Source organism: Ranitomeya imitator, chromosome 5, assembly GCF_032444005.1.
Source record: "Ranitomeya imitator isolate aRanImi1 chromosome 5, aRanImi1.pri, whole genome shotgun sequence".
Taxonomy (NCBI): Eukaryota; Metazoa; Chordata; class Amphibia; order Anura; family Dendrobatidae; genus Ranitomeya; species Ranitomeya imitator.
In genome coordinates, this window is record NC_091286.1 from 652,833,945 (window position 1) to 652,891,285 (window position 57,341).

At 43.7% G+C, this 57,341-nt stretch overlaps 3 pseudogenes; all 3 read right to left on the reverse strand.

Annotated features, from left to right (window-relative positions):
* Nucleotides 1-10,229: 10,229 nt before the first annotated feature.
* Nucleotides 10,230-13,791, reverse strand: LOC138637900 (serine/threonine-protein kinase SBK1-like; annotated as a pseudogene).
* Nucleotides 13,792-13,804: 13 nt separating this feature from the next.
* LOC138637901 (serine/threonine-protein kinase SBK1-like) lies at nucleotides 13,805-25,148 on the reverse strand (annotated as a pseudogene).
* Nucleotides 25,149-34,029: 8,881 nt separating this feature from the next.
* Nucleotides 34,030-38,698, reverse strand: LOC138637902 (serine/threonine-protein kinase SBK1-like; annotated as a pseudogene).
* Nucleotides 38,699-57,341: the final 18,643 nt, after the last annotated feature.

Here is a 57,341-nt window from a genome sequence, read left to right on the forward strand (position 1 = left end):
GCAGGTGTAAGGACATGTGTGAGCGGCGAACATATTTACTGCACAAGGCCACGAATCCCAGCACCGCAGTGTGACTTTAGGAAAAGCCACTGTGGGTCTGGGATTTATGGCCATCGTTAACCGCACCGGCCAACATGAAATGAGGTCATGAGACGGCCTGCACTAACAGGGTATTGCCAAGGGATAACACAAGAGCGCAGACTCCTGTACAGCAAATAACAACGCTCAGGAATCTGCGCCCAGTACCTAGGTGCAAATTTTGACACCTGTGCTGCGTCTCGTTAAAAAGACAAGTCACGCCTCCACAACTGTTTGACAGTATAATGGGCTAAATAGTGTACGTGTTTAATTCAGCGTGTGCAAGGAGCAAAATTAAATAGAGCAACCTTTGACTTGTGCATCATTAATGCTGTTCAAGGTGTGGCTCTTGTACCTTGCAACACCTGAGGGGGGGGTTTAAGGTAACCTTTGAAATTGGTTCAACTAGGCTTCGGCCTACACTCTGCTCCTCTACTCCTCCTGCTGACCCTGGGCTCAAACACCGCTAGTTTTTGCCCGGAAATGCTAGCTGCACAGAGAAAAACACCAGCCAATGTGTTAGTGGGGTTCAGCACCGCCAGCTGTTCCCCTGCTGTGTAGTCGGCAACGTGTCCAGCACAAGCCACGCTGGCACAACAGAACAAAAGCTGCCACCAGTGCAGGCTTCGGCCTACACTTTGCTCCTCTCCTCCTCCTCCTGCTGACCCTGGGCTCTAACACCGCTAGTTTTTGCCCGGACATGCAATCTGCACAGAGAAAAACACCAGTCAATGTGTCAGTGGGGTTCAGCAACGCCAGCTGTTCCCCTGCTGTGTAGCTTGCAACGTGACCTGCAAACGCCACGCAGGCACATGAACTGAAATTGAAGGGAGCCTGCCCCCCACCCCCCCAGGTGTTTCTATGTATAACAGCCACCTTGTACAGCAGTACTGCTGCATTTGTACAAGGTGGCTGACTTTTTCTCCTTGCACACGTGGAACTCAACAAGTACAAAATGTGTCTCATTACAGACCATTACAATGTCCCTGAGGTGTGACTTTCCTTTTTAATGACACGCAGCACCCCCATTGTTAGCGCTGCCCGTCTCCTGACATCATTGGTTGGCTGGCTGTGCCTGTGCGTCCCCCCTGCCCGACACAACGCCCCCGTTGTCTCATATATTTTGACTGCGAGGGTGTGATTGATGGGCACGAGCAGTGCATATGTTCCCCTGTTTTCACTCCCCTCCTTCCGCCTTCTTCTGACTGTGCGGCCTCATGGCCGCGGCATGCGATAAGGGATCAGATGAGGCCGTCCAGTCTGAAGCAGGTGTAAGGACATGTGTGAGCGGCAAACATATTTACTGCACCAGGGCACGAATCCCAGCACCGCAGTGTGATTTTTTAAAAACACACTGTGGGTCTGGGATTCATGTCCATCGCTAACCGCAACGGCCAACATGAAATGAGGTCATAAGACAGGAAGCGCTCACAGCGCATGGCCAAAGGATCACAAGAGCGCAGACTCCTGTACAGCAACTAACAACGCTCAGGAAGCTGCGCCCATGCAAAAAGGTGTTTTCGACACCTGTGCTGCTTTTCTTTAAAAAGACAAGTCACGCCTCCACTACTGTTAAACAGTATAATGGGCTAAATAGTCTACGTGTTGCATTCAGCTTGTGCAAGTAGACAAATTAATAGAGCAACCTTTTACTTGTGCAGCATTAATGCTGCAGAAGGAGTGGCTCTTGTTCTTTGTAACACCTGAGGGGGGGTTAAAGGTAACCTTTGAAATTGGTTCAACTAGGCTTCGGCCTACACTCTGCTCCTCTCCTCCTCCTGCTGACCCTGGGCTGTAACAACGCTAGTTTTTGCCCGGAAATGCTAGCTGCACAGAGAAAAACACCAGCCAATGTGTTAGTGGGGTTCAGCAACGCCAGCTGTTCCCCCGCTGTGTAGCCGGCATCGTGTCCAGCACAATCCACGCTGGCACAACCGACCAAAAGCTGCCACCAGTGCAGGCTTCGGCCTACACTTTGCTCCTCTCCTCCTCCTCCTGCTGACCCTGGGCTCAAACACCGCTAGTTTTTGCCCGGAAATGCTAGCTGCACAGAGAAAAACACCAGCCAATGTGTTAGTGGGGTTCAGCAACGCCAGCTGTTCCCCCGCTGTGTAGCCGGCATCGTGTCCAGCACAAGCCACGCTGGCACAACCGACCAAAAGCTGCCACCAGTGCAGGCTTCGGCCTACACTTTGCTCCTCTCCTCCTCCTCCTGCTGACCCTGGGCTCAAACACCGCTAGTTTTTGCCCGGAAATGCTAGCTGCACAGAGAAAAACACCAGCCAATGTGTTAGTGGGGTTCAGCACCGCCAGCTGTTCCCCTGCTGTGCAGCTTGCAACGTGACCTGCAAACGCCACGCAGGCACATGAACTGAAATTGAAGGGAGCCTGGCCCCCACCCCCAGGTGTTTCTATGTATAACAGCCACCTTGTACAGCAGTACTGCTGCATTTGTACAAGGTGGCTGATGTTTTCTCCTTGCCCACGTGGAACTCAACACGTACAAAATGTGTCTCTTTGAGACCATTCCACTGTCCCTGAGGTGTGACTTTCCTTTCTAATGATACGCAGCACCCCCCTTGGTAGCGCTTCCCGTCTTCTGACATCATTGGTTGGCTACTTGCGCCTGTTCGTCCGCCCTGCCTGAATAAAATGCTCCTCGTTGTCTTAATTATTTTGACTGCGAGGGTGTGATTGATGGGCACGAGCAGTGCATATCTTCGCCTGTCTTAACTCATCTCCTTCAGCCTTCTTCAGACTGTGCAGCCTCATGGCCGCGGCATGCAAGAAGGGATCAGCAGAGGCCGCCCAGTCTGAAGCAGGTGTAAGGACGTGTGTGAGCGGCCAAAATATTTACTGCTCAAGGCCACGAATCCCAGCACCGCAGTGTGGCTTTATGAAAAGACACTGTGGGTCTGGGATTTATGGCCATCGTTAACCGCACCGGCCAACATGAAATGATGTCATAAGATGGGCAGCGCTAACAGGGCATTGCCAAGGGATAACACAAGAGCGCAGACTCCTGTACAGCAAATAACAACGCTCAGGAAGCTGCTCCAAGCACCAAGGCGTTATTTTGGACACCTGTGCTGCGTCTCATCAAAAAACCAAGTCACGCATCCACTACAGTTTGACTGTAGAATGGGGTAAATTGTGTATGTCTTTCATTCAGCGTGTGCAAGTAGACAAATTAATAGAGCAACCTTTCACTTGTGCAGCATTAATACTGCACAAGGTGTGTCTCTTGTACTTTGTAACACCTGAGGGGGGGGTTAAAGGTTTCCTTTGAAATTGGTTCAACTAAGCTTCGGCCTACACTCTGCTCCTCTCCTCCTCCTCCTGCTTCAACACGGGCTCTAACATCGCTAGTTTTTGCCCGCAAGTGCTAGCTGCACAGAGAAAAACACACGCCATTGTGTTAGTGGGGTTCAGCAACGCCAGCTGTTCCCCCAGTGTGTAGCCGGCAAAGTGTCCTGCAAACGCAACGCAGACACAAAGCTGCCTCCAGTGCAGGCTTCGGCCTACACTCATCTCCCCCTGCTTACCCTTTGCTCCAACACCGCTAGTTGGGGCTCTAGGAAGACAATCTTTAATAGGCAAGGCAACGCATCCGGGTTCCAGCACCGCCAGCTGGTTCTCGGCACTGTTCTTGTCACAGGTACTCCCTCGTGCCAAGCCTGGTTTCAGCACCGTCAGCTGTTTCCGGGTTGTGTCAAGCTCACTGAGACACCTATGCTTGCCTCGTCGTGGTGCGGTCGGGTTAGCCAACTCCAGGGTGCCTCCAGTTTAGGAGCTTCCTATGTGGGCTGCGTGAACTGGTAGTCAAGGCTGGTTCTGTAGTGCCAGTAGGCCCAGCTCCCCCTGTAGGACTGTTGGGGTTCGGTAACTGCGGCTGCCTCGCGGCCTAGCTGTTCTCTCCTCTCCTGTGGGCCTTGGGGTCCACCACCTGGTTCCAGCACCGTCAGCTGGTTCCGGGCCGAGCCTTTGGCTTAGGTGCCTCCTCCTGGGTATCCGAGTTCCGCCAACGCCAGGCGGTCCTTGGTAGTGCTTTTAAGCGCGGGCACCTACAGCTTAGTAACCGGGTTCCAGCACCGTCAGCTGGTCCTCGGTCGTGCCATTGGCTCTTGCACACTGGGGCAACGCATCCGGGTTCCAGCACCGCCAGCTGGTTCTCGGCAGTGTTTTTGTCACAGGTACTCCCTCGTGCCAAGCCTGGTTTCAGCACCGTCAGCTGTTTCCGGGTTGTGTCAAGCTCACTGAGACACCTATGCTTGCCTCGTCGTGGTGCGGTCGGGTTAGCCAACTCCAGGGTGCCTCCAGTTTAGGAGCTTCCTATGTGGGCTGCGTGAACTGGTAGTCAAGGCTGGTTCTGTAGTGCCAGTAGGCCCAGCTCCCCCTGTAGGACTGTTGGGGTTCGGTAACTGCGGCTGCCTCGCGGCCTAGCTGTTCTCTCCTCTCCTGTGGGCCTTGGGGTCCACCACCTGGTTCCAGCACCGTCAGCTGGTTCCGGGCCGAGCCTTTGGCTTAGGTGCCTCCTCCTGGGTATCCGAGTTCCGCCAACGCCAGGCGGTCCTTGGTAGTGCTTTTAAGCGCGGGCACCTACAGCTTAGTAACCGGGTTCCAGCACCGTCAGCTGGTCCTCGGTCGTGCCATTGGCTCTTGCACACTGGGGCAACGCATCCGGGTTCCAGCACCGCCAGCTGGTTCTCGGCAGTGTTTTTGTCACAGGTACTCCCTCGTGCCAAGCCTGGTTTCAGCACCGTCAGCTGTTTCCGGGTTGTGTCAAGCTCACTGAGACACCTATGCTTGCCTCGTCGTGGTGCGGTCGGGTTAGCCAACTCCAGGGTGCCTCCAGTTTAGGAGCTTCCTATGTGGGCTGCGTGAACTGGTAGTCAAGGCTGGTTCTGTAGTGCCAGTAGGCCCAGCTCCCCCTGTAGGACTGTTGGGGTTCGGTAACTGCGGCTGCCTCGCGGCCTAGCTGTTCTCTCCTCTCCTGTGGGCCTTGGGGTCCACCACCTGGTTCCAGCACCGTCAGCTGGTTCCGGGCCGAGCCTTTGGCTTAGGTGCCTCCTCCTGGGTATCCGAGTTCCGCCAACGCCAGGCGGTCCTTGGTAGTGCTTTTAAGCGCGGGCACCTACAGCTTAGTAACCGGGTTCCAGCACCGTCAGCTGGTCCTCGGTCGTGCCATTGGCTCTTGCACACTGGGGCAACGCATCCGGGTTCCAGCACCGCCAGCTGGTTCTCGGCAGTGTTTTTGTCACAGGTACTCCCTCGTGCCAAGCCTGGTTTCAGCACCGTCAGCTGTTTCCGGGTTGTGTCAAGCTCACTGAGACACCTATGCTTGCCTCGTCGTGGTGCGGTCGGGTTAGCCAACTCCAGGGTGCCTCCAGTTTAGGAGCTTCCTATGTGGGCTGCGTGAACTGGTAGTCAAGGCTGGTTCTGTAGTGCCAGTAGGCCCAGCTCCCCCTGTAGGACTGTTGGGGTTCGGTAACTGCGGCTGCCTCGCGGCCTAGCTGTTCTCTCCTCTCCTGTGGACCTTCGGGTCCACCACCTGGTTCCAGCACCGTCAGCTGGTTCCGGGCCGAGCCTTTGGCTTAGGTGCCTCCTCCTGGGTATCCGAGTTCCGCCAACGCCAGGCGGTCCTTGGTAGTGCTTTTAAGCGCGGGCACCTACAGCTTAGTAACCGGGTTCCAGCACCGTCAGCTGGTCCTCGGTCGTGCCATTGGCTCTTGCACACTGGGGCAACGCATCCGGGTTCCAGCACCGCCAGCTGGTTCTCGGCAGTGTTTTTGTCACAGGTACTCCCTCGTGCCAAGCCTGGTTTCAGCACCGTCAGCTGTTTCCGGGTTGTGTCAAGCTCACTGAGACACCTATGCTTGCCTCGTCGTGGTGCGGTCGGGTTAGCCAACTCCAGGGTGCCTCCAGTTTAGGAGCTTCCTATGTGGGCTGCGTGAACTGGTAGTCAAGGCTGGTTCTGTAGTGCCAGTAGGCCCAGCTCCCCCTGTAGGACTGTTGGGGTTCGGTAACTGCGGCTGCCTCGCGGCCTAGCTGTTCTCTCCTCTCCTGTGGGCCTTGGGGTCCACCACCTGGTTCCAGCACCGTCAGCTGGTTCCGGGCCGAGCCTTTGGCTTAGGTGCCTCCTCCTGGGTATCCGAGTTCCGCCAACGCCAGGCGGCCCTTGGTAGTGCTTTTAAGCGCGGGCACCTACAGCTTAGTAACCGGGTTCCAGCACCGTCAGCTGGTCCTCGGTCGTGCCATTGGCTCTTGCACACTGGGGCAACGCATCCGGGTTCCAGCACCGCCAGCTGGTTCTCGGCAGTGTTTTTGTCACAGGTACTCCCTCGTGCCAAGCCTGGTTTCAGCACCGTCAGCTGTTTCCGGGTTGTGTCAAGCTCACTGAGACACCTATGCTTGCCTCGTCGTGGTGCGGTCGGGTTAGCCAACTCCAGGGTGCCTCCAGTTTAGGAGCTTCCTATGTGGGCTGCGTGAACTGGTAGTCAAGGCTGGTTCTGTAGTGCCAGTAGGCCCAGCTCCCCCTGTAGGACTGTTGGGGTTCGGTAACTGCGGCTGCCTCGCGGCCTAGCTGTTCTCTCCTCTCCTGTGGACCTTCGGGTCCACCACCTGGTTCCAGCACCGTCAGCTGGTTCCGGGCCGAGCCTTTGGCTTAGGTGCCTCCTCCTGGGTATCCGAGTTCCGCCAACGCCAGGCGGTCCTTGGTAGTGCTTTTAAGCGCGGGCACCTACAGCTTAGTAACCGGGTTCCAGCACCGTCAGCTGGTCCTCGGTCGTGCCATTGGCTCTTGCACACTGGGGCAACGCATCCGGGTTCCAGCACCGCCAGCTGGTTCTCGGCAGTGTTTTTGTCACAGGTACTCCCTCGTGCCAAGCCTGGTTTCAGCACCGTCAGCTGTTTCCGGGTTGTGTCAAGCTCACTGAGACACCTATGCTTGCCTCGTCGTGGTGCGGTCGGGTTAGCCAACTCCAGGGTGCCTCCAGTTTAGGAGCTTCCTATGTGGGCTGCGTGAACTGGTAGTCAAGGCTGGTTCTGTAGTGCCAGTAGGCCCAGCTCCCCCTGTAGGACTGTTGGGGTTCGGTAACTGCGGCTGCCTCGCGGCCTAGCTGTTCTCTCCTCTCCTGTGGGCCTTGGGGTCCACCACCTGGTTCCAGCACCGTCAGCTGGTTCCGGGCCGAGCCTTTGGCTTAGGTGCCTCCTCCTGGGTATCCGAGTTCCGCCAACGCCAGGCGGTCCTTGGTAGTGCTTTTAAGCGCGGGCACCTACAGCTTAGTAACCGGGTTCCAGCACCGTCAGCTGGTCCTCGGTCGTGCCATTGGCTCTTGCACACTGGGGCAACGCATCCGGGTTCCAGCACCGCCAGCTGGTTCTCAGCAGTGTTCTTGTCACAGGTACTCCCTCGTGCCAAGCCTGGTTTCAGCACCGTCAGCTGTTTCCGGGTTGTGTCAACTTCACTGAGACGCCTATGCTTGCCCCGTCGTGGTGCGGTCGAGTTAGCCAACTCCAGGGTGCCTCCAGTTTAGGAGCTTCCTATGTGGGCTGCGTGAACTGGTAGTCAAGGCTGGTTATGTAGTGCCAGTAGGCCCAGCTCCCCCTGTAGGACTGTTGGGGTTCGGTAACTGCGGCTGCCTCGCGGCCTAGCTGTTCTCTCCTCTCCTGTGGGCCTTCGGGTCCACCACCTGGTTCCAGCACCGTCAGCTGGTTCTCGGCAGTGTCTTTTGCTCTTGTACCTTCTGCTCCCCATCCTGGTTCCAGTACCGTCAGCTGGTTCCGGGCAGAGCCTTTGGCTTAGGTGCCTCCTTCTGGGTATCCAAGTTCCACCAACGTCAGGTGGTCCTTGGTAGTGCTTTCAGGCACGGGTACCTCCTGCTTAGTAACCGGGTTCCAGTAACGTCAGCTGGTCCTCGGTAGTTCCATTGGCTCTTGGACCTTCGGCTACCCATCCGGGTTCCAGTACCGTCAGCTGGTTCTCGGCAGTGTCTTTTGCTCTTGTACCTTCTGCTCCCCATCCTGGTTCCAGTAACGTCAGCTGGTTCCGGGCAGAGCCTTTGGCTTAGGTGCCTCCTTCTGGGTATCCGAGTTCCGTCAACGTCAGGCGGTCCTTGGTAGTGCTTTTTAGCACGGGTACCTCCTGCTTAGTAACCGGGTTCCAGTAACGTCAGCTGGTCCTCGGTAGTTCCATAGGCTCTTGAACCTTCGGGTAGCCATCCGAGTTCCAGTTCCATCAGCTGGTTCTTGGCATTTTCTCAGCCTTCTTGTACCTTCTGCTACATTTCCAAGTTGAAGACCCTAACGTCGACGACCCGGAAGACCACCACGATGACGACGACACGGAAGACCACCCCGATGACGACGACGACGACGGCGGAGATGACGACACTGGAGACGACGACCCTGGAGACGACAACATGGAAGACCGAGAAGCAGAAGAACAAGAGGCTGCAGAACAAAGAGCAGAAGAACATTAAGCATAAGACTTAATATCAGAGCAAAAGATATTATCTAAATTATATGCAGAAGAAGACTAAGCAGTGTATGGGGGTGAGTCCGTTCCTCCTCGTGGTGCCCCTGGATAAAGCCTGATGCTGCAGGCCAAACTGAACGCGGACAAATGTAACTTTTGTGACTGGCAGAACGGAAGGTGTAATCTTCAAACTTTTATAGATAACAACTACGGGAATGCCTGTCACAAATGAGAATATGATGAAGAAGTAGAATAGGAAGAATAATAACAGTGGAATAAAAAGAATATGTAGAATAAGAAGAATAATAATAGTTGAATAAAATGAATATGAAGAATGTAATAAAAAAAAAAAAATAGGTAGAAGATGAAGAAGAAGATGAATAAGGTGAAGAAGTTGATGTCAAAGATGCTGATGATGATGAAGATGAAAGTGTGGGAAAAGAAAAAAAAAAGAAAAAAAAGAAGGGGAAGGGCGTGGAATAGTGAAACATCAATATCTGACAAAATAAAAAAAAAATTTACATAGTCAATATCTTTGTCACTCCGAACGTCTTAAAAAAAAACAAAAAACATGCTATTCTATTTGATTGGGATAAACCTCTATGACTTTAATGTCTCCGCCACCTCCCCAAATACATCCGGCATTATTCTTAGTTGTTTTCCTTCATGTAGAATGAACCTACAAGGAAAGAAAGGGTTTATTTTAATTCCGATATTTTGGTCCCATTGACTTGCATTGGGATCGGGTATCGGTATCGGCGATATCCGATATTTTTTGAATATCGGCCGATCCAAACCGATACCGATACTTTCCGATATCGGAAGGTATCGCTCAACACTAATAGTTACATTTACCATATGTAATTTAACATTAAGATGGTAAAAATATATTTTTATGACTTTTTTTACTTTCTATTTTATACCTTTTTGTGGATTCCTATTGGTGGTAATGAGGTATTGGTTGATATGTTACTCAAAATAATCAAGCAAGGGAAGAACACTTGAATATTTTAAGAAAAATACTGCAAGCTCGCAAACCCACGTCAAGGGTCTTCATTATCTTGCGAGACCCTAACTATCTGACAAATGGTCTAACTACCCAGTATAAACTGAAGAGGCCGCGCAGGTCTACTCAATGAGTAAGATGGTCAAGCTGTGTTTGTGAATCTGAGTAGTCTTTTTCAAATGTTTTGGTTTTCCTTGTAGACCTGAATGTTCCTTTTCAGATCATCCCAGAGAGAGAGCAGAGTCTGAGAAATGAGTCTGTTAAGCAACTGGAATGGATTGAAGTGGGTCACTTGGGTATAATTGGTGAACTAGATATTTTTGCTCTTTGTGATCCTGAGATGTTCTTTTCAGATCATCCCAGGGAAAGCGCAGAAATATGGAAAAATATGTGCAATGAGCTGAATAGACCAGCTCAGATCCACTAGGTGAGCCAGAAATTCTGTCTACCCTCATGAATCTGATGGTTTTTTTTCAGATAAACCCAGAGACAGCAGTGTCTGGATTGCAACTGGATGAACAGAAGAGGCCCACTTGAGTCTGAGATGAGCCAAGTGCTCCATCTGTGGTCCTGTACAGATCATCCCTGGGACAAAGCAAAGTCCAGAAAAGGACTGTGGTCTGATAGTGTGGACAGGCTGGTGATGAGTCCGTATTATAGTGATAATTGCTACATCAAGTTATCTGAACTGGCAATGGACATCTGCATATATGTGCAATACTTCCCTGGGTGCAGATGACGTTTCTGGAACAGGGTGGTGTACACTCCACGGGTCATCCTGGAAGCTCTGATGGATCCATGTCTTTTGTTGTCAGTGGCTCCCTGGTCTCTTTTCACCACTTCTCCTTCAGGAGTGTCACGAGGAAGCTGTACATGATATAAGCAGACAGCATTTTCACAGTAATCCAATTCACAAAAATCTAAATATAAGGCAGTGTTATCCTCCCCAAATGAAGTTCCACACATTCCAGTAAGGATCTCTTGTTACTTCCCACTTTATATATAATAACGAATCCATTACAAAAAAATCCAAAAATAAAAAGGTAAAAAAAATTGAAGATAAAATTGTTGCTAAAATAACAGTAAATTAAGGAGAAGGAAAAACCGGAATAATGCAGATATAAAAAGTGTGTCTTCTAAAACTGGATTAAAATGAAACAATCCTTTTTAAAAGTTTCCTTTACTATTCATTTTTTTCTTGCATTTGAAATAGATGCATGAATTTAATACTGATATGTTTCAAATGGATGAATACTAGACAAGAAAACTCAGTCTAAAATGTAGGATGTGAAGGGATAAGTGAAATGGTCATTAAACTTTACTGACTGGTTTCCATTAAATTGCAAAGAATAAAAATCAAGTTGTAATCCATAGCCATCTTGCATTCTACAACATTCTATAAAAATCACCCATTATATTAAAAATTACAAGTGTTCATGGAATACTCACTTTACAAAGCTTCTTTTGCTTCTCATAATTGTGGTCCCATCCGGAATTTCGGCCACCAGTATCGGGTTAGAATGATCGTCCGTTGATGTCATACCATTAGGACTTTTGAAATTTCCACTTTGGATCTAAGAGTCAGTGTGATGCTTTCTGCATGGATCAATATGATTGGACTGTAAACTTCTGCTCCAAGACTGAATGTGCTGCTTTCCCGGATCTGTTTCATCATAAACTGAATCTATTGGCTGTCCTCCACAACTTCAATTACCAAATCTTCCTCCTGAAACTCCATGTTGGTGCCACACTCCAAGACGTTTATTTTCCAGGGAAAATTGAGGTAATCGAAGACAGACAGAATTGGATGACGAGAAGACGGACATTGTCCAAGAAGATTGCCAAACATTTTTACGGCTTCTCTTGAAAACATCTTCCAAAGAGCAGGTGGAGGAGCCTGGTCTGGATGTTTCTGGTCTGGACATTTCTTCCAGTTGATGTACACTTGGTACATTGTCGGTCTCTATTGCTTCCAGCCAGGGGAAATATCCAGTTGAAATAACAAAGAGAAGAACCCCAAAAGCCCAAGTATCTATAGCAGGGCTCAAGGTTAAATATTCTCCTTCTTTCAATTCACATAACTCTGGAGCCATGTACGGAATAATATGTGACATGGATGACACATAGGTTCCCACTGGTTGGGTCAAGCCAAAGTCACTCAGCTTGATTTGATAATAGTCATTGTCCATGAGCAACACATTGTCCGGCTTCAGGTCCCTGTGCACCAAACCTTTAGCATGCAAATAGTCAAGGGCCCAGGATACCTGCAATGCGCATCTCTTGACTGCCTCCTCGGGAATTCCAACCTGCAGAAAACAAATCAATATCATGAGATTTCCTTATGTAGTTCCTTCACTAAAGCAAAAATACTAAAATTTGAACATTTTGCAGTTGTTCTGACTGTGCATGCTGCAGTGGGTAAAACTGATGCTGTGATGGTCATGTTGCATCAAAAAGTGTATAAAGCCTATTCCACCCTTTCAAAGGCTTAATATATTCCCAAAGACCCCTATGCACATTAGTTAGCTAACTGGCTTTTATTTATGGGGGTATATAGAAAGTATGGATGTATTGTAAGAGACCGACTCCAGATGTTCTTTCTTACCTGACTTTGGATAATATCATCCAAGTTTCCCGCTGTTGCCAACTCCTGAGTCAGCACATAATGGTCCATCGTGCCAATAAAGATGGGATATGTGTTAATAATGTTCGGGTGGTCAGAGAGGGTGATTGACAATGACAACTCCATTAGAAAAGTTTGCAGTTGTGTTCGGTCCTTCCTCACTAATTTCATGGCCAGTGGTTGTCATAGAAAAATACACAAAGAAGAAAATTTATAATAACACGAGTTTAAGCCCAAGTTTCACTATAAAAATGATGCCACATGTGTTTGACTTCCACATATCCCCTTTTTACTTCAAATTTACATACAAATTTGATTAAACAAAACAATTACTTTAGATGAAAGTCCGGGAATCACAGACTGAGACTGCCATGAACATTACAACAAAGTTGACCGAAATTAAATATTTTTTTTTTTAACCTAAATGTCACCATTTTGCAGAATACACACAAGATCTATCATTTCCGTTCTGAGATTACCTTGACGATTGGTGGATGGGCTCGCAACTTTTGGCCAAATCTTGTGCTAAGAATCTCATGTGTTTTTTCATATATTTCACAAGCCATTATGCTATTCCCATTTCATGTATCGCACATTTCCTTGCTCTAGCACAGATTAATTTTGAGTGCAGCCATTTAATTTATTTGCTATATGACTTTTATGGTTATGCACCAGTTCAGATTAGATTGCTGTTCAGTCAGTTTTTCTATATTTACCTCTGCAAACTCACCAGCACATGGAAACATTTGGCTCAGCTGTGGGGATAAAGATTGAGCGGTTGGAGTTAAATCTCATGATATTATTTTCCTCCTTGGAGATATTTTTGACAGCCGCCATCTAACATTAAACACAGGACCTCTCAAAATAATTTGTTGTGTTCTCTATGGAAGAGCCACTGTCAGATGGCTGCAAGATAATTCAATCTACAGTTAGAAAAAAAGGACTGAGAAACTGAACTCCAACTTCTTAGTCCTTTTGTCTCTCAATGTCTTCTGTCAGATACACAATGGATGGTGCAGCCTATTAATAATTTTAGCTGGACAGTTTTATGACATAAGACAGTAAAGTTGGCCATACACATGGATCTGTTTCCACCATTGGTAGATCCAGCTGAATTTGATGAAAACTGATGACAATCAGATACTGATACAAAGAAGAAACAAAGCCCCACATACTAACAGCTATCCAGGTAACATTTGGCCAACACTTATTTCTCCTGAACTTTATTATCATTTGATCCCTATTTAACCCAACTATACACATTAGATATTGATTAAAATTTGGCAGGTTTGGATGATTTTGCTCCTATGTGTATGGGGATTTTCCCAGCTGATGTTACTAAAATAATGTGGACCTACCAATGACCTACATATAAATATCTCATCTCCATTGCCAATTAGTCATTATTAAATTACTATACATGTATATAAATTACCACTTTTATGCCACTAATGTTCATAAGTGACCATCTTTGTTTTGCCTTGTTCACATACCTGTCAGTTTGGTCTGTGCCAGCAGAACTTTCCCATATGACCCTTGGCCCAGCTCCTTGATGACATTGTAGCATTCAGAAATCTCCTGAAGTTCCAAGATTTGGAAGGCGGCCATTGCTGCTTGAAAGTTAGTGATTCTTTGTGCTATCCAATAGAAGCTCAGTACGACTCTATAGGAAAATATAAGGGATACGATTAATACAACATCATGTGGTGATCACAATCCTCAGTTCTTTTGGTCAGCTATAATAATTTAGAAACCAATCATACAACAGAAAGATGTGCCAGTCAGGGAAAGGGTGGTCGACAAGACTTGTGAAAAAAATAGGTAGGCAGCTACCTGGCATTGATGTCCATCGTCATTTGCCAATTGGATGTCAAAAACCCTCCATTGAATTACAGATGAATGTGTCACCTAGAACAGGGACATTCAGGAGACTCAACTGTCATTGAATTAGCTGTGGATAGACTCACTTAAAAGTTGGTTGTGCCACAAAGGTGTTAGGTGGTGCCCACCTTAGCATTGTTTGTGTTTTTATAAAATTGCTAATATACTCAACACTGAATTTATTTTGCCCCCTACGGTCCCATCTCACCTTCCCGATCTCCTGCTGCTTTCTATGAAAGAGAAACTGGACCCACGTTTTTATATGAATATTAGTGTTGAGCGATACCGTCCGATACTTGAAAGTATCGGTTAGTATCGGCCGATACCCGAAAAATATCGGATATCGCCGATACCGATATCCGATACCAATACAAGTCAATGGGACATCAAGTATCGGAATGTATCCTGATGGTTCCCAGGGTCTGAAGGAGAGGAAACTCTCCTTCAGGCCCTGGGATCCATAGTGAGGTGTAAAATAAAGAATTAAAATAAAAAATATTGATATTCACTTCTCCGGCGGCCCCTGGACATCACGCTGGTAACCGGCCGGCTTCTTTGTTTAAAATGAGCGCCTTTAGGACCTGCGAATGACGTCACGGCTTCTGATTGGTCGCGTGCCGCTCATGTGACCGCCACGCGACCAATCAGAAGCAGCGACGTCATTCGCAGATCCTCAATTCCTAGAATTAGAAGTTTAGTGAATGAGAATGACGTCGCGGCTTCTGATTGGTCGCGTGGCGGTCACATGGGCGGCACGCGACCAATCAGAAGCCGCGACGTCATTCTCAGGTCCTAAAGGCGCTCATTTTAAACAAAGCAGCTGGCCGGTTACCAGCGTGATGTCCAGGGGCCGCCGGAGAGGTGAATATATCAATATTTTTTATTTTAATTCTTTATTTTACACATCCCTATGGATCCGATACCCGATACCACAAAAGTATCGGATCTCGGTATTGGAATTCCGATACCGCAAGTATCGGCCGATACCCGATACTTGCGGTATCGGAATGCTCAACACTAATGAATATACATTTGTCATGTCAGAGGGGCATCTGTTTTTCTTTTGGGGAAATATCTAAGCTTACCCTACCCATTAAATAGTAAAAATGGACAACACATGGACAAAAAACATAGACGCCATCTAAGCATGGTTTAATTTTATGGACCTTTGTTTTGCAAAACAGATAAAAAAATTGAGACGTTACAACTTTTTTTTTTGTTCTGTTGTTCCAGAGAAAAAAGGACATGTGAAGAGCCCCATAGCCTCTAATGGGCACGTGATCTATCCAAGAAATAGACTTGTGATTGATGCTTACAGGGAAGGTGCCACAATTTTTTTTGTATTAAAAATGATTGCTTATATAAACAATTATTTTTCATACAAAATAAAAAATTTTAACTTTAAAATTTTTTTTATTAATAATTTTGCAGCCACTAGGGGCTGCCACTTTGCTTTGCAAGTGTGTTAGAGACACTTACACTCTGCAAATATGACTTCCCTGGGCATAAGAGACAGCAGTCGCCTGCAGACCCTATACCTTGCATTGAGCTGCTGACGGAGAAGAGGAGGGAGGAGATCGGCGCCATTTTTCTGGAGCTCACAGTATATTGTGAGCTCCACTTTCCCCCTATAATCGCAGGAGCCGTGCTGTTATAGGAGGAGACCAAGGACGGGAGGGAGAAAGGAGCAGTGGAGTGATGAGTTAAGTATCGGGTGTGGTGTATTTAATCCTATCCTGTGTGATACTGACTGAGCCATGTATCTAATCCTATCCTGTGTGATACTGTCTGCTGAGGCATGTATCTAATCCTCCCATGTGATACTGACTTGAGCCTTGTATCTAATCCTCTCCTGTGTGATACTGTATACTGAGCTATGCATCTAATCATCTCCTGTGTGACACTGTGCTAGCTGTGTATCTAATCCTATCCTTTGTGATACTGACTGCTGAGCCTTGTATCTAATCCTCTCCTATTTGCTCCTCTCCCCCTGCATGTCTCTCTCCCCATGGGTCGCTCTCCCTTGCATGGCTCTCTACCCATGGGTCGCTCTCCCTCCTATGCACTCCTCTCCCCTGCATGTCTCACTCCCCATGGGTTGCTCTCCCTCCTATGCACTCCTCTCTCCTCTGCATGGCTCTCTACCCATGGGTCGCTCTCCCTCCTATGCACTCCTCTCTCCTCTGCATGGCTCTCTACCCATGGGTCGCTCTCCATCCTATGCACTCCTCTCCCCCCTGCATGTCTCCCCATTGCACACACAGCTCATTGCATGCAATAACAGGAGCTGGGAGGGTCATGCTGTCACGTCATCAGCCCACAGCTGTGACTGTCACCCGTGGTAACCATACCGCCGCTACTGTCAGTCACAGTGCTGCAGGGTCATGTTGGAAGATGTCAGCGTGATTCCGCAGCTGACTGACTGGCGATAAAAAAAAAAGCAGGCGTGGACCAATGAGACTATTGCTCCCATCGGGCTATGTCTGATGGGAGAATAGTATCATCTGCCGGCATGTGTGTTCACAGCTAAAAAAAAATAAAAAAGGGAATATTGCATATACATTTACATAAAAATAAAAAACATTATACTCATGGCGGCGCAGTGATCCACTGCAGGGGGCGATCACCTCCTGTCAGTGTATCTCCAGCTGTATTTGAGGGCAGTCATATCACTGGTGTGACTGCTGTCAATGTGATCAGGATCATCATGGGACATTATGGATTTTTTTTCTCAGCGGACAGGTGAGGAATATTTATGGTTTATTTTATTTTTGTTGCAGGAGACGAGGGAGTCTGGGATTAGGCATTCAGTAAGTATGGTTTAATTAAGATTAATAAAGGACTTTAATTATTTATTATTATGGCTTTGTCTTTATTTAACATGTAACAACTATAGGACTAGTAATGGATAAGTGTCTTATAGACACCTTTCCATTACTAAGCTGTGGGCTTGATGTCACCAGACAGTGCAAAGGTGACATCAACCCCACAATTATGAATCCCACTTGTTACTGCTACAGGGCAAGAGCAAATTGCCAGGCAAAGCGCCAGAAAACACGCATCTAATAGATGCGCCATTTCTGGGGTGGCTGAGAGCTGATGTTTTTGCCTGGGGGGGCAATATCCATGGCCCCTTCCTAGGCCATTAATATCAGCCCACAGTTGTTTGCATAGCTTTTACTGGTTATTAATTATAAGGGGCCCCACGTCATTTTTTGGGGGGTTTCCCATTTTAATAGCCAGTAAAGGCTAAGCATACAGTTGTGAGCGTGTGAGTCAGCGTGAATGTGAGCACACTCCCCCCTCCCCCCATAGACCAGCACACTGCTCTCCTGAAATACTCTGTGCTGCTGTCACCCTGCTCCTTCCACCATATATCTCTGTGACCCACCATAGACCAGCACAATGCCATATGGATCACACATAATGCCACCATATATATTTATCACATAGTACTGCCATACAGACCACACTTGATGCTGCCAAGTATTGTGTTGTCAGTATTATCGCATTATGTGTGATCTATATGATGATATTTTATATGGTCTATATGGTGGTATTATGTTTAATCAGTATAGTGGAATAATGTAAAAACTGACGGTATTTTATGATAGCCATATTATGGAATTGTGTGATTTATATGGCGGTGTTATGTGAGCAGTATATATTTCATTGGGGTGAATGGGGGTTATTTGAGCTTTTATTTTTTTTAGTTTTTAATATTTTTAAACTTTTTTGACTCTTTGCATGCTTCAATAGTTTCCTTGGAGGATTAGCTAAGCCAATCAGACCACTGCAACTTCTACATATATGCGATGATCCGATCACCTGTTTGTAGCAGAAATGCTCAATTGCTATTAGCACTGATGACCGGGCAGTGCTCTTAGCTATCTGTCTATGACAACCATAGAGGTTTGCTGGAGACCTCTGGTTGTCATGCCAACCCATCGGTGACCCAAGATCCGAGATTGAAAGCGGCATTTAGCAAGTTAACAGCTGCGGGTGGATTGCGATTCCACCCGTGACTGTTAGACACAGCTCAAAACAGCTGACGTTCCCGGAAATATGTGGGCTCAGAGATGGAGCCCACATCAAAGGAAGGGATTCCGACGTGAGCGTACAATTAGGCCCAAAGTTGGAAAGGGATTAATAATAATATAATAAATCTGTTTTAGAATTAAAAGGGACACAGGAAGCAGGGAATATGCTGGCAAAGATGCCAAGCGGTGGGGGCAGTAAACGTGTAACTGCATGGAGGAGAAACGGAAACCATGCCGGGTTGCCAGCCTAGGTGTTACATCCATGGCATTTGCTGATTTGTGATGTTGGTTTTTCATTATTGTTTAGTAATTTTATATGGAGAAAAAGATTCTCTCTTATTCTCCCTCTAGAGGGCAAAGACATTGAAATAAACTGTTATGTACAATGTATAAGTGTAATCGGCCTGTGGAGTCAGCTTGTAATACAGCTCAAAAATATAAACTTCTCCCAGAGACATCATCAGAGCCTGTGGATCAATTGGTTTCTCTCCTTCATGATGAATGTTGTGGGTTAGAGTACAGAGGCAACTTGCAAAAAAGAGAAAAAATGACTTTCTTGGATTTGCTTCTCATTATTGTTAGTAGTTTTATAGGAACAAAAAAGTCTGACTTTTTCTTCACCTTTTTATAAAGGATACATAGAAATAGACTGTTATATACAATGTATCTGTATGTACCTGTATAATCGGTTTCTGGGTTCACTGCCTCCAAGACATGAAATGATGACCACATTTTTCTATCTACATCATAATGGGCTTTGGCTAATAGCTACAGTTAAGTATATCTAATCCCATTGTATGATACAACCCACAGAGCCAAGTATCTAATCCCTTCAGGTGATACCTCCAAGAGAGCTGCATATCTAATCCCATCATGTGTGATACCATCCGTGAGCTGAGAATCTAATCCCATCATTTTGTATAACCCTCGCAGAGCTGTGTATCTAATCCCAGGGTGTTGTACACTCTGTGAGTCACGGGGCTACCGCGACAGAGGTTCCAGAGAACCGCAGCGCTCTGGGCCTCGTTCACACACAGTGAACAGAAGCTCTTCTCCTGTACTCTGACCTGGCTGCTTTGTGCCAGCAGTGCAGGAGTTAACCTTGTTGCTGAGTTGCTGTGAGCTGGGTCTCTCAGCTGAAGTGGATTTTGTAATCTTCTCCTCTATATAGACCCAGTCCTGACTTCAGCTATTGTCAGTGATCAGTTCTGCTGCCTGGCTTAGAGAGTGAAGGAGCGGAATATTAGGAGCTTGGGGGTTTATTTACAGAGATTGGTGTCTGCTGTTTTGGTTGCATGTTAAACCGGTTTTACTAATTTTTTCCTTCTCTTTCCTTCTCTGTGTTACCTCTGTGGCTGTGTGAGCATTTGGTGAGTTTGAGACTTTTAGTTTCCTTTTCTGTGTACCCTGTTATTTGTTGTATTTATACACTCGTGCAGTCCACCTCCACCTCCCTTGGGGGGAGAGGGGGCCACTGATAGGGTTTGCACAGGAGATAGGGGTACGCTGGCGGCTCAGGCCTTCTAACCATCATAGGTACCCCTGAGATAAGGGAAAGCCAGGGCCCCATTATAGTGGCAGGGACATGTGCGGGTCCCAGTATGCCGTCCTGCCCCTTTATCGCCGTTAACGGCGTGACACTGTATCTAATCGAAGCATGTGATACACTCTGCATATCGAAGCCAGCCTGTGAGGCACTCCATATACTGTGATACCACCCTCAGAGCAAAGTATCTATTCCCAACTTCTGTGATACAGCCCACAGAGCAGCGTGGATAAAGCTATCATATGTGATACCGCCCAAAGAGTGGTGAATCTAATTCCAGCCTGTGATACAATCCACGCATCTAGCTCCAGCGAATGATACTGTATCTAACCCCAGCTCTTGGATACACTCCACCTATCTAATTTAAGATAGTAATACACACCACGTATCTAACCCCAGCTCTTGATATACTATGAGTAGCTAAGCCCAGAGAACCAAATTAAAAAATTTAGTGGAAAATATAAAAATATTTTTTCATATTCTGTACCATTAAAAAAATATATAAACATGAATACTTCAATTTATTTTTTTCAACAACTGAAAAAACTTAATGACACCATCCCTTTGTTATTTCCACATTCTCACTTTCCTCCTAAACTTTTCCACCACAGACAATAAATTTAACCTAATAAAGTCCTCAATGCGGGGGGGAATCATTGATCCCCAGATATTTTACAGACCTTTCCTCAGCCACAACTTGTCTGTCACATGTATGTGTTGGGATACAGACTGGTTTAGCCCAAATGACTGTCAGATCCAGATCAGGCCACATATTCTTTGTTTCTCCTACAGGCCCTCACTATAGCACCATTAATCTTCTGAAGAAACATAATATCGGCTCATAATTCTGAAAAAATGCAGTAAAGTAATGATTTAAAAAATAGAAGTGCTAATAGTCTATTTAAATCTACTATTAAAATGCAAAGTGATTAAAAACAAGATAAAACGAAAACATGAATATTTGGTGATCGCCCTTTGTCAGCTCTTCTAGGTACTTGTCCATTGTACACAGTTTCTGAAGGAGCTCAGCGGGGAGGTTTCTACAAACATCTTGTAGAACTAACCACAGATCTTGTGTGGATGTCGCTTGTGGAAATACTTGTCTCCTCGTGTAATCCCACACAGACACAATGAGGTGAGATCAGGACTCTGCGGAGACCATAACTTCACTCCCAGGACTCCTTGTTCTTATGCATGCTGAAAATGGTCCTTAACAACATTGTTTGGATGTTTGGGATCATTTGTCATCCTCAGAATAAATTATATAGTTACATTTACTACATGTAATTTAACATTTTGATAGTGAAAATAAATTATTACATTTTTACTTTCTATTTTATACCTTTTTGTGGATTCCTATTGGTGGTAATGAGGTATTGGTTGATATGTTACTCAAAATAATCAAGCAAGGGAAGAACACTTGAATATTTTAAGAAAAATACCGTAAGCTCGCAACCCACGTCAAGGGTCCTCATTGTCTTGCGAGACCCTAACTATCTGAAAAATAGTCTAACTACCCAGTACAAACTGAAGAGGCCGCTGAGGTCTACACAATGAGTCAGATGTTCAAGCTGTGTGTAAATCTGAGAAGTCTTCATGGTTTTTCCTTGTAGACCAGAATGCTGTATCTCTGGGATGATCTGAAAAGGAACAGAGACTGGAGAAGAAGTGTTGTCTGCAGCTGGGATGAGCTAAAAGTGCAGATCTGAGTATTCTAGGTGACCCGATGTCTGTGTCCCTTTGTGTTGCTCAGTGGTCCCATTCAGATCATCCCAGAGAAAGAGCAGAGTCTGAGAAATGAGTCTGTTAAGCAACTGGAATGGATTGAAGTGGGTCACTTGGGTATATAGAAATTCTGGCTCCACTCATGGATCTGATGGTCTTTTTCAGATAATCCCAGAGACAGCAGAGTCTGGTTTGCAACTGGGATGAACAGAAGAGGCCCACTTGAGTCTGATAGATAAGCAAAGGGCTCCAGCTGTGGTCCTGTACAGATCATCCCTGGGACAAAACAAAGTCCAGAAAAGGACTGTGGTCTGAGAGTGTGGACAGGCTGGTGATGAATCCGTATTATAGTGATAATTGCTACATCAAGTTATCTGAACTGGCAATGGACATCGGTATATATGTGCAATACTTCCCTGGGTGCAGATGACGTTTCTGGAACAGGGTGGTGTACACTCCACGGGTCATCCTGGAAGCTCTGATGGATCCGTGTCTTTTGTTGTCAGTGGCTCCCTGGTCTCTTTTCTCCACTTCTCCTTCAGGAGTGTCACGAGGAAGCTGTACATGATATAAGCAGACAGCATTTTCACAGTAATCCAATTCACAAAAATCTAAATATAAGGCAGTGTTATCCTCCCCAAATAAAGTTCCACACATTCCAATAAGGATCTCTTGTTACTTCCTGCTTTATATATAATAACAAATCCATTACAAAAAAATCCAAAAATAAAAAGGTTAAAAAATTGAAGGTTAAATTGTCGCTTAAAAAAACAGTAAATTAAGAAGGAAATTAGGAATAATGCAGATTAAAAAAGTGTTTATTCTAAAACTGGATTAAAAAGAAACAATCCTTTTTAAAAAGTTTCCTTTAACATTCATTTGTTATTTCTTCAATTTGAAATAGATGCATGAATATAATACTGATGTTTCAAATGGATGAATACTAGACAAGAAAACTCAGCCTAAAATGTAGGATGTGAAGAGATAAGTGAAATGGTCATTAAACTTTACTGACTGGTTTCCTTTAAATTGCAAAGAATAAAAATCAAGTTGTAATCCATAGCCATCTTGCATTCTACAACATTCTATAAAAATCACCCATTATATTAAAAATTGCAAGTGTTCATGGAATACTCACTTTACAAAGCTTCTTTTGCTTCTCATAATTGTGGTCCCATCCGGAGTTTCGGCCACCAGTATCAGGTTAGAATGATCGCCCGGCGATGTCATACCATTAGGACTTTTGAAATTTCCACTCTGGATCTAAGAGTCAGTGCGATGCTTTCTGCATGGATCAATATGATTGGACTGTAAACTTCTGCTCCAAGACTGAATGTGCTGCTTTCCCGGCTCTGTTTCATCATAGATTGAAGCTATGGGCTGTCCTCCACAACTTCAATTACCAAATCTTCCTCCTGAACCTCCACGTCGGTGCCACACTCCAAGACGTTTATTTTCCAGGGAAAATTGAGGTAATCGAAGACAGACAGAATTGGATGACGAGAAGACGGACATTGTCCAAGAAGATTGCCAAACATTTTTACGGCTTCTCTTGAAAACATCTCCCAATGAGCAGGTGGAGGAGCCCGGTCTGGACATTTCTTCCAGTTGATGTACACTTGGTACATTGTGTCTGTCTCTATTGCTTCCAGCCAGGGGAAATATCCAGTTGAAATAACAAAGAGAAGAACCCCAAAAGCCCAAGTATCTATAGCAGGGCTCAAGATTAAATATTCTCCTTCTTTCAATTCACATAACTCTGGAGCCATGTATGGAATAATATGTGACATGGTCGACACGTAGGTTCCCACTGGTTGGGTCAAGCCAAAGTCACTCAGCTTGATTTGATAACAGTCCTTGTCCATGAGCAACACATTGTCCGGCTTCAGGTCCCTGTGCACCAAACCTCTAGCATGCAAATAGTCAAGAGCCCAAGATATCTGCAATGCACACCTCTTGACTGCCTCCTCGGGAATTCCAACCTGCAGAAAACAAATCAGTATCATGAGATTTGCTTATATAGTTCCTTACCTAAAGCAAAAATACTAAAATTTGAACATTTTGCTGTTAGGACAGTTGATGCTGCAGTAGGTAAAACTGATGCTGTGATGGTCATGTTGCATCAAAAAGTGTATTCTAATAAAAGCCTATTCCACCCTTTGAAAGGCTTATAGTTTTCCCAAAAAAACCCACACATATTGGTTAGCTAACTGGCTATTATTTATGGGGTTATATAGAAAGTATGGGTGTATTGCAAGAGAACATCTGGAGTCGGTCTTTCTTACCTGACTTTGGATAATATCATCCAAGGTTCCCGCTGTTGCCAACTCCTGAGTCAGCACATAATGGTCCATCGTGCCAATAAAGATGGGATATGTGGTAATAATGTTCGGGTGGTCAGAGAGTGTGATTGACAATGACAACTCCATCAGAAAAGTTTGCAGTTGAGTTCGGTCCTTCCTCACTAATTTCATGGCCAGTGGTTGTCCTAGAAAAATACACAAAGAAGAAAATTTATAATAACACGAGTTTAATCCCAAGTTTATCACTATAAAAATGATGCTACATGTGTTTGACTTATCCCCTTTTTACTTCAAATTTACATACAAATTAGATTAAACAAAACAATTACTTTAGATGAAAGTCTGGGAATCACAGACAGGCTGCCATGAACATTAGAACAAAGTTGACTAAACCAGCTAATTTTGGCAGGTCAGGCTGAATATCTGATGTGCTTCGCGTTCTTCCAACTCTCAGACTGATATCAGGGAACAGAAAGTTAGAAATTGAATACACAGTTTTTTTCTTTAACCTAAATGTCACCATCTTGAGGAATACACAAGATCTATCATTTTGCTGGCAGTCACCTCTCCAAACTCACCAGCACATAGAAACATTTGGCTCAGCTGTGGGGATAAAGATTGAGCGGTTGGAGTTAAATCTCATGATATTTTTTCCTCCTTGGAGATAGTTTTGACAGCCGCCATCTAACATTAAACACAGGACCTCTCAAAAGCATTTTTAGGCTCTCTATGGAAGAGCCACTGTCTGAATTATCTTGCAGCCATCTATCAACAAAAAAATAAAAAAAGGACTGAGAGACTGAACTCCAACTTCTTAATACTTTTGTCTTTCAATGTCTTCGGTCAGGTACGCAATGGATGGTGCAGCCGATTGATATTTTATTTGGACATTTTGATGACATAAGAGAATAAAGTTGACAATATACATTGATCTGTCTCCAGGCCATTGGTAGATCCAGCTGAATTTGATGAAAACTGAAGAGACTATCGGATACTGATACACAGAAGAAATAAAGCCCCACATACTAACAGCTATCCAGGTAACATTTGGCCAACACCTATTTCTCCTGACCTCTCTATTGTCATATGATCCTCATTTAAATTAACTCTACAATTTAGATATTGATTAAAATTTGTCAAATTTGGCAGGTTTGGATGATTTTGCTCCTGTGTGTATGGTTATTATTCCAGCTGATGTTACTAAAATAATGTGGACCTACCGATGACCTACATATAAATATCTCATCTCCTTTGCCAATTAGTCATTATTAAATTACTATACATGTATATAAATTACCACTTTTATGCCACTAATGTTCATAAATGACAATCTTTGTTTTGCCTTGTTCCCATACCTGTCAGTTTGGTCTCTGCCAGTAGAACTTTTCCATACGACCCTTGGCCCAGCTCCTTGATGACATTGTAGCATTCAGAAATCTCCTGAAGTTCCAAGATTTGGAAGGCGGCCATTGCTGCTTGGAAGTTGGTGATTCTTTGTGCTATCCAATAGAAGCTCAGTACGACTCTATAGGAAAATATAAGGAATACGATTAAAACAACGTCATGTGGTGATCACAATCCTCAGTTCTTTGGTCAGCTATAATAATTTAAAAAACAAACAATCCTAAAACAGAAAGATGTGCCAGTCTGGGAAAGGATGGTCGACAACGCTTGTAGAAAAATATCTTAATTAGCATATTGGTTGTCAGCAACTTTTCCATGAAGCTATTATTACAGAAAAGGTCAAAATTAGGAAAAAGCAAAATAGTTCTATGATAATACAGAAGTGTTTGTATCTAGAGATTACTTTTTTATATATTTTTGAGGATTAGGTAAAGCAAGAAAAATAGAACATGTAACCAATATAATGTTACTACAAATGGGAACAATTGTTGTATGGTAATTTGGAAAGAAGACCCCCAAACTCATAACCAATAACACCAATGGATATACTATTGAAGAATGATCTTACCTTTGGTCGGGTTTTTGGTGAAGTTTATAAGTTGGCTTCTGCTCCAAAAAGTTGAATAATGTAGCTTTCTTGTGGTTCAGAGAGGTCCTATCTCCACAGAGAAGTTCTCAGGAATAAGTCCACAAGACTTGAACTTCTGGCTTTTATAGGTAGGCAGCTACCTGGCATTGATGCCCATCCTCCTCATTTGCCAATTGGATGTCAAAAAAACCTCCATTGAATTACAGATGAATGTGTCACCTAGAACAGGGACATTCAGGAGACTCCACTGTCATTGAATTAGCTGTGAGTAGACTCAGTAAAAAGTTGGTTGTGCCATGATGGTGTCAGGGTGGTGCCCACCTTAGCATTGTTTGTGTTTCTATTAAATTAGTAATATACTCAGTACTGAATTTATTTTGCCCACTATAATTACATCTCACCTTCCCAACCCCCTGCTGCTTTCTATGAAAGAGAAACTGGACCCATGTTTTTATATAAATATTCATTTGTCATGTCAGAGGGGCATCTGTTTTTCTCTTGGGCAAAAAAAATTCAAGCTTACCCTACCCATTAAATAGTAGAAATGGACAACATCTGGACAAAAAACCATGGAGGCCATCTGAGCACGGTTTAATTTTTTGGACCTTTTGTCTTGCAAAACAGATCAAAAATTGAGATGCCACAACCTATTTTTGTCCTGTTGCTCCAGAGACAAAAAGACACGTGGACAGCCCCATAACCTGTAATGGGCACGTGATATATCCATGAAAAACAGACTTGTGATTGATAATTAAAGGGTAGGGGCCACATTTTTTTTGTATTAACTTTAAGTTTTGCATTGTGTTTATTTATATAAACAATTATTTTCAATCCAAAATTAACATTTTATCTAATATTTTTATTTTTAATTATTTTTGCTTTATTTTGAGGGAGAAAGGAGCAGCGCTGGCAGTGGAGTGGTGAGGTAAGTATTTGGTGGGTGGGGTATCTAATCTTATGCGGTGTGATACTGACTCTGAACTGTGTATCTAATCCTTTTCTGTAATTAAGGAAAGAGAGCGCACATAGGGCGATAAAAGTGATAATTTGGATGACAATACGCGGTAGGTGCACTCACCCTTAAAGGTTGTGAAAAGTCACAACCCCCTGCAGGATATGAGAGGAAACAGTGGTCGCTGCAGACTCCCGTGGATACCAATGTCACAAAGAAGGAAGAAGAGAACCAGGTTTTTCCTCAGGGCCAAACATTTACAGTATCTGTTTACAGCAGTGGCTTTATACAAAACCTTCTTTGCATCACAATTGCAAACAAACCGACATCACTTCCTGTGGAAACGCCCCCTCCAATGTCAGAATGTCATACCACAGTTACAATGACTTTATTTCAAAATCTAAACTCTAATGAAACATAATATCCACCTAAAAAATCAGTCATTAGTTCAAAAGAAATACATATATATATAAAAAACAATGATCACTATATATTAAACATTTTTTTGAAAAATAGAGTTAGCTAGAATCAAACTCACAAGTTTTGGGTGAGCCACAACACTTAGTGCTTCCCATTACCATCATACCATCTCTCCACTTGATGGGAGTAGTTGAGGTTTTATACAAAACCTTCATGACATCACAAGCAAACAAGCATTACTTCCTGCGAAAACGCCCCCTCCAATGTCAAGATGTCACACGACATTCACAATATCTTTATATCAAGATAAAACCTCTGATAAAACACATTAAAACCTAAACAGTCAATCTTTAATTTTAAACCGTGTATAAAACCTATAATCATTATATATTAAGATTTTATAAAAATAAAATGGCTGGACTTGAACTCATAGGTTTTAGTAAAGGAAGAACACCAAAGACTTCCCATGACCATTATGCTAAATTTCCATTTCTGGGGCATGGATTTGTGATTAGGAAATCTGTCGGGCCACTAGGAGCAATAATTCCTCTCCTCCCTGCATATCTCTCTTCTCATGGGTCGCTCTCCCTCCTATGCACTCCTCTCCCCTGCATTTCTCTCTCCCCATGGGTTGCTGTCCCTCCTATTCAGTACTTTCCCCTGCATGTCTCTCCCCCCCCATGGGTTGCTCTCCCTCCTATGCAAACCTCTCCCCCCTGCATATCTCTCTCCCCATGGTTGCTGTCCCTCCTATGCACTCCTCTCTTTTCTGCATGTCTCTCTACCCATGGTTGCTGTCCCTCCTATTCAGTCCTCTCCCCCCTGCATGTCTCTCCCCATGGTTGCTGTTCCTCCAATGTACTCCTCTCCCCCCTGCATGTCTCTCTCCCCATGGGTCACTCTCCCTCCTATGCACTCCTCTCCCCCCTGCATGTCTCTCCCCATGGTTGCTGTTCCTGCTATTGTGAAGGAACAAATTATGAAAGATTCTCCATTTTGTGCTAGATTCTCCATTTTGTGCTTTGACCCAATTTTCTTGTTGGTTAAAGATAAATTCTATTATTTAATTAGATAAAAGGTTTCAGCTGCCATGAAGTAACTTTATCTTGTTTTTCACAAGCCTGTTATTTAACTAGGCTATGGTTCATAATTGGTATAAAGACCTTGAGTGTTCTAACTCGAGCCAGATAAGAGACTCGGGGGTGTATCGTTATACAAGACTGAGGCATCTGTTAGTATGTCTTTTTTATGCCAAGAAGACATGACCATATCTGTAGTTTCCATTTTTTCTGTATCCTCATGGGTTAAGTTTTTCCTGCATTCTTATAGGTTAAGAACTGTGAGCGTGTTCTCATGCTGATTGTTTGAAGTATAATTTCTATGACTATGAAAAGTCATACACTATAAACGGGGGGCCAGAGATCTGCTCGATTCCCCCATACAGAGGCACGAGTCTCCGTCTGGTCATTTTCAGTTGCCGGCAATGCTCTGTAGATTAATTTGGAAATCACTGAGTCAACCGTGAAGGATCAATTTAGATCCTCCCTCAACAGTTGGCGCCCGAAACGTAGGGCCCCAAACAGGAACGCCTCTGCCCCCCGGAGGACAACAAGACAAAGGATCCTCGGACCAGACACAGGCACTGAAAATTGGGACTGATCATCCCCCACAACAACCACGGTAAGTTGGCAGTTATACTGTCCAGAATGACCGTTTGGTGTGGTTTTCCTGTGTTTGTCCTGCAAAGAGGATCTGAGGTTTGTCCCCGATGGTGGGGTGACTTTTGGGTGGAATCATATAGAGGTGTAGTTCCGTTGGGAGCCCAGTGCTCGAACCGTACCTCATAAGGGACGGACACCCCAGATTGACCAGTGATTGTAATTCTCTTTTTAGTCAAAATATCCTGAATTCCTGATCATTGTAAGAATCAGGCGTAGTGAGGTGATCGAAGATTGGGTAGGATGCGTAACTCAGGAATATATAGATATATATGTATATTTCCAGAGGTATCCGGAGGGTTAGGCTGAGACGCCCTCCTCCTTTCACTGAGTACCGCATTTTTGGGTTGTCCCAGCGGGGGACAGGTAGACCCAGTGGAATAGACTATACGGCCGCTCTAGTACTATGCACAACTAAAGTAGGGATATTTAGCTCTAAAGGAGAATCAGTTTCCGTGGAATTAAAAGAAGACTTTGAATTTGTATGATGAATCTGATATTGTTAGCCCAAAGACGGGGAAATAAATCTGTCAGGAATGGAGGAAAGATATTCTCAATCATTGGTTTTTCTAAGGTGTTCTGGCATATGAATTGTGTGATGAAGGTTTTGTAGAAATTAAGTCTGAGAACTGCTGTATTCTGTTTCTGTGTAAATTACTAAGATACCCGATGGGAGGGCGGAGTCAAACAGCTGCGTTTTTGCTTTCTTTTGTGTTGAGGAATGCTGTGATATTCTTATCTCTTCTGTGTCTCTGGTATGGAGGGGGCACTTAGCTGCGTTCTCTCTGAATTTTCTATCCTTGTGTAGTATGTGCTGGGAAATCTGTGTTTTGTTTAAAGCAACAATACTGTTTTGCAGTAGAAAGAAATATGGTAAGTTAAACAAAGGAAAGTTGTCTATTACTATGATAAAGTACGGATGTTTTGTGATGCAGGAAGGTATTGAGAAAGCGATTGAGAGTAATGTGTCAGAAAAACAAACAATTAAAAATGATGATCTGGAACAGGGGGTCTCCCTGCTAGATGATAAGGTCCCTCCCCAGGAAATCAAGCCTCTTCTCCCGACTGTAAGCTCTGTGCCCCTTAACCCCAAAGCTCCAATATATACTGGGTTGCCAAAACTTAGTGCGCCCCCACCCTATGATCCTGCCAGGTGGATTTGTGATGTATGCAGAGTTACTAATTCTCAGTGGAGACAGGTCTGCTACAATTGAGAAGCAAGGAGACCCGGAGTTGTAGCCCCCACCTTTCCCTTGCTAAACGCTGATGGCACTCATTATCAGTCACCGCCAGCACCAGTCCCTGCTATGCCTAGTATTGCTAGTGGTTATGAGTATCCACCCCCTCCTACTTTAGTCACCCGCTCAGAGACGGGATACACAGAGGAAATAGAAGATTTCCAGGAAATGTATTCCAATGTTATTCCTGGATCCCACCGTCATGATGTGCTCTTTAGAATAGGGACAGGGGATCTTACAAAGCAGCACGTTGGTGCCATAGTAAATGCCGCAAATAATCAACTCTATCATGCTGGAGGACTGGCCGCAACAATTTCACAGAAAGGCAGACCTATGATACAGGAAGAATCCAATTCATATATACAAACTTATGGCCAGGTAGAAACAGGACAGGTCACAGCAACCAGAGCAGGACAGCTGCCGTGCCAATATGTGATACATGCAGTGGGACCACGATATGATCCTACCAATATCCCAAGATCCCAACAATTACTTACCGAGGCTGTCCAGAATGCAATCTTGTATGCCTCATCTCTCCCCCCCAGTACGATGCCTCAACGTACAATGGCCATCCCATTAATCTCCAGGAAGGATGCCGCCATGGTCATAGTATCAGCAATAGAGCGGTGTATACAGGAAAACCCCATAAAATTGGAGGAGGTCCAATTTGTCCTTGACAGCTGCCTAACGGCCCATCAGGCAATACAATCTCTAACTGTAACACAGCCTCCTGCCCCGCTTCCGCAGCAGATGCCTCTTGTGCCCGTACTACCGCCACCTCCTCCCTCCTCTGAGTCAGTAATATCAGAGTTTGGACGGGGGAACCTATGAGAGTGGTGTTGATTTCTGTAATGCTTTAAAGGTTTGGGCACAAGATAGACTAGCGGACCAAGCTACCTCTCTCACAGATGTCACACAGGACAAGGAGGAGACTGCCGAGAAGTTCTATGGGCGTCTTATGGTAGTGTTGAAAGATTTGGAGTTTTCACTGTATAATGAAGCCCATTTACACCTTTTTGTGGCAGCTTTAATGTCCGGCCTTAAATCTGAATTGAAAGAGGCAATAATGTCAGTCAGACCCAATATTGAAACTTCCATTCCGGACGATGCATTGAAAAAAAGTAGTACAAAGTTTTTAGAAGAATTTAACCTGCTCTGCATCAACAGGGAAATCAATGGTTAAATCAGTAGCCGCAGCGATTCTTGCTCGCTCTCTAGCCCCTACCGCAGCTACAAGGACACAGCTCCGTTCCTTATCAGTGGCCCACGCAACAGACTCCAGCTCCAGCCCTCCAACCTTACACAAATCCAGTCCCATACTCCAATATCCCTTTTAACCCTATGTCTGGGAATCTCCATCCCAAGCCCTGCCATGTCAATTCTCAGATCAAGAGCTTGTTTTAATTAGAGTAGATGGCAGACCCAATAAATATACTCTTACAAAACCTATCCCTGTCTGAAGTCACGGCCCAGTTCGTAATCTCTCCCACATGTCTGGTAAATTTACTGGGGGCAGATTTATTATCACAGTTACGCTCCAGAATACAATTCCAAGATGATGGTCAGATGGTACTTACATTATATAACCCCTATGCAGATGAACATAATGAGATGTGTATCTTACATGCCCTTCCCACGGATATAATGGCCAAACCAATAAAAAAATGTTCAAATTAAATAACAAATCTCAAAACCAGATATACAGTATAACTCTCGATATTATAGGATGTCAAGAATCATCTAAACCCCTTAACAACCTTTGCAAAACGACTTGCATTTTTGTTTTTTGCTCCCCTACTTCCCAAAGCCATAAGGGACATAGGAAGCAGGGAATATGCTGGCAAAGATGCCGGGTGGCTGGGGCAGTGAATATGTCACCGTTCCTGCATGGAGGAGAAACGGAAACCATGCCGGGGTGCCAGCCTAGGTGTTACATCCATGTCATTTGCCGATTTGTGATGTTTGTTTTTCATTATTATTTAGTCATTTTATATGGAGAAAAAGAATATTTTATTCTTCCTCTAGAAGGCAAAGACATTGAAATAAACTGTTATGTACAATGTATAAGTGTAATCGGCCTGTGGAGTCAGAGCTTGCAATACAGCTCAAAAATATAAACTTCTCCCAGAGACATCACCAGAGCCTGTGGATCAATTGGTTTCTCTCCTTCATTTAATGATGAATGTTGTGGGTTAGAGTACAGGGGCAACTTGCAAAAAAAAAAAAACCCACATTCTTGTATTTGCTTTTCATTATTTTTTGTAGTTTTATAGGAACAAAAAAGTCTGACTTTTTCTTCACCTTTAGTATACAGGATACGCAGAAATACACTGTTATGTACAATGTATCTGTATGTACCTGTATAATCGGTTTCTGGGTTCAAAGCCTCCAAGACATGAAATGATGACCACATATTTCTATCTACATCGTCATGGGCTTTGGCTCATAGCTACAGTTAAGTATATCTAATCCCATTGTATGATACAACCCACAGAGCCAAGTATCTAATCCCTTCAGGTGATACCTCCAGCAGAGCGGCATATCTAATCCCATCATATGTGATACCATCCGTGACCCGAGCATCTAATCCCATCATGTTTTATATAACCCTCGCAGAGGCGTGCATCTAATCCCAGGGTGTGGTACACTCTGTGTCTAATCCCAGTGTGCAGTACACTGCATATACTGTATAATCCAGCCTGGGAGACACTCCATATACTGTGATACCACCCTCAGAACAAAGTATCTAATGCCAACTTCTGTGATACAGCCCACAGCGCAGCGTAGATAAAGCTATCATATGTGATACCGCCAAAGAGTCATGAATCTAATTCCAGCCTGTGATACAATCCGCGCATCTAGCTCCAGCGAATGATACTGTATCTAACCCCCAGCTCTTGGATAAACTCCACCTATCTAATTTAAGATACTGATACATGCCACGTATCTAACCCCAGTGTGTGATATACTACGAGTAGCTAATCCCACAGCCTGAAATTAGAAAACTATAGCGGAAAATATAAAAATATATTTTTTTCATATTCTGTACCATTAAATATAAACATGAATACTTTGTTTTTTCAGTTGGTGAAAAAAATTGGTGGGTTCTTCCCTTTAAGTTATTTGCACTTTCCTTCTAAACTTTTCCACCACAGACAATAGATTTAACCTAAAAGTCCTCAATGCGGGGGGGAACATTGATCCCCAGATATTTTACAGACCTTTCCTCAGCCACAACGTGTCTGTCACATGTACGTATTGGGATGAAGGCTGGTTTAGCACAATTGATTGTCAGATCCAGATCGGGCCACATATTTATTTCTCCTACAGGCCCTCACTATAGCACCATTAATCTTCTGAAGAAACATAATATCAGCTCATAATTCTGAAAAAATGCAGTAAAGTAATAATGATTTATAAAATAGAAGTGTTAATAGTCTATTTGAATCTATTATTAAAATGCAAAGTGACAAAGTGCCCTTTGTCAGTTCTTCTAGGTACTTGACCATTGTACACAGTTTCTGAAGGAGCTCAGCGGGGAGGTTTTTACAATCATCTTGTAGAACTAACCAGTAACCACAGATCTTGTGTTGATGTCGCTTGTGGAAATACTTGTCTCCTCGTGTAATCCCACACAGACACAATGATGTGAGATCAGGGCTCTGCGGAGACCATAACTTCACCCCCAGGACTCCTTGTTCTTATGCATGCTGAAGATGGTCCTTAATGACATTGGTTGGATGTTTGGGATCATTTTTCAGCTTCAGAATAAATTATATAGTTACATTTGCCACATGTAATTTAACATTTATATAGTGAAAATAAATTATTACATTTTTACGTTCTATTTTATACCTTTTTGTGGATTCCTATTGGTGGTAATGAGGTATTGGTTGATATGTTACTCAAAATAATCAAGCAAGGGAAGAACACTTGAATATTTTAAGAAAAATACCGTAAGCTCGCAACCCACGTCAAGGGTCCTCATTGTCTTGCGAGACCCTAACTATCTGAAAAATGGTCTAACTACCTAGTATAAACTGAAGAGGCCGCTCAGGTCTACAAAATGAGTCAGATGTTCAAGCTGTTTGTGAATCTGAGAAGTCTTCATGGTTTTTCCTTGTAGACCAGAATGCTGTATCTCTGGGATGATCTGAAAAGGAACAGAGACTGGAGAAGAAGTGTTGTCTGCAGCTGGGATGAGCTAAAAATGCAGATCTGAGTATTCAAGGTGACCCGATGTCTGTGTCCCTTTGTGTTGCTCAGTGGTCCCATTCAGATCATCCAAGAGAAAGAGCAGAGTCTGAGAAATGAGTCTGTTAAGCAACTGGAATGGATTGAAGTGGGTCACTTGGGTATATAGACTCCACTCATGGATCTGATGGTCTTTTTCAGATAATCCCAGAGACAGCAGAGTCTGGGAAATGAGTCTGGTTTGCAACTGGGATGAACAGAAGAGGCCCACTTGAGTCTGATAGATAAGCAAAGGGCTCCAGCTGTGGTCCTGTACAGATCATCCCTGGGACAAAACAAAGTCCAGAAAAGGACTGTGGTCTGAGTGTGGACAGGCTGGTGATGAGTCCATATTATAGTGCTACATCAAATTATCTGAACTGGCAATGGACATCGGCATATATGTGCAATACTTCCCTGGGTGCAGATGAAGTTTCTGGAACAGGGTGGTGTACACTCCACGGGTCATCCTGGAAGCTCTGATGGATCCATGTCTTTTGTCAGTGGCACTCCCTGGTCTCTTTTCACCACTTCTCCTTCAGGAGTGTCACGAGGAAGCTGTACATGATATAAGCAGACAGCATTTTCACAGTAATCCAATTCACAAAAATCTAAATATAAGGCAGTGTTATCCTCCCCAAATGAAGTTCCACACATTCCAGTAAGGATCTCTTGTTACTTCCTGCTTTATATATAATAACGAATCCATTACAAAAAAATCCCAAAATAAAAAGGTTAAAAAATTGAAGATAAAATTGTCACTTAAGAAAACAGTAAATTAAGAAGGAAAAACAGGAATAATGCAGATATAAAAAGTGTGTTCTAAAACTGGATTAAAAAGAAACAATCCTTTTTCAAAAAGTTTCCTTTACTATTCATTTTTTTCTTGCATTTGAAATAGATGCATGAATATAATACTGATATGTTTCAAATGGATGAATACTAGACTAAAAAACTCAGCCTAAAATGCAGGATGTGAAGAGATAAGTGAAATGGTCATTAAACTTTACTAACGGGTTTCCATTAAATTACGAAGAATAAAAATCAAGTCGTAATCCATAGCCATCTTGCAATCTACAACATTCTATAAAAATCACCCATTATATTAAAAATTACAAGTGTTCATGGAATACTCACTTTACAAAGCTTCTTTTGCTTCTCATAATTGTGGTCCCATCCGGAATTTCGGCCACCAGTATCAGGTTAGAATGATCGCCCGGCGATGTCATACCATTAGGACTTTTGAAATTTCCATTTTGGATCTAAGAGTCAGTGCGATGCTTTCTGCATGGATCAATATGATTGGACTGTAAACTTCTGCTCCAAGACTGAATGTGCTGCTTTCCCGGATCGGTTTCATCATAGATTGAAGCTATGGGCTGTCCTCCACAAATTCAATTACCAAATCTTCCTCCTGAACCTCAATGTCGGTGCCAAACTCCAAGACGTTTATTTTCCAGGGAAAATTGAGGTAATCGAAGACAGACAGAATTGGATGACGAGAAGACGGGCATTGTCCAAGAAGATTGCCAAACATTTTTACGGCTTCTCTTGAAAACATCTCCCAATGAGAGGGTGGAGGAGCCCAGTCTGGACATTTCTTCCAGTTGATGTACACTTGGTACATTGTGTCAGTCTCTATTGCTTCCAGCCAGGGGAAATATCCAGTTGAAATAACAAAGAGAAGAACCCCAAAAGCCCAAGTATCTATAGCTGGGCTCAAGGTTAAATATTCTCCTTCTTTCAATTCACATAACTCTGGAGCCATGTACGGAATAATATGTGACATGGATGACACGTAGGTTCCCAGCTTGATTTGATAACAGTCCTTGTCCATGAGCAACACATTGTCCGGCTTCAGGTCCCTGTGCACCAAACCTCTAGCATGCAAATAGTCAAGAGCCCAAGATACCTGCAATGCACACCTCTTGACTGCCTCCTCGGGAATTCCAACCTGCAGAAAACAAATCAGTATCATGAGATTTCCTTATGTAGTTCCTTAACTAAAGCAAAAATACTAAAATTTGAACATTTTGCAGTTGTTCTGACTGTGCATGCTGCAGTAGGTAAAACTGATGCTGTGATTGCCATGTTGCATCAAAAAGTGTAGAAAAGCATATTCCACCCTTTCAAAGGCTTAATGTATTCCCAAAGACCCCCATGCACATTAGTTAGCTAACTGGCTATTATTTATGGGGGTATATAGAAAGTATGGATGTATTGTAAGAGACCGATCCAGATGTTCTTTCTTACCTGACTTTGGATAATATCATCCAAGGTTCCCGCTGTTGCCAACTCCTGAGTCAGCACATAATGGTCCATCGTGCTAATAAAGATGGGATATGTGGTAATAATGTTCGGGTCGTCAGAGAGGGTGATTGACAATGACAACTCCATTAGAAAAGTTTGCAGTTGAGTTCTGTCCTTCCTCACTAATTTCATGGCCAGTGGTTGTCCTAGAAAAATACACAAATAAAGAAGAAAATTTATAGTAACACGAGTTTAAGCCCAAGTTTATCACTATAAAAATGATGCCACATGTGTTTGACTTCCACATATCCCCTTTTTACTTCAAATTTACATACACATTTGATTATACAAAACAATTACTTTAGATGAAAGTCCGGGAATCACAGACGGAGGCTGCCATGAACATTACAACAAAGTTGACCGAACCAGCCAATTTTGGCAGGTCAGGCTGAATATCTGATGTGCTTCGCGTCCTTCCAACTCTCGGACAGATATCAGGGAACAGAAAGATAGAAATTAAATACAGTTTTTTTTTTAACCTAAATGTCACTATCTTGAGGAATACACACAAGATCTATCATTTCGCTGGCAGTCACCTCTCCAAACTCACCAGCACATAGAAACATTTGGCTCAGCTGTGGGGATAAAGATTGAGCGGTTGGAGTTAAATCTCATGATATTTTTTCCTCCTTGAAGATATTTTTGACAGCCGACATCTAACATTAAGCACAGGACCTCTCAAAATAATTTTTTGTGTTCTCTATGGAAGAGCCACTGTCAGATGGCTGCAAGATAATTCAATCTACAGTGAGAAAAAAAGGACTGAGAAACTGAACTCCAACTTCTTAAGGTACCTTCACACATAACGATATTGTTAACGATATCATTGCTATTTGTGACGTAGCAACGATATCGTTAATGAAATCGTTCTGTGTGACAGCGACCAACGATCAGGCCCCTGCTGGGAGATCGTTGGTCGCTGAATAAAGTCCAGAACTTTATTTCGTCGCTGGACTCCTGCTGACATCGCTGGATCGGCGTGTGTGACACCAATCCAGCGATGTCTTCACTGGTAACCAGGGTAAACATCGGGTAACTAAGCGCAGGGCCGCGCTTAGTAACCCGATGTTTACCCTGGATACCATGCTAAAAGTAAAAAAAAAACAAACACTAGATACTTACCTAACGCTGTCTGTCCTCCAGCGCTGTGCTCTGCACTCCTCCTGTACTGGCTGTGAGCCGGAAAGTAGAGCGGTGACGTCACCGCTCTGCTTTCCGGCTCACAGCCAGTACAGGAGGAGAGCAGAGAAGCAGAGCGCAGCGCTGGAGGACAGACAGCGTTAGGTAAGTATGTAGTGTTTGTTTTTTTTTACTTTTAGCATGGTATCCAGGGTAAACATCGGGTTACTAAGCGCGGCCCTGCGCTTAGTTACCCGATATTTACCCTGGTTACCGGCATCGTTGGTCGCTGGAGAGCGGTCTGTGTGACAGCTCTCCAGCGACCAAACAGCGACGCTGCAGCGATCCGAATCGTTGTCGGTATCGCTGCAGCGTCGCTTAATGTGAAGGGGCCTTTAGTCCTTTTGTCTCTCAATGTCTTCTGTCAGATACACAATGGATGGTGCAGCCTATTGATAATTTTAGCTGGACAGTTTTATGACATAAGACAGTAAAGTTGGCCATACACATGGATCTGTTTCCACCATTGGTAGATCCAGCTGAATTTGATGAATGCTGATGACAATCGGATACTGATACAGAGAAGAAACAAAGCCCCACATACTAACAGCTATCCAGGTCACATTTGGCCAACACTTATTTCTCCTGAACTCTATTATCATTTGATCCCTATTGAACCCAACTATACACATTAGATATTGATTAGGATTTGGCAGGTTTGGATGATTTTGCTCCTATGTGTATGGGGATTTTCCCAGCTGATGTTACTAAAATAATGTGGACCTACCAATGACCTACATATAAATAGCTCATCTCCATTGCCAATTAGTCATTATTAAATTACTATACATGTATATAAATTACCACTTTTATGCCACTAATGTTCATAAGTGACCATCTTTGTTTTGCCTTGTTCACATACCTGTCAGTTTGGTCTGTGCCAGCAGAACTTTTCCATACGACCCTTGGCCCAGCTCCTTGATGACATTGTAGCATTCAGAAATCTCCTGAAGTTCCAAGATTTGGAAGGTGGCCATTGCTGCTTGAAAGTTGGTGATTCTTTGTGCTATCCAATAGAAGCTCAGTACGACTCTACAGGAAAATATAAGGAATACGATTTATACAACATCATGTGGTGATCACAATCCTCAGTTCTTTGGTCAGCTATAATAATTTAGAAACCAATCCTAAAACAGAAAGATGTGCCAGTCAGGGAAAGGATGGTTGACAACGCTTGTAAAAAAAATCTTAACTAGCATATTGGTTGTCAGCAACTTTTCCATGAAGCCATTATAATTACAGAAAAGGTCAAAATTGGGGTATAGCGAAATAGTTCTATGATAATACAGAAGTGTTTGTATCTAGAGATTACTTTTTTATATTTTTGAGGATTAGGAAAAGCAAGAAAAATAGAAAATGTAACCAATATAATGTTACTACAAATGGGAACAATTGTATGATTATTTGGAAAGAAGACCCCCAAACTCACAATAAGTAAGACCAATGGATATACTACTGAAGAGTGATCTTACCTGGGTCGGGTTTTTGGTGAAGTTGATAATTTGGGTTCTGCTCCAAAAAGTTGAGTGATGTCGCTTTCTTGTGGTTCAGAGAGGTCCTATCTCCACAGAGAAGTTCTCAGGAATAAGTCCACAAGACTCATGAACTTCTGGCTTTTATAGGTAGGCAGCTACCTGGCATTGATGTCCATCCTCCTCATTTGCCAATTGGCTGTCAAAACCCTCCATTGAATTACAGATGAATGTGTCACCTAGAACAGGGACATTCAGGAGACTCAACTGTCATTGAATTAGCTGTGAATAGCCTGGTTTAAAAGTTGGTTGTGCCACAATGGTGTCAGGGTGGTGCCCACCTTAGCATTGTTTGTGTTTCTATTAAATTGCTAATCTACTCAGTACTTAATTTATTTTGCCCACTAGAGTCACATCTACCCTTCCCGACCTCCTGCTGCTTTCTCTAAAAGAGAAACTGGACCCATGTTTTTATATAAATATTCATTTGTCATGTCAGAGGGGCATCTGTTTTTTATTCTTGGGCAAAAAATATTCAAGCTCACCCTACCCATTAAATAGTAAAAATGTACAAAACCTGGACAAAAAACATGGAGGACATCCGAGCACGGTTTAATTTTTCGGACCTTTTGTCTTGCAAAACAGATCAAAAATTGAGATGTCACAACCATTTATTGTCCTGTTCCAGAGGAAAAAGGACACATGGACAGCTTCATAGCCTGAAATGGGCACTATCCATGAAAAAGACATATAATCGATGCTTAAAGGGAAGGTGCCGCAATTTTTTTTTTAAATGATTGTTTATATAAACAATTATTTTTAATACAAAATAAAACCTTTTTAACTGTAATATTTTTATTTTTAATTGTTTTGCATTATTTTCAGGGAGAACGAAGCAGCACGGGCAGCGGATTGGTGAAGTAAGTATTCGGGGGTGGGGAATCTAATCCTATCCTGTGTGATACTGACTCTGAGCTGTGTATCTAATCCTTTTCTGTAATTAAGGAAAGAGAGCGCACATAGGGCGATAAAAGTGATAATTTGGATGACAATATGAGGTAGATGCACTCACCTTTAAAGGTTGTGAAAGGTCACAACCACCTGCAGGATATGAGAGGAAACAGTGGTCGCTGCAGACTCCCGTGGATACCAATGTCACAAAGAAGGAAGAAGACGACCGGGTTTTTCAATGTATCCGCGCTGACCACACAATGATGGAAATGTTTTTAAAAGCTTTATTGTGCCGACACGTTTCGTGGCAATCTGCCACTTCCTCAGGGCCAAAAATTTACAGGATCTGTTTACAGCAGTGGTTTTATACAAAACCTTCATGGCATCGCAATTACAAACCGACATCACTTCCTGTGGAAACGCCCCCTCCAATGTCAGAATGTCATACCACAGTTACAATGACTTTATTACAAAATCTAAACTCTAATGAAACTCATTATCCACCTAAACAATCAGTCTTTAATTCAAAAGAAATATATATACATATATAACCAATGATCACTTCGTAGTAAACATTTTTTTGAAAAATACAGTTAGCTAGAATCAAACTCACAAGTTTTGGGTGAGCCACAACACTTAGTGCTTCCCATTACCATTATGCCATCTCTCCACTTGTTGGGAGTAGTTGAGATTTTATACAAAACCTTCATGACATCACAAGCAAACAAACCTCACTTCCTGCGAAAACGCCCCCTCCAATGTCAAGAGGTCACACGACAGTCACAATATCTTTATATCAAGATATAACCTCTGATAAAACACATTAAACCTCTAAAGAGTCAATCTTTAATATTAAACCGTGTGTAAAACCTATAATCATTAAATATTAAGATTTTAGAAAAATAAAATGTCTGGACTCAAACCCATAGCTTTTAGGCAATAAAGAACACCAAAGACTTCCCATTACCAATATACTAAATATCTATTTCTGGGGAATGCACATGTGATTAGGAAATACGTGGGGCCACAAACCATAAAGAATGGGTTATCAAAAAAGATCTAGCAACTCATTAAGACCATATGGATGAATAGTGTCTAATTTGTATATCCAATACACTTCTCTCTTATTTAGACACTGTATTCTATTTGGGGTATCCGCTGGTACATGATCTATCGGTGTAACTCGTATTGGGGCTTTATTCCCGTGTTTGTCAAAGCAATGTAAAGACAAGCCATGTTTCAGATAGCCCTTAGAAATATTGTGTCTACATGAGTTCATCCTTAAATGTAGAGGTTGTGTAGTGCGTCCCACATATTATTTCCCACAGCAACAATCAATTAGATAAATCACAAAACTGGATTGGCATGTTAACTTAAAATTAATGTCATCTACTCTATCACTATCATTATTTGAGTGAAAAGTATTCATGTTATCACTGATCCAAAGGCAACACAAGTATTTTTTATTTTTCCATTTAAAGGAACCTCTTAGAGGCTTCTGTGAGGTGCTGATTCCTGCATAAGGGGATTTTTTTCTATCTCCCCCATCCCTTATTCTACTGGTGGATAAAATATTTTTAAGGGATGGTGCCCTCCTAACGGTAACCACTGGTCTAGTTTCTGACAGACCGGGTCATTTAGTAGAATCTTCCAATGCTTCTGCATTGTCTGGATATACAAATTAGACTCTATTCATCCAAATGGTCTTAATGAGTTGGTAGATTTTTTTTGATAAGCCATCCTTTATGGTTTCTTGCCCCTAGTGACCCAACGGATTTCCTAATCACACATTCATTCCCCAGTAATGGAGATTTAGTATATTTGTAATGTGAAGTCTTTGGTGTTCTGCCTTGCCTGAAACCTATGGGTTCAAGTCCAGCTATTATATTTTTATAAAATCTTAATATATATTGATTATAGGTTTTATACACGGTTTTAAATTAAAGATTGACTGTATAGAGGTTTAATGTGTTTTATCAGAGGTTATATCTTGATATCAAGATATTGTGACTGTCGTGTGACATCTTGACATTGGAGGGGGCGTTTTCTCCGGAAGTGATGTTTGTTTGCTTGTGATGTCCTGAAGGTTTTGTATAAAACCTCAATTATTCCCAAGAAGTGGCGAGATGGTACGAAGGTAATGGGAAACCCTAAGTGTTCTGGGTCGCCCAAAACTTGTGAGTTTTATTCTAGCTAACTCTACTTTTCCAAAAAATGTTTAATATGTAGTGACCATTCTTTATATATATATATATATATATATATATATATATATATATATATATATATATATATATATATATATATATATATATATATATATATATATATATATATATATATATATATATATATATATATATATATATATATATATATATTTCTTTTGAACTAAAGACTGATTGTTTAGGTGGATAATGAGTTTCATTAGTTTAGATTTTGAAATAAAGTCATTGTAACTGTGGTATGACATTCTGACATTGGAGGGGGCGTTTTAACAGAAAGTGATGTCGGTTTGTTTGTAATTGTAATGCCATGAAGGTTTTGTATAAAACCACTGCTGTAAACAGATACTGTAAATTTTAGGCAATGAGGAAGTGGCAGATTGCCACGAAGCGCATCGGCACAATAAAAGCTTTTAAGAACATTTCCATCATTGTGTAGTCAGCGCAGATACGTTGAAAAACCTGGTCTTCTTCCTTCTTTGTGACACTAATCCTTTCCTGTGTGATACTGACTCTGAGCCTTGTATCTAATCCTATCCTGTGTGATACTGTCTCGGAGCCATGTATCTAATCCTATCCTGTGTGATACTGACTCTGAGCCTTGTATCTAATCCTATTCTGTGTAATACTGTCTGCTGAGCCATGTATCTAATCCTATCCTGTGTGATACTGTCTGCTGAGCAGGGTATCTAATCATATCTTGTGTAATACTGTCTGCTGAGCCATATATCTAATCCTATCCTGTTTAATACTGACTGCTGAGCCTTGTATCTATTCCTCTCCTATGCACTCCTCTCCTCCCTGAATGTTTCTCTCCCTATGTGGTGCTCTCCCTCCAATGCACTCCTCTCCCCCTGCATGTCTCTCTCCTCATGAGTCCCTTTCCATCCTATGCACTGCTCTCTCCCCTGTATGTCCCTCTCCCCATTGGTTGTTCTCCCTCCTATGCGCTCCTCTCCCCTGCATGTCTTTCTCCTCATGGGTCACTCTCCCTCCTATGCACTCCTCTCTCCCCTGCATGTCTTTCTCCTCATGGGTTGCTCTCCCTCCTATGCACGCCTCTCCCCCTGTATGTCTCTCTCCCCATGGGTCCCTCTCCCTCCTATGCACTCCTATCCCCCCTGCACACACTGCTCAGTGCATGCGATAACAGGAGCTGCGGGGGTCATTCTGTCACGTCAGTCACCCCACAGCTGTGACAGTCATCCGCTGTTATGCTATCGCAGGTACTGCTTTTCACAGTGCTGCGGGATCTTGTTGGCAGATGTCAACATGATTTCGCAGCTTACTGTGACCTGAAGTAAAAAAGCAGGTGCGGACCGGTGAGATTACTGCTCCCATCGGGCTATGTCTGATGGTAGAGTAGTATCATTTGCTGGCCCCTGTGCTCACAGTTAAAAAAAAAAAAAAAAAAAAAAAAAAAAAAAATTACATTACATACACATTCCCATAAAAAAAAATTCTCACGGTGGTGCAGTGATCCACTGCAGGGGGCAATCACCTCCTGTCAGTATATCGCCGGCTGTCTTTGAGAGCATATAAAGGCACAGATGATTGGCCTCGGGGAGACCAAAACATCCAACACCGCGGAGACACCATCACGTGTTTCTCAACGCAGTGATTCCAGAACACTGCCCCCATCCCTTATGGGAAATATGCAGATGCATGTAAAGAAGCTGCGGAGACACCATCACGTGTTTCTCGACGCAAGCAGTGAATAGCCAGGCCTTTCCCCGGGAAGGAACAACCACGGGAAGGGCAGCATCCTATGAAGGAAAGCCACCTATGCCAAGCATGGTATCCGTCCACAGACAGCTGTTTCGGGGTGTTTGCCCCTCATCAGTGTGGAGTAGGAATCTGGCTATTAGGAGCAGTGCCTAGTAAAAAGGCTATAAAGGCACAGATGATTGGCCTCGGGGAGACCAAAACATCCAACACCGCGGAGACACCATCACGCCCCTTGGGATGGGGGCAGTGTTCTGGAATCACTGCGTTGAGAAACACGTGATTGTGTCTCCGCGGTGTTGGATGTTTTGGTCTCCCCGAGGCCAATCATCTGTGCCTTTATAGCCTTTTTACTAGGCACTGCTCCTAATAGCCAGATTCCTACTCCACACTGATGAGGGGCAAACACCCCGAAACAGCTGTCTGTGGATGGATACCATGCTTGGCATAGGTGGCTTTCCTTCATAGGATGCTGCCCTTCCCGTGTCTTTGAGAGCAGTCATATCACTGATGTGACTGCTCTCAATATGATCAGGATCATCATGGGACATTATGGATTTTCTTTTCGGTGGACAGGTGAGGAATATTTGTGGTTTATTTTATTTTTGTGGCAGGAGACGAGTGAGTTGGGGATTATGGTTTAATTAAGATTAATAAAGGACTTTATTCTGGCTTTGACTTTTACAATTGAACTATAGGATTAGTAGCTAACTACCCCTAAAGATAGAAGCAGGAAAACTATCTGGCCTCAGAGAAAATCCCCAAAGGATAGATTAGATCCCCACAAATAATGACTGTGAGTGGAGAGGGAAAAGACATAAACAGAATGAAACCAGGATGAGCACAGGAGGCCAGTCTAGCTTGATAGATAGGACAGGATGGAATACTGTGCGGTCAGTATAAAACACTACAAAAATCCACGCAGAGTTTACTAAAAATCTCCACATCAGACTAAAGGTGTGGAGGGTAAATCTGCTTCCCAGAGCTTCCAGCAAGACAAAATTAATTCATACTGATAACGCTGGACAAACATAGAAAGCACAGAACGAATAAGTCCACAATCTGTGAACAGAAGAGAGCAAGCAAAAACTTAGCTTTGCTGAACTGGTCAGGATAACAGGGAAATCCAAAGAGATGTGAATCCAACCAGGAACCATTTACAAGTGGCACTGGCTGAAGGACAGAGACAGGCATAAATAGCCGAGCAGAAAAGACGATCAGTGGAAGCAGCTGCAGACAGCTAACTCCAAGGAGCAGCCATACCGCTCGAAACCACAAGAGGGAGCCCAAGAGCAGAACTCACAAAAGTGCCACTTACAACCACCGGAGGGATCCAAAGAGTGGAATTCACAACAGACATCTCTCCATTACTAAGCCGTGGGCTTGATGTCACCGGACAATACAAAGGTGACATCAACCCCACAAATATGAACCTTACTTGCAACCACTACAGGGCAAGTGGGAATCGCCGGGGAAAGAGCCTGAAAAGGTGCCTCTAATAGAGGCACCATTTCTGGGGTGGCTGAGAGCTGATGTTTTTAGCCTGGGGGGGCAATATCCATGGCCCCTTCCTAAGCTACTAATATCAGCCTGCAGCTGTCTGCATAGCCTTTGCTGGTTATTAAGTATAGAGGGACCCCACATCATTTTTTGGGGGCGTATCCCATTTTAATAGCCAGTAAAGGCTAAGTATACAGTTGTGTCAGCGTGTGAGCATAAGCACACTCCCCCCATAGACTAGCACATTGCTCTCCTGAAATACTCTGTACTGCTGTCACCCTGCTCATTGCACCATATATCTCTGTGATCGCCCATAGACCAGCACACTTCTTTCCTGAAATACTCTGTACTGCTATCACCCTGCTGCTTCCACCATATATCTCTCTGTGACCCCCCATAGACCAGCACACTGCCATATGGATCACACATTATACAGCCATATATTTTTTACATAATACTGCCATATAGATCACACATGATGCTGCCATATATTTTTATACTGTACTGCCATATAGACTACACTTGATGCCGCCAAGTATTATGTGTGATAAGTATTATGGCATTATGTGTGATCTGTATGATGGTATTAAGTTTGATCTGTATGGTGGTATTATGTTTGATCAATATGGTGGAATAATCTAAAAACTATATGACGGTATTATATGAGAACCATATTGTGGGATTGTGTGATCTGTGGCAGTATTATGTGAGAATTATATGGTGGTATGTGATGTACATGGAGGTATTATGTGCGATCTATATTGCATATTGCAGCATTATGTGAGAAGCATATGGCAGTATTATGTGAGAACACTATGGTGGCATTATGTGAGAACACTATGGATCCTATCCCTCTTGCCTCCCAGGTGTTACTATGGACCAGATACATCGATGATGTATTCGCTATCTGGCAGAGTACTGAGAGTGAATTATTGAATTTCGGTGAGTCATTGAATAATAACAACAATAACCTCAAACTCTCCTGTCATTCTAGTCGAGAAAGCTTCGATTTCCTGGATATACGAATCTTCAAAGACAAGGATGGATTTCTTCAAAGTGACCTCCTTCGTAAGAAAACTGCAGTCAATGGGGTCTTGCATGCCTCTTCGGCCCATCTTGTACATTTGAAAAGGAATATCCCCTATGGTCAGTTTTTGAGGGCAAAACGTATTTGCTCAGAAGAATCTTCTTATTACAAACCAGCTGAGCTCTTACAGGAACGCTTTGAAGAACGAGGGTATTCAAGACGGACTATTGGAAATTGCAGAAAGAGGGCATCTACGTTGAAATGAGAGGACCTCCTTAAGAGTAAAGTGAGAAGTCAGTCTGAACATCAGGTGAGATTCATCTCCACTTTTTCCAACAATTCTTTCGCTATGAGAACGGCCTTGGGTAAATATTGGCCGATAATCAAACAAGATCGCATTTTGACTGACTGCACTCCGCCGGTACCTTCAATCACATATCGGAGGAATAAAAACTTAAAGGACCTTTTAAGTCATAGCTACTACAAAGGTCAGGAGTCAATCTGTAGATTTGGGTCAAAAGGTCCCAAGTGGGGATTTTTCCAATGCAAAAGCTGTGTTGGAAGCAAAAATTTAGAAAGATCCTCTACATTTCGCTCTAGTGATGATTGTAAGGAATTTAGAATTACACATCACATTACCTGATGCACAGAAAATGTGATCTACTATGCGTCTTGCCCATGCGGACTTATTTATGTGGGTCTCACTACCCGCCAATTGCGGGTGAGGGGGTGAGAGAGCATGTCCGTGACATCCAGAATGCGGCAGAAAGCCAAGCTGATGAGGTGCTCAAACCCATTGCCCAACATTTCAAATCAGTACAGCTAAATCTAATGGTCACTACTCCATGCTAGTTCTCTTGGATCTCTACGCAGCATTTGACACTGTGGATCATCAGCTCCTCCTCACTATGCTCCACTCCATTGGCCTCAAGGACACCGTTCTCTCCTGGTTCTCCTCCTATCTCTCTGACCGATCCTTCACTGTATGTTTTGCTGGTTCCTCCTCCTCTCACCTTCCCCTTACTGTTGGGGTTCCTCAAGGATCAGTCCTAGGCCCCCTCCTCTTCTCTTTGTAAACTGCCCCTATTGGACAAACAATCAGTAGATTTGGTTTCCAGTACCATCTCTATGCTGACGACACCCAATTATACACCTCTTCTCCTGTTATGACGCCGACCTTTTTAGAAAACACCAGTGATTGTCTTACCGCTGTCTCTAACATCATGTCCTCCCTCTATCTGAAACTGAACCTGTCAAAAACTGAACTCCTCGTGTTTTCTCCCTCTATTAACCTACCTATGCCTGACATTGCCATCTCCGTGTGCGGTTCCACCATTACTCCAAAGCAACATGCTCGCTGCCTTGGGGTCATACTTGATTCTGACCTTTCATTCACCCCCCACATCCGATCTCTGGCTCGCTCTTCTTATCTGCATATCAAAAACATTTCTAGAATTAGCCCTTTTCTTACTTTCAACTCTGCAAAAACTCTGACTGTTTCATTTATTCATTCTCGTCTGGACTATTGTAACTCTCTACTAATCGGCCTCCCTCTTACAAAACTCTCCCCGCTCCAATCTGTCCTGAATGCTGCAGCCAGGATCATATTCCTCACCAACCGTTACACCGATGCCTCTACCTTGTGCCAGTCATTACACTGGTTACCCATCCACTAAAGTATCCAGTACAAAACTACTACCCTCATCCACAAAGCACTCCATGGCTCAGCATCACCCTACATCTCCTCTCTGGTCTCAGTCTACCACCCTACCCCTGCTCTTTGCTCCGCTAATGACCTCAGGTTAGCATCCTCAATAATCAGAACCTCCCATTCCCGTCTCCAAGACTTTACATGTGCTGCGCCAATTCTTTGGAATGCACTACCTAGGTTAATACGATTAATCCCCACAGATTTAAGCGTGCCCTAAAAACTCATTTGTTCAGATTGGCCTACCTCATCAACGCATTAACCTAACTATCCCTGTGTGACCCATACAAAAAAAAAAAACATAATCAGGTTCCTCGCAACATGTTCTCATACACTTTATGCAGTATTAGCCCTCTGTGTCTGTACTGCTACATACTTAGGCAGTTAACTGGTTCATGCAGCTTTACATGAACACCCGAGCCTTACACTATGGCTGGTGTCTCCTCCTTGCATTGCGCTGCTTTTCTTATGATCTTTCTGTTTTTTTCATTTGCGATGAGCGCTTCCTGTATTGGGTGTTTGATCCGGTGTCATGGCTACGCATCTCCACGGCGCTGCAGCATCCCTGCCCACATGCTGATCCCGAGCTGTGGGCGGCGACCTGTGATGTCAGATGCCAAATCCATGATTTCCGGTCTACACCATGCTGCGGGAAGCGCCACATCAGACCGCACTATTGGGGCTTCTTCCTTTAGATCCCCTATAAAATCCCACAATACATTTTGGTACATCACGCCCCCCGAGGAAGCACTAACCGCGAAACGCGCGTCGGGGCCTCTTTTCCACATCCTGGCAGTAAGTTAGTACTATTGTATTTATCTCTTTACTTCTTTTCCCCTTTGTTCCGGCACTCTTTATATCTATACCTCTAGTCTAGGGGATAGTTCATTAAGTATGGTATTATATAAGCAAGACACTAAAACATTTTATGGTCCCTCTAGTATGTTACATTGAATTTATGCACTGGCAGCTGTATATGGGCCCTTTATTTGTGGTTATTTATTTGTTTGCTTACATCTTTAAAATGCTGCTATAGGAACAAAGAGATATATGTATTATAAAGATTGTACTCTTTCTGCCTGGCATGGTTTCTAGGTGTTACTAGCCCTGCCATCATTTGAAATATATTGTTGTCCTACTCTTTTTATGCAGTATTTATTAAAATCGATATATTTTATTAGTATTTTGCGCTGTGACTCACTTTTCTATTTTTTGGTAATAGTTTGGTCAGTATGGTGGAATAATATAAAAACTATATGACGGTATTATATGAGAACCATATTATGGGATTATGTGTGATCTCTGTTGCAGTATTATATGAGAATTATATGGTGGTATGTGATATGTATATGGCGGTATTATGTGCGATCTATATTGCAGCATTATGTGAGAAGCATATGGCAGTATTATGTGAGAACACTATGTTGGCATTATGTGAGAACACTATGGCGTTGTGTGCTATATATGGCGGTATTATGTGAGAACTATGATGGTTTTTTGTGAGAGCTATATGGTGGCATTGTGAGTGATCTATATGGCAGTATTATGTGAGAACTATATGACAGTATTATGTGTGATGTATATGTTGGTATGTGAGAACACTATGGCGGTACTAAGTGTGATTTATATAGTGGTATTATGTGAGAACTATGACAGTATTATGTGTAATCTATATGACAGTATGTGTGATCTATATGGCGGCATTATGTGTGATCTTTATGGTGGCATTATGTGAGAACAATATGGCAGTATTATCTTTAGAAAGGGGAGCCATTCTAGGGTGATTCTCGCGGAGCACCTGCACACGGGTCTGAGGTAATAGAGGGGGCAGCATGACCTCCAGTTAGGTGCAGTCAGAGAAGGGATGGTGAGCAGTAGGGTAGAGCGACTTTTCATTTTTTCAGGTCGAGTCTGGTTTCACGAAACCCGACTTTCTCAAGTTGTGTCGAGTGAAATCCGCCGATCCAATTGAAAAGTCTGGGTCGGGGATCGGCCGAAACTCGAAACCCAATACAAGTCAATGAGATTTTTTTTTATATATATTTACTTCAGGGCGATATAGCAGAAAAGCCGGTAATTCAATTACCGGCTTTTCATTTCTCCTGCCAAAACCCGACATGATATGAGACCTGGTTTACATACAGTAAACCATGTCATATCCCCCTTTTTTTGCATATTCCACACTACTAATGTTAGTAGTGTGTGTATATGCAAAATTTCAGCGCTCTAGCTCTTAAATTTAACCCCTTCCCGACCTTTGACGCATACGCTGCATCATGAAAGTCGGTGCCATTCCGACCCATGACGCAGCATATGCGTCATGGAAAGATCGCGTCCCTGCAGATCGGGTGAAAGGGTTAACTCCCATTTCACCCGATCTGCAGGGACAGGGGGAGTGGTAGTTTAGCCCAGGGGGGGTGGCTTCACCCCCTCGTGGCTACGATCGCTCTGATTGGCTGTTGAAAGTGAAACTGCCAATCAGAGCGATTTGTAATATTTCACCTAAAAAAATGGTGAAATATTACAATCCAGCCATGGCCGATGCTGCAATATCATCGGCCATGGCTGGACACACTAATGTGCACCCACCCCACTCCTCCGATCGCCCCCCCCAGCCCCCCGATCTGTGGTCTGCTCCCCTCGGTCCTGTGCTCCGCTCCCCCGTCCTCCTGCCCGCTCCCCCCGTGCTCCAATCACACCCCCCGTGCTCCAATCAAACCCCCCGCACTCCGATCCCCCCCCGCACAGCGATCCCCCGCACAGCGATTTTTCCCCCACTCCGTGCTCCAATCCACCCCACGTGTTCCGATCCACCCCCCCGTGCTCCGACGCCCCCCCCCCGTGCCCTGATCTCCCTCCCCCCTTATACTTACCTGGCCTCCCGGGGACCGTCCGTCTTCTTTCCTGGGCGCCGCCATCTTCCAAAATGGCGGGCGCATGTGCAGTGCGCCCGCCGAATCTGCCGGCCGAATCTGCCAGCCGGCAGATTCATCCAGAGTGAATTTTGATCACTGAGATAGGTTATATCTCAGTGATCAAAATAAAAAAAAAAGTAAATGACCCCCCCCCCCCCTTTGTCACCCCCATAGGTAGGGACAATAAAAAAAATAAAAAAAAATTTTTTTCCACTAAGGTTGGGGTAAGAACTAGGGTTAGGGGTAGGGTTAGGGTTAGGGTTTCGGTATGTGCACACGTATTCTGGTCCTCTGCGGATTTTTCCGCTGCGGATTTGATAAATCTGCAGTGCTAAACCGCTGCGGATTTATGGCGGATTTACCATGTTTTTTCTGCGCATTTCACTGCGGTTTTACAATTGCGATTTTCTATTTGAGCAGTTGTAAAACCGCTGCGGAATCCGCAGAAAGAAGTGACATGCTGCGGAATGTAAACCGCTGCGTTTCCGTGCAGTTTTTCTGCAGCATGTGTACAGCGATTTTTGTTTTCCATAGGTTTGCATTGAACTGTAAACTCATGGGAAACTGCTGCGGATCCGCAGCGTTTTCCGCAGCGTGTGCACATACCTCTAGAATTAGGCTATGTGCACACGGTGCGGATTGGCCGCTGCGGATCCGCAGCAGAGTTCCATCAGGTTTACAGTACCATGTAAACATATGGAAAACCAAATCCGCTGTGCCCATGGTGCGGAAAATACCACGCGGGAACGCTGCGTTGTATTTTTCGCAGCATGTCAATTCTTTGTGCGGATTCCGCAGCGTTTTACACCTGTTCCTCAATAGGAATCCGCAGGTGAAATCCGCACAAAAAACACTGGAAATCCGCGGTAAATCCGCAGGTATAACGCAGTGCCTTTTACCCGCGGATTTTTCAAAAATGGTGCTGAAAAATCTCATACGAATCCGCAACGTTGGCACATAGCCTTAGGGCTAGGGTTGGGTTGGAATTAGGGTTGTGGTTAGGGTTAGGGGTGTGTTGGGGTTACGGGTGTGTTGTGATTAGGGTTACGGCTACAGTTGGGATAAGGGTTAGGGGTGTGTTGGAGTTAGAATTGAGGGGTTTCCACTGTTTAGGCACATCAGGGGGTCTCCAAACGCAACATGGCGCCACCATTGATTCCAGCCAATCTTGTATTCAAAAAGTCAAATGGTGCTCCCTCACTTCCGAGCCCCGACGTGCACCCAAACAGTGGTTTACCCCCACATATGGGGTACCAGCATACTCAGGACAAACTGCGCAACAATTACTGGGGTCCAATTTCTCCTGTTACCCTTGTGAAAATAAAGAAATGCTTGCTAAAACATCATTTTTGAGGAAAGAAAAATAATTTTTTATTTTCACGGCTCTGCGTTGTAAACGTCTGTGAAGCACTTGGGGGTTCAAAGTGCTCACCACATATCTAGATAAGTTCCTTGGGGGGTCTAGTTTCTAAAATGGGGTCACTTGTGGGGGGTTTCTACTGTTTAGGCACACCAGGGGCTCTGCAAACGCAATGTGACGCCCGCACACCATTCCATCAAAGTCTGCATTTCAAAAGTCACTACTTCCCTTCTGAGCCCCGACGTGTGCCCAAACAGTGGTTTACCCCCACACATGGGGTATCAGCGTACTCAGGAGAAACTGGACAACAACTTTTGGGATCCAATTTCTCCTGTTACCCTTTGTAAAATAAAAAATTGCAGGCTAAAAGATCATTTTTGAGAAAATAATTTTTTTTATTATTTTCATGGCTCTGCGTTATAAACTTCTGTGAAGCACCTGGGGGTTTAAAGTGCTCACCACACATCTAGATTAGTTCCTTTGGGGGTCTAGTTTCCAAAATGGGGTCATTTCTGGGGAATCTCCAATGTTTAGGCACACAGGGGCTCTCCAAACGTGACATGGTGTCCGCTAATGATTGGAGCTAATTTTCCATTTAAAAAGTCAAATGGCGTGCCATCCCTTCCGAGCCCTGCCGTGCACCCAAACAGTGGTTTACCCCCACATATGGGGTATCAGCGTACTCAGGACAAACTGGACAACAATATTTGGGATCCAATTTCTCCTATTACCCTTGGCAAAATAGGAAATTCCAGGCTAAAAAATCATTTTTGAGAAAATAATTTTTTTTTTTATTTTCATGGCTCTGCGTTATAAACTTCTGTGAAGCACCTGGGGGTTTAAAGTGCTCGATATGCATCTAGATAAGTTCCTTGGGGGGTCTAGTTTCCAAAATGGGGTCACTTGTGGGGGAGCTCCAATGCATAGGCACACAGGGGCTCTCCAAACGCGACATGGTGTCCGCTAACAATTGGAGCTAATTTTCCATTCAAAAAGTCAAATGGCGCGCCTTCCCTTCCGAGCCCTGCCCTGTGCCCAAACAGTGGTTTACCCCCACATATGAGGTATCGGCGTACTCGGGAGAAATTGCCCAACAAATTTTATGATCCATTTTATCCTACTGCCCATGTGAAAATGAAAAAATTGAGGCGAAAATAATTTTTTTGTGAAAAAAAAGTACTTTTTCATTTTTACAGATCAATTTGTGAAGCACCTGAGGGTTTAAAGTGCTCACTAGGCATCTAAATAAGTTCCCTGGGGGGTCTAGTTTCCAAAATGGGGTCACTTGTGGGGGAGCGCCAATGTTTAGGCATACAGGAGCTCTCCAAACGCGACATGGTGTCCGCTAACGATGGAAATAATTTTTCATTCAAAAAGTCAAATGGCGCTCCTTCCCTTCCGAGCCTTACCATGTGCCCAAACAGTGGTTTACCCCCACATATGAGGTATCGGCGTACTCAGGAGAAATTGCCCAACACAATTTAGGATCCATTTTATCCTGTTGCCCATGTGAAAATGAAAAAATTGAGGCTAAAAGAATTTTTTTGTGAAAAAAAAGTACTTATTCATTTTTACGGATCAATTTGTGAAGCACCTGGGGGTTCAAAGTGCTCACTATGCATCTAGATAAGTTCATTGGGGCGTCTAGTTTCCAAAATGGGGTCACTTGTGGGGGAGCTCCAATTTTTAGGCACACGGGGGCTCTCCAAACGTGACATGGTGTCCGCTAAAGAGTGGAGCCAATTTTTGATTCAAAAAGTCAAATGGCGCTCCTTCCCTTCCAAGCCCTGCCGTGCGCCCAAACAGTGGTTTACCCCCACATATGAGGTATCAGCGTACTCAGGACAAATTGGACAACAACTTTCGTGGTTCAGTTTCTCCTTTTACCATTGGGAAAATAAAAAAATTGTTGCTAAAAGATAATTTTTGTGACTAAAAAGTTAAATGTTCATTTTTTCCTTCCATGTTGCTTCTGCTGCTGTGAAGCACCTGAAGGGTTAATAAACTTCTTGAATGTGGTTTTGAGTACCTTGAGGGGTGCAGTTTTTAGAATGGTGTCACTTTTGGGTATTTTCAGCCATATAGACCCCTCAAACTGACTTCAAATGTGAGGTGGTCCCTAAAAAAAATGGTTTTGTAAATTTCGTTGTAAAAATGACAAATCGCTGGTCAAATTTTAACCCTTATAACTTCCTAACAAAAAAAAATTTTGTTTCCAAAATTGTGCTGATGTAAAGTAAACATGTGGGAAATGTTATTTATTAACTATTTTGTCACATATCTCTCTGGTTTAACAGAATAAAAATTCAAAATGTGAAAATTGCGAAATTTTCAAAATTTTCGCCAAATTTCCGTTTTTATCACAAATAAACGCAGAATTTATTGACCTAAATTTACCACTAACATGAAGCCCAATATGTCACGAAAAAACCATCTCAGAACCGCTAGGATCCGTTGAAGCGTTCCTGAGTTATTACCTCATAAAGGGACACTGGTCAGAATTGCAAAAAACGGCAAGGTCTTTAAGGTCAAAATAGGCTGGGTCATGAAGGGGTTAAGGGTTAAATCGCGGAAAAAATTGGCGTGGGCTCCTGCGCAATTTTCTCCACCAGAGTAGTAAAGCCAGTGACTGAGGGCAGATATTAATAGCCTAGAGAGGGTCCACGGTATTTGCCCCCCCCCACCCCGGCTAAAAACATCTGCCCCCAGCCACCCCAGAAAAATCACATCTGTAAGATGCCCCTATTCTGGCACTTGGCCACTCTCTTCCCATTCCTGTGTAGCGGTGAGATATGGGGTAATGAAGGGTTAATGCCACCTTGCTATTGTAAGGTGACATTAAGCCAGATTAATAATGGAGAGGCGTCAATTCTGACACCTATCCATTATTAATCCAATTGTATGAAAGAGTTAAAAAAACACACATTATTAAAAATTTTTAATGAAATAAACACACCGTTTGTCTAAACCCCTTTCTGACATCAGACGTACTGTCCCGTCAAAGTGGGGTGGGCCCCTATGACCACCGACGGGATAGAACGTCATACGCGATCAGCCGCGCTCACGGGGGGAGCGCGGCCGATCGCAGCCGGGTGTCAGCTGCCTATTGCAGCTGACGTCCGGCACTATGTGCCAGGAGCGGTCACGGACCGCTCACGGCACATTAACCCCTGGCACACCGCGATCAAACATGATCGCGATGTGCCGGCGGTACATTGAAGCATCGCGCAGGGAGGGGGCTCCCTGTGGGCTTCCCTGAGCCCCCCGCAGCAACGCGATGTGATCGCATTGCTGCGAGGGTCTCTTACCTCCCTCCCTGCTCCAGACCCGGATCCAAGATGGCCGCGGCATCCGGGTCCTGCAGGGAGGGAGGTGGCTTCACAGAGCCTGCTCAGAGCAGGCACTGTGAAGCCTGCAGCACTGTAAGTCAGATCAGTGATCTGACAATGTGCTGTGCAAACTGTCAGATCACCGATCTGTGATGTCCCCACCTGGGACAAAGTAGAAAACAAAAAAAAAAAATTTCCAAATGTGTAGAAAAAAAAAAAATTTAAAAAAAATTCCTAAATAATGAAAAAAATATATCTTATTCCCATAAATACATTTATTTATCTAAATAAAAAAACAAACAATAAAAGTACACTTATTTAGTATCGCTGCGTCCGTAATGGCCCGACCTATAAAACTGGCCCACTAGTTAACCCCTTCAGTAAACACGTAAGAAAAAAAAAAACGCTTTATCATACCGCCGAACAAAAAGTGGAATAACATGCGATCAGAAAGACAGATATAAATAACCATGGTACCGCTGAAAGTGTCATCTTGTCCCGCAAAAAACGAGCTGCCATATAGCATCATCAGCAAAAAAATGAAAAAAGTTATAGTCCTGAGAATAAAGCGATGCAAAAATAATTATTTTTTCTATAAAATAGTTTTTATCGTATAAAAGCGCCAAAACATAAAAAAATGATATAAGTGAGGTATTGCTGTAATCGTACTGACCCGAAGAATAAAACTGCTTTATCAATTTTACCAAACGCGGAACGGTATAAACGCCTCCCCCAAAAGAAATTCATGAATAGCTGGTTTTTGGTCATTCTGCCTCACAAAAATCGGAATAAAAAGCGATCAAACAATGTCATGTGCCCGAAAATGTTACCAATAAAAACGTCAACTTGTTCCGCAAAAAACAAGACCTCACATGACTGTGGACCAAAATATGGAAAAATTATAGCTCTCAAAATGTGATAACGCAAAAAATATTTTTTGCAATAAAAAGCGTCTTTTAGTGTGTGACGGCTGCCAATCATAAAAATCCGCTAAAAAACCCGCTATAAAAGTAAATCAAACCCCCCTTAGTTAGGGAAAAATTAAAAAAATGTATTTATTTCCATTTTCCCATTAGGGCTAGGGTTAGGGTTAGGGCTAGGGCTAGGGTTGGGGCTAAAGTTACGGTTAGGGTTTAGATTACATTTACAGTTGGGAATAGGGTTGGGATTAGGGTTAGGGGTGTGTCTGGGTTAGAGGTGTGGTTAGGGTTACTGTTGGGATTAGGGTTAGGGGTGTGTTTGGATTAGGGTTTCAGTTATAATTGAGGGGTTTCCACTGTTTAGGCACATCAGGGGCTCTCCAAACGCGACATGGCGTCCGATCTCAATTCCAGCCTATTCTGCGTAGAAAAAGTAAAACAGTTCTCCTTCCCTTCCGAGCTCTCCCGTGCGCCCAAACAGGGGTTTA